This window comes from Giraffa tippelskirchi, chromosome 4 (assembly GCF_054371585.1).
Source record: "Giraffa tippelskirchi isolate mGirTip1 chromosome 4, T2T-mGirTip1v1.2.pri, whole genome shotgun sequence".
NCBI classification, from domain to species: domain Eukaryota; kingdom Metazoa; phylum Chordata; class Mammalia; order Artiodactyla; family Giraffidae; genus Giraffa; species Giraffa tippelskirchi.
This window is the reverse complement of record NC_137278.1, coordinates 104,211,936-104,284,024: the sequence shown is the minus strand read 5'-3', so window position 1 is coordinate 104,284,024 and position 72,089 is coordinate 104,211,936. Positions and strand designations below refer to the sequence as shown.

Sequence of the window (72,089 nt, the reverse complement as noted above, 5' to 3'; positions counted from 1 at the left end):
ATTGGCTATCTATTTTACATATGGTAATGTAAGTTTCCATGTTACTCTTTCCATACATCCCACCCTCTCCTCCCGTCTCCCTGTGTCCATAAGTCTGTTCTCTAATGTTGAGCATCTGCTGATCAGTGATGTTGTACATCTTTTCATGTACTTATTGGCTGTGTGTTTGTTTTCTTTGGAAAATGTCCATTTAGTTCCTCAGCCCATTTTTTAATCAGACTGGATTTTTTTCCCTATAGAGTGATATGAGTTATTTATATATATTAGATATTACCTTCTATGAAATATATAACTTACAAACATTTTATCCCATGCCATAGGTTGGGAACTGTGTTCACTGTTCCCCTTGCTGTGCAGAAGCTGTTCAGTCTGATGTGGATCCACTTGTTCATTCTCGCTTGTGTTGCTTGTGCTCTTGGAGCCATACCAAAAAAATTCTTGCCGAAACAAGGAGAATTTTCCCTGTTTTCTTCTAGTAGTTTTATAGTTTCGGGTCTTATATTTACATATTTAATCCATGTCAAGTTAATTTTTGTGAGTGGTATAAGGTAGGGGCTCAGTTTCATTCTTTTGCATATAATTACCGTTTTCCCAACATCATTTACTAAATAGACTATCATTTTCCCATTGAGTATTCTTGGCTCACTTGCCAAATACTAGTTGACTGTGTATGTGTGGGTTTACTTCTGGGCTCTCTGATTCTATTCCATTTGTCTACATGTCAGCTTTTATGCCAATTCTACACTGTCTTGCTTTCTATAGTTTTGTATTATAGTTTGCAATCAGATGAGACCAGACATATTCAGGATGGTATGGCCATAGACTATAGTTTGTAATCAGGAAGTGTAAAGGTGCTAGCTTTGTTCTGCTTTCTCAGAATTTCTCTATTTGGGTTCTTTTATGGTTACATAAAAGTTTTAGGATTGTTTTTTTCTATTCCTGTGAAAAATGCTATTGGGATTTTGAAAGGGAATGCATTGAATTTATAGGTGGCTTTAGGCTGTGTGGATATTTTAACAGTGTTTATTCTTTCAATCTATGAACACAGTGTGTCTTTCCATTTATTTGTATCTTCTTCAATTTTTTTCATCAGAGTCTTATAGAAAAACAAATTAAGCCCGAAGTTAGTAGAAGAAAAGAAAAAAATTTATCAGGGCAAAAATAAAGATAAAATAGAAAAAATGAGCAAGACAAGGATTCAGTTTTTTGAAAAGACCAACAAAATAGCTAATCTCTTAGCTAAACTAAGAAAAAAGAAAGCAGACTCAAATAAAATTAAAAAGGAAAGAAGAAACAGTAAAATTGATGCCACAAATAAAAAGATCAAAAGACAATTAGAAGCAACTATATGCCAAAAAATAGTTAACATAGAAGAAATGAATAAATTCCTAGAAACATACAACCTACCAAAATTAGACCTTGAAGAAGTAGAAATTCTGAACAGATCTGTAACTACTGAGAAGACTGAATCGGTAATCAAAAACCTCCCAACAAAGAAAAACATAGAACAACATGGCTCCAATGATGATTTCTACCAATATTTAAAAAACAAGTCAATATATCTCAGACAATTCCAAAAAACAGAAGATGAGGGAGCACTTCCAAACTATCAAAAACAAAACAAAATCAAAGGGAATAAATGTTGTTGGAGAAATTGAAACTCATGCACACTGTTGATGGGAATGCAAAATGGTAGAGCTGCTATGGGAAACAGTATGGACAGTACTCAAAAATTTCAAAATAGAATTATCATATGATCCGGCAATCTCACTACTGGGTATTTATCAAAAGAATTTCAGTCAACATCTTAAATAAATATTGGCACTCCAGTGTTCAGTTCAGTTCAGTTCAGTTGCTCAGTCATGTCCAACTCTTTGCGATCCCATGGTCTGCAGCACTCCAGGCCTCCCTGTCCATCATCAACTCCCGGAGTCCACCCAAACCCATGTCCATTGAGTTTGTGATGCCATCCAACCATCTCATTCTCTGTTGTCCCCTTCTCCTCCTGCCCCCAATCCTTCCCAGCATCAGGGTCTTTTCCAATGAGTCAACACTTTGCCTGAGATGGCCACAGTATTGGAGTTTCAGCTTCAACATCAGTCCTTCCAATGAACACCCAGGACCGATCTCCTTTAGGATGGACTCGTTGGATCTCCTTGCAGTCCAAGGGACTGTCAAGAGTCTTCTCCAACACCACAGTTCAAAAGCATCAATTCTGCGGCACTCAGCTGTCTTCACCGTCCAACACTCACATCCATACATGACTACTGGAAAAACCATAGCCTTGACTAGATGGACCTTTGTTGACAAAGTAATGTCTCTGCTTTTTAATATGCTGTCTAGGTTGGTAATGGGGGCTTCCCTGGTGGCTCAGACGGTAAAGCGTCTGTCTGCAATGCAGGAGACCCAGGTTCGATCCCTGGGTTGGGAAGATCCCCTGGAGAAGGAAATGGCAGCCCACTCCAGTACTCTTGCCTGGAAAATCCCATGGACGGCGGACCCTGGTAGGCTACCGTCCATGGGGTCGCAAATAGTTGGACACGACTGGGCGACTTCACTTTCACTTTCACTTTAGGTTGGTCATAACTTTTCTTCCAAGGAGTAAGTGTCTTTTAATTTCATGGCTGCAGTCACCATCTGCAGTGATTTTGGAGCCCCCCAAAACAAAAGCAGCCACTGTTTCCACTGTTTCTCCATCTATTTCCCATGAAGTGATGGGACCAGATGCCATGATCTTAGTTTTATGAATGTTGAGCTTTAAGCCAACTTTTTCACTCCTCTTTCACTTTCATCAAGAGGCTCTTTACTTCTTCTTCACTTTCTGCCATAAGGGTGATGTCATCCGCATATCTGAGGTTATTGATATTTCTCCTGGCAATCTTGATTCCAGCTTGCGCTTCATCCAGCCCAGTGTTTCTCATGATGTTCATTGTAGCACTATTCACAATAGCCAAGATATGGAAACAACCTAAATGTTCATTGATAGATAAGCCAATAAAGAAAATGTTGCATATACATACAGTGAATACTATTCAGCCTTAAAAAAGAGGTAAATCTGAAATATGTGACAGCATGGATGAACCTTGAGAACATTTCTAAGTGAAATAAGCCATCACAGAAAAACAAATCCTGCACAATTCTACTTATATGAGTATCAGAAATACTCAAATGCATAGAAACAAAGAGTGGAATGATGGTTTTCCGGGACTGGTGGGGTGGGGGTAATCAGGGAATTATTAATCAATGGGCATAAAGGTTTCAGTCAAGTAAGAGAAATAAGCTCTAGAGATGTGGTTATACAATACTGTACTTATAGTCAACAATAATATATACTTCAAAATTTATCAAGAGGGTTGATCGCATGTTGTGTCATTACCACACACACACACACAAAGTAAAATAGAGGCTATGCATACTCTGCAGCCCAGAAATCCCACTTCTAAGTGTTTCCTAGTGAATCCTCCATGTATATGAAGAGTCATATACAAGAATGTTTACTGCAGCATTATTTATAGTAGTAAAAACCTATAAAGAACCTGAATGATCACCAGGGAGAGAATATCTGTGGAATGCTGTGTGGCAATTCATATGAATAAACTAGAGCATTTGTATTAGTATGAGTAGATTCTAAAAATAATGTTAATGTAAAGAATATTTTTGTAATGTTTGGTATAGAAATGTTTTCTAAAAATCCATGGCTCACTTATTTTTATGCACTGCTAGAAAATTAAAGTCATTTTTATCTTTTTCATCCTTAACTAAATCCTCTACTTCTTACCATCTCCTTCTCTTTTCATTTGTTAAGAAATCATTTTCTTGCTGCTGTAATAGGAAGAACAATGCTTGTTTCCTGCCTTGTTACAAGATTGTATTTCCATTCACAAATTCGTCATGGTATATTAAAACACAAATGAGGTAGCTATAATCAATGGCAGTGGAATTCTAAAATACAATTACAGTGCTTCACAATTTGACTGGAAATGACAGATTGTAATTTGGATTACAGCATATTACAATTAATGCTAAATTGCCAACAGCAAATACATTTAACCCCACTTCACACTTGTAATCAGTCAGGCATGAGACAAAGCACATCAGGGAATACAAATCATTACAAAACAAAAAATACAGGCACTTCAGGAAGAATTACTGCAGTATCCATTTCTGTTAAAGTCAAGTTTCGTTTAATGCTTTTGTTTTGGAATGTAAAAGGCAATCCTTGTGGTAAACTATTTCATCAAATTTACTCATTAGAACCAGTTATTCTGAAGGGAAAAAACTTCTACTATATTTTGTGAAAATAGCTTACTCTTTACAAAGGACTGGATTATAACTTATCCTTCTTTACAGAGAGAGTTTTTCTGTCATTGAGATGTATTTTCATAAAGAGAATACTAAGAAAAACAAGATACTCATGGCCAAAATTATATAACTTTTGATTAAGCATACTTACCTGCTAATAAATCAAATGTGGTTAATTTGTAAGTATGCCTCAGATGGTGCCTGTAGCATATATTTATCCTGAGTCTACACTGAGTCACAGAATAATTGGAAATTTCCCTTGGGAATATGACACCAAGAAACTCATGTACTCTCTTTTCAAGATACTAAGTTCCACTTTATGAATTTAAAATTGCATTCCAAGAACAAATTTTCCTCTGCATTGAATTGTGCCTGTTATAAAGGTTATCAGTCTACATACAACTATCCAGAATTGCTCAATACGCAAGCTCAAAACAAAGATTAAGTTAGCCTTTTTTGGTGAAAAATGAACAAGATACCATTTAATAAGAAAAATTAATCTAAAGTACCACAATCTGCTAATGGAATCCGTGTGTGTGTGCGTGTGCACACACACACAGTCTCTAAATTGTATCTGACTCTTTATGACCCCATGGATCATGCTCCTCTTTCTAATTCACCCTCTGAAAGTATTAAGGTTGAAAAAACTGGTGTATAATTAACCTTTTAGGAAACTTCAAGGAAGAAGGATTTTTTTTTTTCTAATTTTTTAATGGCTGTTAGTGTCCCATAAAGTAACTGTTTAGTACTTGGTCTTGCTCTTATGTCCCCTCAAGTGTCTGGTCATAAGCCCAGAAAACCAGTGACGGGGACTGCCTCTGGCCTTGTTACTGGAGAGGACCCTAAGCAACCATCAGGGGTATTTTGCTTCTCTCAATAGATCTTATTCCCTGGTAGCCTTGCCCCATTTCTTAAAGATTACCTATTTCAGCAGTTCTCAACACTGACTATACATTAGAAGCATCTGATGAATTCAAAAATACATCTATGCTCAGTCCCTAGCCCTGATCAGTATTTCTGGGAGTAGTGTCCAAATCAATATAGAAATTCTCCAAGAGATCTGAATGTGGATTTAGGCTTGAGAACTATGTCCTCTGTCCTTTCTTCATACTTCTTTCCTTCCTCTATCTTTGGTTGAAAGCTACCATTTTCAAACTTCCTTAGCCATAGAACAATTTTCAAGGACTTTTTAAAAAGCTTTTAATTAATTATTTATTTTTGGTTGTGTTGGGTCTTCGTTGCCACCCAAGGACTTTCTCTAGTTGAGGCGAGAGGGGCCGCTCTTCATTGTGGAGCAAGGGCTTATTTTCTTGCAGAGCACAGGCTCTAAGTGCATGGGCTTCAGTAGCTGTGGCTTGCAAGCTTTGTTGCTTTGCAGCAATGCGTGGCCCCTGCATTGGCAGGCAGATTCCTCTCTACTGTGCCACCAGGGAAGTTCAGGAATCTTAATAAATAATACAAATTAAAGGGGTAAAGAGCATGATGGTTAATTTTGTGTGTCAGTTGCCTGGATAAAACACTGTTTCCAAGTGTGTCTGTGAGTGTTTCTGGATGAGATTAGCATTTGCTTTGATGGACTCAGTAAACTACTAATAGATGGCCCTCCCTCACTGTAGTTGGGCATCATCCAAGCCATTAGTGGCCTGGATAGACCAAATGGTGGAGGAAGGAAGAATTCCTCTTTTCTCCAGTCTTACTGCTCTAACTTCTCATCTCATCTTCTGTCCTGAATCTGGTATTTAATAAGCTCTCCTGGTTCTCAGGCCTTCAGACTCAAATTGAATTACATCATTGGCTTTCTTGGTTCTCCAGCTTCCAGATGGCAGATTGTGGATCTTATCAGCCTCCGTAATCACACGAGTCAATTCCTCATAATAAATAGATAAGCATAGATAAATAGATAATCTATTGGTCCTGTTTCTCTGGAGGCTGCTGATGAACATAATTTCTTTGTTTTTGCTGTTCAGTCACTAAGTTGTGTTCACTCTCTGCAACCCCATGGACTGTAGCATGCCAGGCTCCTCTGTCCTCCACTGAGAGTTGTCTCAAATTCATGTCCATTGAGTCAGTGATGTTATCTAACCACGTCGTCCTCTGTCACACCCTTCTCCTCCTGCCTTCAGTCTTTCCCAGCATCACAGTCTTTTCCAATGAGTCGGCTCTTTGTATCAGGTGGTCAGAGTACTGGAGCTTTAGCATCAGTCCTGCCAATGAATAGTCAGGTTGATTTCCTTTAGGATTGACTGGTTCGATCTCCTTGCAGTCCAGCAGACTCTCAAGAGTCTTCTCCAGCACCACAATTTAAAAGTATCAATTCTTCAGTGCTCAGCCTTCTTTATGGACCAACTCTCACATCTGTACATGACTTGAAAAACCATAGCTTTGACGATATGGACCTTTGTCGGCAAAGTGATGTCTCTACTTTTTAATACACTGTCTAGGTTTGTCATCGCTTTCCTTCCAACGAGCAAGCATTTTTAAATTTCATGACTGCAGTCACCATCAGCAGTGATACTGGAACTTAAGAAAATAAAATCTGTCACTGCTTCACTTTTTCCCATCTATTTGCCATGAAGTGATAGGACTGGATGTCATGATCTTGGTTTTTGAATGTTGAGTTTTAAGCCAGCTTTTTCACTCTCCTCTTTCACCCTCATCAAGAGGCTCTTTAGTTCCCCTTCACTTTCTGCCATAAGAGTGGTATCATGTCTGTATCTCTGAGGTTGATGATATATCTCCCTGCACCTTGATTCCAGCTTGAGATTCATCGAGCCTGGCGTTTTGCGTGATGTACTCTGCATGTAAGTTAAATAGTTTCTTTAGGCAAATTAAATTTCCATTGCTTACAAAGTCCTAGCATTAGCTCATTGGAGCTCTAGGGTTGCAGAATTTAAAATTACTTTTTTAGGCCCTGGAGTATCATCCAGAAGCATTTACCAAAAATATTGGTACCATAATGACTCCAGTACATTCGTTAAACTGTTACCTATGGGTCAGTTGCTGAGCTAATAGGGCTAATAAAGAGATAAAAAAAAAACAAAAAACAAAAAAACAAAACAGTTCCAGTATTCAAAGTAGCTCCTGATCTAATGTAGAAGATAGGAAAATAGATCATCACAATTCAGTGCTCATTCATTCAAAACATATTTAGTGAATACCTATGATACTCTGGCATTATTCTAGGTGCTGGGTATGTAGCAGTAAACAAAGCAGACAAAATTCCTGTCCTTCCTGATTTTACAATCTAACCAAGGAAAACAGAAAAAAAATAAATAAGTAAGTAAAAGTTATATTATGTTAGAGGGAATTGCTGTTTTCATTGCTCAGCTGTGTCCAGCTCTTTTGTGATCCCATGGACTGTAGCCCACCAGGCTCCTCTGTCCATGGAACTTCCCAGGCAAGAATAATGGAGTGGGTTGTCATTTCCTTCTCCAGGGGATCTTCCCGGCCTGGGGATTGAATGCATATCTCCTGTATTGGCAGGTAGATTTTTTTTTTTTTTTTAACCACTGAGCCACCCAGGAAGCCCCATTAGAAGGAATAGGAAGTGTTAACAAAATTATAATTTTCAGGTGGATGGTAGGTCATGGGGTACAATGGGAAAATGCACAGGAAGCATCTTAAAAATACTTGTGCTTGATCTTGGTAAAAGCAATTTTGTGGCATAATGGGGTCAGGTACAAGATTGAAATAGGTTAAGGAATAGAAAAGAGGTGCCAGTGTGAAGTTTCAGTAAATTTGATTACAAAACAGGAGAGAAAAGATGCTCACAATTATGGATGGATTTTAGGTGGGCAGCTCTTGCGCATGTTTATAATTCTAGGAAAAGGGCCAGAATCTTCAATATGCTATGGGAAAAATGAAACCATCTATGAAGGTGGGACAGAGTTTGTGAGAAGTATTAGGCTTGGGTAAAATGATACAAGCAAGATCTTCTACTAATAATAGTATAATTTCTAGTATTTATTTAAAACTTGAATGTGTATAGATGTTCTAAGCACTTTATATGTAATAACTCATTTAATATTCTCAGCAACCTTACAAGGTACGTACTATAATTATTTTATAATTGAGGAAGCTGGGGAACAGAGAGTTAACTGCTCATATCACAAAGGGAAATGTAAAGTGAAATTTCAAACTCAGACATTTGGCTTCAGAGTCTTTGGTTTCCATTCCTATCCTGTACTGATAAGTGTGAAAGGGGAGGCAGACAGGAGGTCAAGGGGTTTGAGTAATGGTTTGAATCTTTATAGAAATTGTTATATTTAGGAGTGGGCAAAGGGTTAGGGTTTTTAAGAGTGTCAGACTGAATCTGCAGCCAGAACTTTGAAACAAAGGGGAACATGGGGTTGCTTATTTTGTTGAAGCCTAGAGGTGCCCACTAGACTAAAACCTCTACCAGAAAAGTCGTCATGTCTATTTCAGTTCAGTTCAGTCGCTCAGTCGTGTCCGACTCTTTGCGACCCCATGAACTGCAGCACGCCAGGCCTCCCTGTCCATCACCAACTCCCGGAGTCTACCCAAACCCATGTTGATCAAGTCAGTGATGCCATCCAACCATCTCATCCTCTGTTGTCCCCTTCTCCTCCTGCCCCCAATCCTACCCAGCATTAGGGTCTTTTCCAATGAGTCAACTCTTTGCCTGAGGTGGCCAAAGTATTGGAGTTTCAGCTTCAACATCAGTCCTTCCAGTGAACACCCAGGATTGATCTGTTTTAGGATGGATTGATTGGATCTCCTTGCAGTCCAAGGGACTCTCAAGAGTCTTCTCCAACATCACAGTTCAAAAGCATCAATTCTGCGGCGCTCAGCTTTCTTCACCGTCCAACTCTCACATCCATACATGACCACTGGAAAAACCATAGCCTTGACTAGACGGACTTTTGTTGGCAAAGTAATGTCTCTGCTTTTAAATATGCTATATAGGTTGGCCATAACCTTCCTTCCATGGAGTAAGCATCTTTTAATTTCATGGCTGCAATCACCATCAGCAGTGATTTTGGAGCCCAAAAAAATAAAGTCTGACACTGTTTCCACTCTTTCCCCATCTATTTGCAATGAAGTGATGGGACCAGATGCCATGATCTTAGTTTTCTGAACGTTGAGCTTTAAGCCAACTTTTTCACTCTCCTCTTTCACTTTCATCAAGAGGCTCTTTAGTTCTTCTTCACTTTCTGCCATAAGAGTGGTGTCATCTGCATATCTGAGGTTATTGATATTTCTCCCAGCAATCTTGATTCCAGCTTGTGTTTCTTCCATCCCAGCGTTTTTCATGATGTATTCTCCAGAGAAGTTAAATAAGCAGGGTGACAATATACAGCCTTGACGTACTCCTTTTCCTATTTGGAACCAGTCTGTTGTTCCATGTCCAGTTCGAACTGTTTCTTCCTGACCTGCATACAGGTTTCTCAAGAGACAGGTCAGATGGTCTGGTATTCCCGTTTCTTTCAGAATTTTCCACAGTTTATTGTGATCCACACAGTCAAAGGCTTTGGCATAGTCAATAAAGCAGAAATAGATGTTTTTCTGGAACTCTCTTGCTTTTTTGATGATCCAGTGGATATTGGCAATTTGATCTCTGGTTCCTCTGCCTTTTCTAAAACCAGCTTGAACATCTGGAAGTTCACGGTTCACGTATTGCTGAAGCCTGGCTTGGAGAATTTTGAGCATTACTTTACTAGCATGTGAGATGAGTGCAATTGTGCGGTAGTTTGAGCATTCTTTGGCATTGCCTTTCTTTGGGATTGGAATGAAAACTGACCTTTTCCAGTCCTGTGGCCACTGCTGAGTTTTCCAAATTTTCTGGCGTATCAATCGAGTGCAGCACTTTCACAACATCATCTTTCAGGATTTGAAATAGCTCAACTGGAATTCCATCACCTCCACTAGCTTTGTTCGTAGTGATGCTTTCTAAGGCCCACTTGACTTCACATTCCAGGATGTCTGGCTCTAGGTGAGTGATCACACCATCATGATTATCTGGGTCGTGAAGATCTTTTTTGTACAGTTCTTCTGTGTATTCTTGCCACATCTTCTTAATATCTTCTGCTTCTGTTAGGTCCATACCATTTCTGTCCTTTATTGAGCCTATCTTTGCATGAAATGTTCCTTTGGTATCTCTAATTTTCTTGAAGAGATCTCTAGTCTTTCCCAATCTGTTGTTTTCCTCTATTTCTTTGCATTGATCGCTGAGGAAGACTTTCTTATCTCTCCTTGCTATTCTTTGGAACTCTGCATTCAGATGGGAATATCTTTCCTTTTCTCCTCACAGCTAAATACACATGCAACATCTGCACTGTGCCCAGTGATGAGCAGGCACTCACGAAAGCCATCTGTCAACCAGTTAGGATAACTGAAGGCAGATACGTGCCTTGGATTGGGGGGGTATTGGATTAAACCATACGAAATTACATTTATGTTAGTCTTAATTCTTCTGCAAAGCCCTCCTTTATCTAACTTTTTCTTCTTATTTCCCTTCCCAGACTCAATGCCCCAGTCAAATTAATTTGCTTGCTAAAGTTTGCCATTTACCATTTTTATGCCTTTATACATATCTTCCTCTCAAAATATCTACTTCACTCTCAATTCAGGTCTCTCTTCTTTCAAAGTTTACTGCAAAGACTACCTACTCCCAAGTATTCTTTTAAGATTCTTAAATATTTCAGCATACCTTTGCTAATTTTTAACTTTGTGATCTCTTGTGTCCCATTATTAAGATGTTTCTTTACAAAAATATTCAGTATTTTAGCAAATGATCTGTTTATACATCTAAGTTTTCTTATTTTCTGAAATAGGCAATATACAGACAGTCCCTAACTTAGGATGGCTCAACTTAACGGTTTTTTGACCTTAGGATAGTGCAAAAGCAATACATGTTCAATAGAAACCATACCTCTACTTGTGCACTGTGATCTTGTCCCAGACTAGCCATATGTGATTCTCTCTTGGGCAGTGGGGAGCCACAGCTACCAGTCTGCACACACTCACAAGGGGAAATAACTGATAAGCTTACAACCACCATTCTGTACCCAATCATTCTGTTTTTCACTTGCAGTACAGAATTCAATAAATTACATGAGCTACTCAGCACTACTATAAAATAGGCTTTATGTTAGAGGATTTTGCCCAACTATAGGCTAATGTAAGTGTTCCAAACATATTTAAGATAGGCTAGGCTAAGCTATGATGGTGGGTAAAGTAAGGTATTTTAAATGAATGTTTTTGACTTACAATATTTTCAACTCTTGAAGGGTTTATCATAACCCCATCATAAATTAAGATTTGTATCTGATGGCTTCTACATTAAAATATACCAAAAAGTGTCCAGTAAGAAGTTTGCTTCTCAAGAATAAACTAAAAAAAGAACAAAGCAAAACAAAAAAACCTATAAGAAGAAGTTTGCTTCTCATCCCTTTCCCCATCCAATTTAGCTTTTCTCCTCAGAAGCAACCAATATTACCAATTTTTAGTGTAACTTTTTGGAGATATTCTAGGTTTATAGAGGCAAATATGTATAGTTACCCTTTTTTTTTTTTTCTTTTTCAACAACAAAAGGATCAGGAACAAGACAAAGATGTCATTTCTGACCACTTCTATTCAACATAGCCAGTGCAAGAAGACAAGAAAAAGAAATAAAAACATCCAAATTAGAAAGAAAGAAATCTCACTGTCTTCATTCACTGAAGATATAATACCTATATAAAAAAATCCTATGTACTCTACAAAGAAGTTATTACAACTAATCAGTGGGCTCAGCAAAGTTGTAGGCTGCAAGTTCAATACAGAAAAATCAAATATTTCTATATATTGTTGTTGTTGTTTAGTCGCTAAGTCATTTCCGATTCTTTGCGACCCCCCAAGGACTGTAGACCGCCAGGCTCCCCTGTCCATGGGATTTCCCAGGCAAGAATACTGGAGTGGGTTGCCATTTCCTCCTCCAGGGGATCTTCCTGACCCAGGGATTGAACCCTCATCTCCTGCTTGGCATGTGGATTCTTTACCACTGAGCCACCTGGGAAGCCTTGTTTCTATGTTAGCAATGGAAAATTAGAATTACATTTAAAATATTATTTACAATACCATCAAAAACGTGAAATACTTAGGAATACCTCTGGTAAAAGACCTGTACACTAAAAACTACAAAATCTTGCTTAAGAAAATTAAAGAACACCTAAATAGAGAGCTATATTACCTTTATGGATTCAAAGACTCAATCATTACCGGATGGCAACTCTTCCCAAATCAATCTATGGGTTGATTGCAATCCTAATCAGAATTCTAGTAAGGTTTTTTAAAAAATAATTTTATAAAAATTAATAAGCTGATTCTAAAATTCATATGAAACTGAATGATCCTCCTCAAAAAAAAATAAAGAAGAATTTTAAAAAAAGATAAAAAGGGAATGAACCTAGAATGGACAAACACAATTTTGTAAAAGAACAAAGTTGGAGACTAACACTACTTGATGTCAAGACCAACTATAAAACTACAATAATCAGTACAGTGTAGAATTGGCATTAAGATAGACAATTCAATGTTCAGAAGTAGAACCACCCATTAGGTGGACAACTGATTTTCAACAAAGGTATAAATAATAACAGTCTTGTCAACAAATTACATTTGTAAACCGACGAAAAACTTTAATATTTACTTTGAACCATATTCAAAAAATAACTCCAAATGAATCACAGACCTAAATGTAAAACCTAAAATTATGAAACTTGAAGAATACATTGGAGAAAAATCTTTGTGACCATAAGCTAAGCAAAGAGTTCTTAGAAACTACAGCAAAGCAGAATCCAGAGAAGAGTTTAAAACTTCTGTTCTTTGAAAGAGAATGAAAAGGCAAGCCATGCCAGGAGGAAGAGTTTGCAAATCATGTGTCTGATAAATGACTTGTATCCAGAATATGCAAAGAACTCTCAAAACTAACTAAATAAAATATGGGCAAAAGATTTGAACAGACATATAACCAAGAAGATATATAGAAGTCAAATAAGCATATGAACAAATGTTCAACAGCATTTGTCATTATGGAAATGCAAATTAAAACCACAATGATGTACATATCTATTAAAAGATATATTTAAAAAATTGACCACATATCAAGTGGTGATAAGGATGTGGAGGAACTGAAACTCTCATACTACTGGTAGGAATGTAAAATTACTTTGGAAAACACTTTGGCAGTTTCTTGAAAAGTTAAATTTACACCTACCAAATTATCTAGCCATTTTACCTCTAGGTAGTTTCCCAAGAGTAATAAAAGCATCTGTGTTTACAAAGATTTGTATGCTAATGTTTATAGAAGCTTTATTTTAATAACCACAAATGGAGAACAATCCAAATGTCCACCCACAAATGAATGAATAAACAAAAAATAGTACGTGCATACAAAGGGATATTACTTAGCAAAAAAAAAAAAAAAAGAATAAATGCAACAACATGGATGAGTCTTAACATAATTATGCAGAGTGAAAGAAGCCAGACTCAAAAGTATACACACTGTTTGATCCATTTATATAAAATTCTAGAAAATTCAAACTAATCTGTTGCAAAGCAAGCATGTGAGGGAAAGGATTACAAAGACACATAAGGGAACTTTGGTGGGGGTGATGGGTATATTCATTATCTATGTGATCACGGTTTCTAGGTCAAATGTGTCAAATTGCACACTTTAAATATGTATTTTGTGTCTGTTATACTTCAACAAACTAATTAATTTTTTAGAACAGTATACACAATTCTGCCCCCTGGGTTTTTTTTCCCTCAAGTAATATACCCTGTTGATCTCTTCAAGAAAATTAGAGATACCAAGGGAACATTTCATGCAAACATGGGCATGTTATGGACCTAAGAGAAGCAGAAGATATTAAGAAGAGGTGGCAAGAATACACAGAAGAACTATACAAAAAAGATCTTGACCCAGATAATTACGATGGTATGATCACTCACCTAGAACCAGACACCCTGGAATGCAAAGTCAAGTGGGCCTTAGGAAGCATCGCTACGAACAAAGATAGCGGAGGTGATGGAATTCCAGTTGAGTTATTTCAAATCCTAAAAGATGACGCTGTGAAAGTGCTGCACTCAATATGCCAGCAAATTTGGAAAACTCAACAGTGGCCACAGGACTGAAAAACATCACTTTTCATTCCAATCCCAAGAAAGGCAATGCCAAAGAATGCTCAAACTACTGTACAATTGCACTCATCTCACACGCTAGCAAAGTAATGCTCAAAATTCTCCAAGTCAGGCTTCAATAGTACGTGAACCATGAACTTCCAGATGTTCAAGCTGGATTTACAAAAGGCAGAGGAACCAGAGATCAAATTGCCAACATCTGCTGGATCATCGAAAAAGCAAGAGAGTTCCAGAAAAACACCTACTTCTGCTTTATGCCAAAGCTTTTGACTGTGTAGATTACAACAAACTGTGGAAAATTCTTAAAGAGATGGGAATACCAGGCCACCTGATCTGCCTCTTGAGAAACCTGTATGCAGGTCAGGAAGCAACAGTTCGAACTGGACATGGAACAACAGACAGGTTCCAAATAGGGAAAGGAGTACGTCAAGGCTGTATATGGTCACCCTGCTTATTTAACTTCTATGCAGAGTACATCATGAGAAACGCTGGGCTGGAGGAAGCACAAGCTGGAATATTGCCTGGAGAAATATCAATAACCTCAGATATGCAGATGACACCACCGTTATGGCAGAAAGTGAAGAAAAACTAAGAGCCTCTTAATGAAAGTGAAAGAGGAGAGTTAAAAAGTTGGCTTAAAACTCAACATTCAGAAAACTAAGATCATGGCATCTGGTCACATCACTTCACGACAAATAGATGGGGAAACAGTGGAAACAGTGACAGACTTTACTTACTTTTGGGGCTCCAAAATCACTGCAGGTGGTGACTGCAGCCATGAAATTAAAAGACGCTTACTCCTTGGAAGAAAAGATATGACCAACCTAGACAGCATATTAAAAAACAGATATTACTTTGCCAGCAAAGGTCCATCTAGTCAAAGCTATGGTTTTTCCAGTAGTCATGTATGGATGTGAGAGTTGGGCTATAAAGAAAGCTGAGCACCGAAGAATTGCTGCTTTTGAACTGTGGTGTTGGAGAAGCCTCTTGAGAGTCCCTTGGACTGCAAGGAGATCCAACTAGTCCATCCTAAAGGAAATCAGTCCTGAATATTCATTGGAAGGACTGATGCTGAAGCTGAAACTCCAACACTTCAGCCACCTGATATGAAGAACTGACTCATTTGAAAAGGCCCTGATGCTGGGAGAGATTGAAAGCAGGAGGAGAAGGAGACAACAGAGAATGAGATGGTTGGATGGCATCACCAACTCAATGGACATGAGTTTGGGTAAACTCCGGGAATTGGTGATGGACAGGGAGGCTTGGCATGCTGTAGTCCATGGGGTCGCAGAGAGTCGGACACGGCAGAGTGACTGAACTGAACTGATGCCTTGTTGACTGTTTCTTTTAAACACACAAAGGTTTCTAATTCTTTTTTACAGCTGCTGCTGCTACTGCTGCTGCTAAGTCGCTTCAGTCGTGTCCGACTCTGTGCGACCCCATAGACGGCAGCCCACCAGGCTCCGTCGTCCCTGGGATTCTCCAGGCAAGAGTACTGGAGTGGGTTGCCATTTCCTTCTCCAGCGCATGAAAGGGAAAAGTGAAAGTGAAGTTGCTCAGTCGTATCCGACTCTTAGCGACCCCATGGGCTGTAGCCTACTAGGCTCCTCCATCCATGGGATTTTCCAGGCAAGAGTACTGGAGTGGGGTGCCATTGCCTTCTCCTTTTACAGCTAGCTATCCAGAATTCTATTATATATAAGAACTATAATTGATTTTACAATTCCCTTATTGATGACAATTTATAAATAATGCATTGGAAAACCTTGTACAAACTCATTTCCTTCATATATAAGCATATCTATACGATACATTCCTAGACTAGGTAAAAGGAAATGCCCTTACAATTCTAATTGCTACTACCAAATTGATCAGTCAGTTTTCAATGCAGCAAACAGAAACCATTCTAGATACTTAAAACAGGAAGGCACTTGTTATAGGGAATTTGGTGCTTACAAATTCAGTGGAAGGGCTGAAGGAGCAAGGTCTGGGAATCTAGGTTGAGTTTCCCAGGATTAATACCACCTTGATATAAAACAAATTCACCAGCGGAGCTACTATCTCTACGACCATACATAATTTTGCAACATTCCAAGGCCTCCAGAAGATGGCCTTTGCCTCATTTCTCTTTTCAAATCATGCAGAGAACCTTTAACTGAGAAAACCTAATTAGTTTCCAGAACCCTAGCTACACACATACAAAAAATGTGAGAAATGTATTTCTCTCTCAACTTCTCTGACTAGGCGGGCAAACTGGTGGTTGAGTAAGTATGTCCAGAATGCACAGCATACCATCCTCAGTGGTTTGTTTCAATTGATACCTCTACCAGCAAAAATACTTGTTCCTCAATTCTGACCAATGATATCTAGGATATGAGTATTTTATAAACATTAAAAAGTCTTTCTTGTTCAAATAGGTTAAAAAATAGTTTCTCGATGTAGTTTTATTTTGTATTTCTCTTAATAGTGAAGCTGAACTTTTTTTTTCAGTTTAAGTCATTCATATCCCTTGCTGTGAAAACTGTTTACAGTTTGGACCTTTTTTCTTTTGGACAGTTGAACATTTTCTTATTGAATTCTAGAAGTTATTTATATATTAAGCAAAGCATGACATGATTTGCAGATATTTTTTCTACATTTGTCATTTTTCTTTACAGTGGGTTCTGCTATGAAGAATTTATTTTATATAGTGTATGATTTATCAGTTATAAATTTATAGTGAAAATCTTTTTTTATTTTCTGTATTTTATATCAAATTTAGAAAAGCCTTCACCACACTAAAATCTTTAAAAATTTTCCCCATGATTTCTTCAGGTACTTTAAACATTCCAGTTTTACATTTAAAACTGGGTTTTATTTTGGTATGAGATATGAATCCAACTATTTATCCTCCAAATAGCTATCAGGTGTCCTAATATCTTCAGTGAGTTAAATCATATTCTCCCCCACTCTAATGAAACGTCATCTTTGCCTTGTGCTAAATTACGATATCTGGGTCTATTTTTAACCCTTCTGTTCTGTTCTAAAGATCTGACTAGTCATATGCCAGTACCAAATTCTTCTAATTATTAGTGCTGTCTAGTTTAAAATTTTGTAAGACTAGTCTGCTCTTACTGCTTTCTCAGAGTTTTCTTGGCTAGTCTTGCTTCTTTTTCATGGGAAGTTTGGAATCAGCTTTCTAGTTTTAGAAAATCCTGACAGTTTTCTTGGGGTTGCATTAAGTTTATAGAATAATTTACAAAGAACTGGCATGTATGATGTTAAGCGTTCCTATCTAAGAATACGATATGCCTTTTCATGTGCTTGAACTTTCTTTTCAGAAAAAACATCGTTTTCTTTTTGTAGTCTTGCATACTGTTTATTCCTAGGCATTTAAAAGGGGACTTTTCTTCAATTACGTCTTTGAACTGTCTATTATTTGTTTAAATGAAAGCTTTTAATTTCTGTGCCTAATTTTATACCCAGTGACTTTATTAGTTTTAGGATACTCCTTTCAGTTGATTCTCTGAAGCCTTTTACTATCTTCTATAAATTTACCTCCTCCTCCATTTTTAATGTCTCTGAATGCCCTCACATCTGTTACATAATTTTCCCCTAGATTTTTAAGTTCCTTGAGGACATGAATTATAGTAGTGCATTTTGTACACCTTTCAGAGCACCAGTAAAATTCTCTGCATAGAACGGTTTATGGCTGACTCTTTATTAAGAAAACAAAAACATGAAGTGCCTGCTAAATTCTGAATCTGTCTCAGTGATTCACTCATATCTCTTTTTCCAGGTCTCACTCACAAATGAAACCAAAACTTATTTCCTTCTAAAAAGAAATTTATCAGTTCTACCCGTTCATAGCATCTAATTCCTTTCTCCTACCACAATAACTTTTTAAATAAAGTGTCACATATATATTTTGCAATAAAGTAAGCCTTTCAGCTTATAAGATTTTTTCTTGGATTTACATATGAAATTGCAGGGAAAAAGTAAAAATTTTAGTCTCAGTTTTGCTTAAACATCCTTGGTAATATTCATTCATTGTCCATAACAGTTTTCCTAAAGGTATGATTTCATGTAACAACTATACACATTAGGTATAACATAATGGGGGAAATGGCCATTAAAACTTAACATCACATAGATCTAAACCAAAGATGTTTACATGCACAAAACAGAAGATTAAATTATATATACAAGAAAATCAGTCTTCTTGCTTTATAGTTAGAGATCTTATTAAAATGTTTCCAAAGTACACCAGTTACCTGGATATCAGAAGAATAAATCAGTCATGTGTCCTTCTTAAAAATACTACACAAAATCAGAATTTCACACGATAAAGCAAATGTTCCTTTCCCAGTCCATTTTCAAATGTGGTTAAAAATTCTAACTTCCAAATTAAAATTTTTATTAGGTGAAGTAAAGTAGCAATAATTGTGTGATACAGTGAAATAAGATGAAAATTCAAGAAAGTATAGACAAAAAGCAGCTTTTTTGGGGGGTGGGGGGGCATGCCACATGACTTGTGGGATCTCAGTTCCTCCACCAGGGACTGAACCTGGGCACAGCAGTGAAAGCCCAGAATCCTAACCACTAGGCACTAGGGAACTCCTCAACTCCCCAAAAAGCAGCTCTGAAAACTGCCCAACCAAAAAATATATAAAGCAATTTCCATATGTTTAATATTTTAAGTAGCTCAAATGTCTGTTTTCATACCCATAGATAAAAATACACATCCAGGAAAGAAATATAAAATTAAGATTAAGTACACATGTGTATATATATATATATAACTGAATCACTTTGCTATACACCTGAAACTAACACCACACTGTAAATCAACTATACTTCAATAAATAAACTTTAAAAATAAACAAACCAAAAAACCACTGCGCAGCCAAAATGAATAAATATTTGTAGATTTTCCTCACAGAGTCATAAGATACTATCCCTCAGCTTAACTCTAAGGCTCTTCTCAAACCTCATGATGAGGTTCTTTCACTTCTTCAATAACTGACTCTTCCTTGTATCTTATACTAGACTAATATCCCTTAGATCTTCTGTTGACTGTATATACTTCACACTCCCAACTCCTAAAAAATGAGGCATAAATTTTCAAATGTGCTAGTATTCTAAGATTACTATCAAAGACCATTAAAGGCAGGCAACTGAGATTTGGAGATCTAACCAATGAGTTCATAAGACCAAGATATGAATCCCGACCACAACATTCAAATAATATAAGTGCAATTAGTTTTCATTATTCCTTATTTAGGTAAATACAGGCATACCTCAGAGATATTGCAGGTCCCATTCCAGACCACCAAAATTAAGCAAATATGGCAATAAAGTGAGTCATACCAATTTTTTGGTTTCCGAGTGCATATAAAACTTTTTACTCCATGCTGTAGTCTATTAAGTGAGCAATAGCATTATGTCTAAAAAAAAAGTACATACAATTTTAAAATACACCAAAAATTGCCAATAGTAACAAAGATCACTGATCTCAAATCATTGTAACAAATAATACTGAAAAAGCTTGAAATATGAATTACCAAAATGTGAAACAAAGTAAGCAAATGCTCTTAGAAAAATGATGCTGATAGACTTCCTCAACACAGGGTCGCCAGGAACCTCCAATTTGTGAAAAAACAGAAAACTTCTTTGTGCAATAAAGCAAAAGCTCACTAAAACAAGGTATGCCTCTAGATAAATGTCTATCTACAAGGCTAATCAATGTAAATGACAATCTGAGATTATGACTCAAGTTTATTTTACCTTCTGCCTCTTCCTGTCCATTCACTGTTTAATTCTCAGTTGGGGGGGGGCCCCTATCAGGTACCTGCAAACTTTCCTTTTAGTATTTCTTGGTGTGTACATTAAAATAGCATAAAAATTCAGTTAATATAGTAAGTGTAGTGATCTGCATTGAATATCCCATTAAAATGTACTGAATTAATTATAAGTAACTGGCATGTGCATTTTTAACTGCAAAGTAACCAGAGAACAACAACAGCTAAATTACCTTGAAATATTGAAGAAGCTAAAAACATTAAAAAAATCTTTTTCTATTAGAAATTAAGAATTTGGGGACACTAACTTCCACCCAGTTTTTAATATTAGGGCAAAAATGGTGAGATATGGTTAAAGTTCTCTAGTTTAAGTGTTTCCAAAAGGTAACAGGCAGTGCCATAATCAGCTTCAAAAAAACCTGTTATCACCACCATCACCACCAAAAAAAAAAAGAGCAAAGATGGTCAGGAAATTCAAGGACAGCATTAGCAAAACTTGTGGCATATGAAGAACTGAGAATTCATTGCAGAAATGCCAAGTAGCTGGAAGCTTCTGTGTAATTTAATTATCATGGAGAAAGACTGTAATTAGGGGGTGGGGAAGAGCTGACTAAGGTATTAGTTAATCTTAGTTAACTAAAGGTCATAGAACTTATCTCAGTCTTCCCTAATAATATTAAAACTGACTTAAATAGTTTAAGTTATTATTAGGCGAGGGACATACTCAAATGTCTCTATCATTATTAAATGCAAACTTTTTTTTCTTTAAAAAGAAAAAAAGCAGAGCTTAGCTTAGAGCTCCTTCCTTTACTTCCTTTTTTAGCACTGCCACAAATATTCTGATTCTTTGATGGTATGTTTTTAAGTGACTATTTTTGCATTCTTGGCTTTTAATATTCTGAACCACAAATCTTGCCAACTTTTATTTCTCTAATTAAACTCACCTATATTCATAGATTCACTGTTCATAGAAAGACAAGTCACTTAACCAGATTGAATGAAGCTCTCAATCAACACAACTCTTGAACTTTAGCTCTTAGTTCTGCATTTAAGAAAATTCCCCCTTCCCGCCCCCATATATTAGAATCATATTTTATTAAACCTTTCATAGATGAGAACTGCTTATGTATGGTGATTATTTTGTAAATAATCCTATATCCAGTTAATAATTTTTAAATTTTTTATTGGAAGAGGCACAGCTGCAGTTCTGGCAAAGCAGTGAATCAAATGCTGAGGAACTAGAACTGTCCCATGGCAACCTCAGGGCAACATACTAAAGATAACTTCTCAGTAAATGAACAATGCTATACCTGGCAATCTTCAATAAAGTTCATCTTGGATTATGTCCTTAATAAATAAATTTATTGTGCCACTACTGTTGACCGTAAGACCTTTGACAAGGAGGAACTACTAAATGCCACTTCTTCAGCTAAATTATGTTTTCAGGTTTCATAATACCAACATGGAACTCAAAATGTGGAGCAAGGAGCTTATATTTTATAGTATTTGGATAAGAGGAATAACTTTGTTACCCAGGAGACAGCCAGAAGGCTCAAAGCCTCTTGTTCTTACTATACAGTTTTTCCTTTACAGGCTTACATTTTGAAGAGCTGTCACTAGATCATTAAAAGTCTTCACCTTTTGTGAACTAGTGCAGATGAATTAATGCAGATGAAAAAAGCTACTTCTTGATAACTGGTTCATGAAATAGTTTTTCTTAAAGATAAAAATCAATGATTTCACTTTGTTTTCTCCCCAAAAGGACCAAGAAGAGACATAGATAACTTTAATAATACATCGCAATATCAAAAATATTCTTAAAAGGCACTGGAAAGAGTATTAGGAAATCCTGGTATTCATTAAGCTGTCTTTCTGGCCTGTATCTTCAATTCAGGAAGGCAAAAGGCAACCCATACTCCTAAATTGGAAAGTGCCTTTAGAAATAGATGTTATGGAGTTCCCTGGTGGTCTGGTGGTTAAGAATCTGCTGGCCATTGCAGGGGACACAGGTTTGATCCCTGGCCCGAGAAGATCCCACATGCCACAGAACAACGAAGCCTGTGCACCACAGCTACAGACCCAGCGCTTTAGAGCCCGAGCCACAGCTCCTGAAGTCCATGCCCCCTAGAGCCCGTGCTCCACACCAAGAGATGCCACTGCAGTGAGCAGCCTGTGTACCACAACTAGATTACCACACGCAGCAACGAAGACCCAAAGCAGCCAGAAGAAAAAATACATGTCACATCACGTTACACTCCCCAAAGGGGTTTACTATCACTCAGGAGTGGACTGTGTCCTGGATTACTATCCAACAAGGGAACATCTGTCAAAGGCAAAGAAGACAATTGCTTTTTTAAATGTATTTTTTCAAGATTAAAGAAAAAAGCTGTGTAAACAAGCAAAAGACATGTTTCTTCAGTGCTACCACAAACTCTGGAAAACTAATAAGGACTTGAGGACTTAATTGCCACTTAAGGCTAGAAAATTGTTATTCTAATCTGGCTAGAAAACATACTGTTTGCAAGACCCAAAATTCTGTTCAGCTTTACCACAAATTTACTTATCAACTTCAACTACTGTCATTCTAATTACTGCACCTCACAAGTTTGACCAGTACCTATCTATGTGATAGAACAGAATGTGAACATGTGCTTGGTTGACCTCATATCCACAAATAAACCATTTATATCCTAGACTATGGGCAATGGTAATCAGTTCCCCATCTCCAAGCTCTAACTATAAAGAGAGTCTGGTTCCCCTGTGCATGCTCTGGGCACTCAATTAATGAATGAAATCGATAGAAGAGTCATGATGAACAGAGAACATGTTTTAAAATTTTAAAAATACCATATGGAAACAATTAACAAAATCATGTAAACTTGTGCTTAACTTGCTGTCTGAATTGTTTTCATTAAAAGTCAAATATGAAAAAAAAAAGTCAAATATGAATAAATCTGTTGTTCTGGAGCATACACATTTATGTCTCAGTACACATGCTTAGCTATAACATTGACAGTGCAGAGAAGTACTCATAAAGTAATTGTTGGGGACATTACAATGCTTCCCAAGAAGGAAAATATGTCAAAAATTACACTGGTATCAAGGACTTTGGAATTCCTCACCCCTTTTTCCCAGTGCTATTTCCATAGGGGGCAAAACCAATAATCTTATGGACTTCCCCAGCATCCTAGTTAGTCCTTAAGCTTAATTTACAATAAATGTACAACATCCAAAGAGTCAGGTAGTTAACTTCTAGTTCAAGAACTGTCATCACTGATTTAACTTTCTTTTAAAAGGTATTATTCTGATTTGTTCTTGGAAAGTTGGTTAATTCATTGAGGGCAGACTTTGATATAGGGTAGAAATTGCTTTCGACTCAGCGACTAACACATTTAGTCGTGTACAACTCTTTGGGACCCCGTGGACTGTAGAAGCAGGTGACAGAGAATGAGATGGCTGGATGGCATCACTGAGTCAATGGACAGGAGTTTCAGCGAACTCTGGGAGACAGCCAAGGGCAGGGAAGCCTGATGTGCTGCAGTTTATGGGGTCACAGAGTCAGACACGACTTAGCAACTCAACAAGAAATTGCTTTCAGGGAACTGAATATTCGTAAAGGCAAAAGATACACTAAAACATTTGTATATTAGATACAGACACACACCAAGTTGTTAACAATAGTTATCTCTAAAGAGGGATGGTAGCGGAGGGGGAGACCTGAAGAAAGATTTTCATTTTTCATTCTGTATTAATGGCACAGATTAACCAAGTTTTCAACTTTTGGTAGCATGAAGTCTTGTGTTTTGTTAACGCTCAAAGCTGTATAAAGACTCGTTTTAGTTTGTCCTCTTTTTCCTATCAACTATACCTTCCCTTTTTTCCTTCTTTCCTCAAATAAAAACTTATTCTGAATAAAGAAAAATCTGCTAAATTAACTCCTGAATTTTATATATTAATCAGTCAACAGCAGGCCAAAAGTAAAATACTTCAAATGATTGTACGCAGATGTCTAATTTCTTGATTCACATGCTTAAGAGACCCTGATTCTAAGGTAAGTCCTGCCTTGCATTTAAATTATATGATTCTAATGAAATCCACCGAATTGGCCACATTCCTCTGGGGCAGTTATTTTGTTTTCTTTTAGGCCACGTGGCATGTGGGATCCCAGCTCCCCGACCACACCAGTGGCCTAACGCGTGCCCCTTGCACTGAGAGCGAGGACTCTAATCAGTGGACTGCCAGGGAAGTCCCTGGAGCAGGTTTCACGGAGTGTCAGGCATTATACAAAAAGGCGAAAACACACCCAGAGAGATTTGGATGAAAATGAAAATCTGCATATATTGACGTAAAATCTCCTAGACATTTTGGTAGGAAAAAAAAGCAACTTGCAAAACATATACATAGTAAGACACAATATGTAAAAATTTTTAATGCACAAAATTATGTATTTCTATAGGTAAATATATATGTATATAAATGCATTAAGAAAAGGTGATTGAAGAGTATACACTCTTAAGCAACAGTTACCATTTTGGAGGAGGTACCCCAGTGGCACTTCTACAATATCTGCATTTTTTTTCCCCTAGAATATAGTCATATGTCATTAAATGCAAAAGGAGGAACTTTTATACTCTAGGAAGTACTTCATATGATGGTTTCCTTAAAATAGCTTGCTACCACTAAAGACTGTTGAGTTGTTTAGTCACTAAGTCATGTCTGACTCTTTGTTTCCTCATGGACTGCAGCAGGCTAAGCTCCTCTGTCCATTGCATTTCCCAGCCAAGAATACTGGAGTGGGTTGCCATTTCCTTCTCAAGGGCATCTTCCTGACCCAGAAATCAAATCTGCATCTCCTGCATTGGCAGGTGGATTCTTTACCACGGAGCCACCAGAGAAGCCCACCACTAAAGGTATAGTTTACCAAACACCACTGTTGTCTGTTTTTCATCATCATCATCCTTTATCCCTGCTACCCCTCACCTTTCTCTCATTGCTCTACACAAGCTCAAATTTAAGGAAATCACATAAGCTTTTTCTTGAGTATTTGATAATGAAGAAATGATTCAGTCACCAGGAAGTACCAAAATCAGAAAGAACTGATATCGTGACAATAAAGATCATTTCAGAAGGTGGGCTCATCCTTTGGCTTTAATCCAACGCACTTGGAAATACGTGCATTATTTTGAAAAGGACAAGATGCTTTAAGAATAAGATTCTTTCTGGGTGTGCCATGTAACATGCCATGTTCATTATCTACTACAGAAAAAATGCTACAGTAGAAAGGTTAACACCCACAAGCACACTCAGCTTCCTTAGAAGACAGATTATATATAAATCCCAGATAGCCCAAGGAGTGCTAAAGATCTGCCCAAGTGGTATTTGTTTAGAAGCAAAGCAGTTTTGCTTAAAATTGCAAACATTTAAGAGTATTTCTACATTTTTTCATTACATATGATTAATACTAAAATACTTACATGTAGGAAAGTTTGCTCAAAATTATAGTTTTCTTGAAAAGGGAAAAGCTATCAAAGTCAGACATATATGTAGCATGAATTTTAGCCCACAACACGAAATATATTATTACTGTTTTAGTTGATAAAAAATTATAGAACAGCAGCTTACTAGAATCAATGACTATTATGAAATCAAGTAAATGTACAAGTTCAATGAATCCCAGCTTTTAATTATTAAAATCTAGGTAATGCAATTTATAATTTAGAAAAGAATACTTAAGGATCTATTTAATTTCTATATCTTTAGAAGTAATTCTAAGGTTCTTGCTGGTCATTACTATCTACACCATTTTCTAGAAGATCTCAACATTTTAAATGGTCAACAAATTAAGTATTCCCTCTTTGTCACAGTGTATCTACTTTAAAAAACATATATCTTCTTTTAGGTATATAGATACTTTTAGATAACTTAGATACTTTTATTAAAGTATCTACTTTAAAAAACTATAATGGCAAACAGAAGTCAAAAGGTAAATTTAAAAAGTCAAAGGCAGGGATCAAACCCTTCTAGAATATAAGTTATATCATCTGAAGATAATGTAAGATCAATGATCTAGACCCCTGGTAGCATTTGTAATATAGAAAATTGCAAATTATGGATTAAAAGAAATAAACAGTATAACAACTCATTTTTAATGTTCTAAATATTTGGCACAATGCATAATTTGCCTTATTTAGAAACTATTTGTTAAAAGTACCATAATTTTTTAAATGATTTTAAAAATTGTCAGGTTGTAGAATTTCCTATCTGCCTTTCATTCTACTTACTACTTTCCTTCTCTTTTTCTTACTGAAAATCTAAAAATGAAATATTCTGCTTTTATTTTAATGCCAAATAAAAAGTAATTACTAATAATATACATGCTAATATTTTTAAAAAGATTTCAATTTAGCTGTTACAGCAGAGCTTTAGGCTATTTTCAGAAGATATCCCCAGAACCAAAGAAATTCAGGTATTTCGTATGATAATGTGATGCTTATTTCTTTTCAGATTACTGTTTACTCTCAAATTGTGAAATGTGTCTTTTTTAAAACAATAATCTTCCTCCATAATCACAATGCAAAACAAGCAGAATACCCATTGTCACTACAGAAACAATGATTGTATACTTTAAATATTCGGATACCTTTTTAATGACTATCTTAAACCAACTTTTAATTTATATATACCAAGAGTATATACTTATTAGTTGAAAAATACATTGGTTCTACCTACCTACTACTTTTAACACACAACATGATAAATTTGTGTCTTCTTCCTAGTAGCACAATTATAAGGACAGGAACACAAAAGATGAATTAGGGAGGTAAAGTATCAGAAAAACTTTCTTAGCCTTGGTTTATCATTTCTTTTGAATACACACTGCAACTGATTTGTCCTCTTTCACTACCCTTTCACTCTATTCCTACCTAAAACTTTTGAGCTTTGGAGCAAGGTCAGGTATACCATATTATCTATTGTTGTTACTGAATTAGTTTAAATTACAGGTGAAAAAATAATGAAATGCTTGATGTTAAGGAAGATACACAGAAACCAAGGAAGAGTAAAGAAACAGAGAGAGTGGTTGTACCTCACCAATAATTATCTGGCAACTCTGGAGCAGAAGTTTCTATCTGGACTTTATATCATTAATATAGGGTCGAAAATTGAAGAGACCAACTCTCCAATTATGACTTTTGACTTTTTAAAATAAACCTCAATTTCATCTCTATAGTTTTAAAAATATATTTCACTCCAATGGAGAAGAGCTTATTTCCCATCTACATCTACAACAAGGCTTTCTCTATGGATGAAAGAACCAGGAAGGCAAAAACTATTTGTTCTGGTATCTGCACTCAGAATTCCCCCTGCCTCCCTCCAGGAAACCAAGAAACTACACAGAGGACGATCCCCCCATAAAAGAAGACATTTTAGCTTCTCTTCCAGGCAACTCTTTCCACCCCACCCTCCCGAAACACACACAACAGAGAAGCAGCATGTTGAGTTTGACAGAGACAATAATTAAAGAGAGTAAAAATGCAGACTTATAGAATACTTAATACTAAGTTAAAATTGCAATATCATAACATCAAGATAGCAATTCATTCAACTTTAACCCATTTGGGAAAGTTACTTTTTCAGTAACTATAACTTCTTTATATTCTCCTAACTGTTCAAGCTAACAACTTTATTGTATACTACTGCTTCTTATAAGAAGTAAATCCAGGGACCATTCCATTTTATCTTAGACATAACATTTACTAGTTTTCCAAGCATGACAGAAATGGAAAAATATATATATTAGAACAAGAACAATTTATGTTAATTTACACAATTTGTGTTCTTCCTGTGCCTGATTCTATTAAAATTAACAAATTTAAGTTTAGTCTTATGCTTAAGGAAAAAAAAAAAACCGAGTGAGACTAATTTACAAAGTATACAAGAATATAATTTTATAATAAATCTTTCCAGTGTTCGCTATAACTGCATTACATGAAATGTTTCCCTTCAAAGAAATTCAGAAGGATAGCGCTTACAAAATGAATCAGAATTTTCTGTGTTCATCTCTGGCAAGCAACGACAAATACAATTTGCTCAGGAAGGATCTCGAAGTGCTGCCTCCGGAGCAGAAACTACCACTAACATGCTACTGTGTAAAAGAGTCTTGGTGAGTGGCTACTATCCGGGACTTCTTCCTCTCTTCTCATACCAGTGAATCCATTTCAAATAAAGCCTAAGAGAAAACTAAAGCTTTGCAGAAGTGAAACTCAGCATGCTCCACTCAAATACTTCTAAGGTAACCATTCTAAAGCAAAAACGGCAGAAGTCATCTCTTTTATCCCTGCCCCCTAAAAAACAAATCCCACAACAGAACAAAACAACCCAAAACCCAAAGACAAATGCTATTGCTCAATCAATCATCAGATGGATTTAGAGGCAAAAAACATGACAATGGCAATAATTCAAGTAAAGTATATGAGAAAATTTAAACACGTCATTTTCAAGACAGAAGTGAAGGGGAGCTATGATCTTTATATCAGAGTCAAAAAGCTTAGGCATTATCACCAAATGTTAATTCACTTTACAGTCATCAATGAGACTATTGTATATATTTTTGCACCTTGCACTTGTAAAAGCAGATAAAATATTTAATATGTAATTTACATTGTATTTTACCAGCTCAGCATACAGTATGTATATAGGTTATATCAAAGTATAGTAGACAGTTAGGGGCCTGTGCAAACCCTGCAAAAATAGTATCTGCTAATTAAAAAAAAAAAAAGAAGAAAACAAAAGACGGTTTGCTGTTTAGAAGGGACACAATTCAAACTACCACAAAATACAAAGGACTGCAAAAATGTATACCATTCCAACAACATATATAAGTTATTAAATAAAGATTTGATTTAAAAGAATATAAATGAAGCCTTTAAGTAGGTCTTTTCTACATGCATATTATTTCTTATTAAAGAAAAAAATATGTAAAAAGGCCATTGGTAATTGCTTTGTTAACATTTGTAGAAAATGCCAATTCTCTGGTCACAAACTCCACTAAGTTTAGCACTTAAGGTCTCTGCAGTTATAAACGTAATTTAAAATACTGTTAATTCTGTAACTCCATCGGTAAAATAATGTGACTTGGAATATGGCAGTCTTCATGTTGAGGGCAATGATCCACAGTTTGTTTTTTTTAATTTCTTAGGGGTGAACAGTTATCCAGAAGAACAGCACCCTCCGCCAACGCTCTGAGCTTGAGGTTCATCATCAATAATCTGTACACCTCGCCTTGCAGCTCCTGGCTGACTGGAGCCATTGCCTTTTGCCCTCTCATCCACTTGTGCTGTTTCTATCATTCCTAAGAGAGGGAGAAAGCAGAAATCATTTAGGACCACAATCTGAGTTTTCTGTTTCCCTAATTTCAGTTTACCATCATGATAGCTGACTTTCAACCAACAAGGAAACTAAGTAAAATTAACAGCAAGAGTATTTGTCCAATTGCATCACAGCCACAGTGACATCACCAGAGAAAACAAGTTTTTCATCTGAACAAATGACTATACAAGTGTCATCCTTAAGATTTTCCAAGTATACTTAGAAATATGTCAGCTCAATTCAGTTCAGTCGCCTAGTCGTGTCTGACTCTTTGTGACCCCATGGACTGCAGCACACCAGGCCTCCCTGTCCATCACCAACTCCTGGAGTTTACTCAAGCTCACGTCCACTGACCATCCAACCATTTCATCCTCTGTCGTCCCCTCTTCTCGCCTTCAAAATATGTCAAAGGTCAAATTGTTCCAAGTATAAGCGATATTTAGGGTACAAGATTATTCTTCAAGTAATGTAAAACTTTTAAGCAAATAACATTTGAAAGAACCAAAGAGTTTAAGATGAAGGAGGAAGAAGAAAGCTGGAAGATTCACACTATCTGGTTTAAAGATACAATAGAAAGTTGCTCTAATGATGACAATGAGATACTGGCGAAAGAAGAAATACAGAGATCAACGAAACAGGTCCAGAAACAGACTCCCATACATATGGTCACTTGATTTCTAACACATGTGCCAAGTTTATTGAATGAAAACAGAATCATCTTTTCAAGAAAGAGGACTGGAACTGGACATTTACATGTAAAAAATGAAAGTTCAATCTGTATCTCCCACCATATGTGAACATTAATAAGAAGTTAATTGCAGACCTAAATGTAAAACAAAATGTCTAGAAGAAAACATAGGAGAAGGGCTTCCCTGGTGGCTCACTGGTAAAGTAGATCCCAATGCAGGAGATCAATCCTTGATCCAGGAGGATCCCACATGACTCAGAGCAACTAAGCCCATGCAGCACAACTACTGAGCCTATGCTCTCCAGAGCCTGGAAGCCACCACTGCTGAAGCCTGCGGGCCCCCGAGCCAGCGCTCCACAACAGGGGAGCCACTGCCGTGGAAGCCCGCAGATCACAGCTAGAGAGCAGCCCCCGCCCCCCGCAACTGAAGAAAAGCCCATACAGCAGTGAAGACCCAGCATGGCCAAAAATAAATCAACTAATTTAAAAAAGAAAAAGAAAAAAAATAGGAGGAAATCTCTGTAGAAGAAAATCTTTATGACTTTGAGTTAGCAAAGATTTCTCATGTAAGACATACAAAAAATGACTCATAAAGAAAAACTGATAAATCAGACCTCATTAAAATTTAGATCTTTTGCTCTTCGAGAGACAGTTAAGAAAAATAAGAATGTAAGACACAGACTAGGAGTAAATAGTTGCAAAATACATATCTGAAAAGATGAGCAAAGAAAAGAGAGTCCTTAGAACAGAATAAGGGTTCTAAACTTGGGTCCAGAGACTGATCTTGAACAATGGTTTCCAAATTGAGGTATATGGGACAATCCATTGAGATGAAATTAGAAAAGTTTCCCCCAACCTTTCAAAATTTCTATTTTTTAATATATGTTTTACAATATACAAAATACATAAGCACTTGTACATGTTCTATAACTTTAAAATAACATATGAAGAATACTCAATCTTTTTATATAAAGATGTGATATATAACATTTACAAGCCACTGATCTAGAACCTCAGTACTCAAAGTATGGTCTGAGGACTAGTGTCATTAACCCTTGGGTGTCTGTTAGAAAACAGAAGTTCAGGCCTACATGAGACTCGCTTTATCAAATTACAATTTTAACAAGATCTCCTAGTGACTGATATGTACAGCATTGGTTCTCAAATTTTAGTATAAATCAGAATCATAAGGAGGGATGATTAAAATACAGATTCGGGGAACCACCTCCTGAAATTTCGATTCAGTAGGTTTGGGGTAAGGCCCAAGAACTTGCACTTCTAACACATTCTCAAATGATGCTAATGCTGCTGATTAGGGGACTACATTTAGAGAATTACTCTTCCAAATGAACTACGAATGATCTTCAGGTTTATATAAAATGATATTTACTCCAAAGTTTGTGTATATATACATTTTTCTAGAGAGAAAACCATCATTTCACCATGTTCTCAAGAGTGTAATTTCAAGGAATGTATTTTAACAAAATCATCTCAACCCATTATTCTACAGACTAGAGTTTTCCTAAGTATAGTATGTGTTTGTTCTATTGGTGATATGAGAAATGACTTTCAGGTAGTATGATATGATAAACATATGATAAACATTTTCCTTTCGCTCTCTTTTTTTAACATGAAAAAGCACAAACGTACATAAAAGAAGAATATAATGAAAATCTATATGTCCATCACACACTTTCATCCATACCTGGCAATCATCGCTACCATTATTTTTAAGTCAAATTTATGTGCCAGACACATAAATTTCATTCATAAATTATTATTTCTAAAGATAAAAACTTTTAAAAAAATAAAAATTATTTTTAGGCATAACCACAATACCATAACCATGCCTAACACAATTCACAATATTTCTTAAGATCATCAATATCCAGTGAGTGTTCAGATAGTCCCAATTGTTTCACAAATGTTCTTTTTCACTAGTTTGTCAAATCAGGATCCAAATAAGGTCCATCCACTGCAACAGGTTTTTACAGCTCTTAAATCTGTTTTATTCTGTATATTCCCCTTCCATTTTTATTTTTAATGGTATTGCATTTATTTTAATATAGATTTAGCAAACACCACACATCCATACACCTACTTTTACAAAGGTCAAGGAAGAGTTCCTCAATTCCTTTGTTCTGTTTGGCTGAAGTATGATAATGTTTTGCTCCCACAGATTCTGCATACCTTAAAAAGAAAAGTAACATCAGTAATTGATGTAAAAAATTATTTCAAGTTTTTGCCACAACCGCTATTTGAACTTTTTTTTTTACAGTAGCACTTTTAGTAACTTATTACTAATTAACCCAGGTTTAGTGAAATTAAGATTATATACTGTTTAATATCTCTATATATTGAGCCAACTTTTAAATTAGACTTAATTGCAAGACTTGAAATTTTTATGAATTAATTTGCAACCCCAATATGTTAGTTTTTGTGACTCGCTATTTGGCCATGGCAGTTTTCTTTTGCATCACTTTTATACTTTTTACTGAAACCAGAAAGAGAATTGAAAGTGAAATATCTTTAAATGTCACGGAAAGTCCAGAAACTGCCAATGTAAACATGCTTCACTGAATCCATTAGCTCAATCTATATTAACAGGTTTGAGTAGTAACTAAATGGTAAAGAACACTGTGCAAGGACAAAGACTTCCTACAGAGAGTGACTGATGGAAGGAAGAGAAAGGACACCACTTACGATTCTGCTTCTTGAATGGAAACATGTCTCTCCTTCTCCAAGTCCACTTTATTACCTAATTGGGAAAAGTAAATGCCAGTGTTTAACATGATTCATTTTTATAATGAAATTAAGCCAATTCTAAATATACAATTGCTATTTTAATCCCCTAGAAAAATAATACAAATCCCCACCAGACTTCTCAGTGTCTTGAAACTATCAAGTTAATTCCTATGATATGAGGGTTGATCATGACTGTCAAGGTGAATGCCTGAACCACCCTCAAATCGCTCAATGCATATCCCTCCTGAAGCTGCAGCCTCTGAAAGAAAAGAACTTGTCTGAAGAGATGAGCATTCTTTTGGATTTAGAGTATAAATGGGATGAGGATTTACTAGGGAACCCTAAGGAAAAATCTATGATTCTTATCCAAGTGTAAGTGGTCCTCAATCAACTTAGAGATGGTCAGTAATTAAACAAGGCCACCACCTTATTGCTCATGAAAATATATTAGGCTAGCCTTTTGGGTCCTAAGAATATTTTGGTTTTCTGGATGACATGAACTGATTAAAGAAAGCATTAAAACATATGGGTTTTGAAGTACTTCACCAGTGCAGGGGAAGAAACTGTACTGTTTGTTTTAAAAACATCAGAGAACTTAGTATATGAACACCATGCAGATTTTAAATTACTGAAAATAAGTTTGGCTTTCCCTCAGCAATGGAACCAAACTGAAATTATGCTACAAAGCAACCAGAACAAAAGTGAAGAAACTTCAAAATGCAGATTCCTTATTATATTCAAGCTAGAGATGAAGGTAAGAAGGATGGACAGAGTGCTCAAGGCAATGGAAAAAACGGACAGGAAAGGGGGGAATACACTAAGAAAGGACACCTTAAACAAATATTTTCATTTCTTCTATTATGACCTATAGAGGTAAAAAAGGAAATCCTGTAAATAAGGTCATTTTTTTCTTGGAACTTTAGAGCATTAAGAAGACAATTTCAGTAAAGCATTGAACTAAGCTCCCAATGAAAGGTTCAATGCTTAGAACTGAGAGGTACAAGCCTAGAGGTTTTGTATATAGAAGACCTGAAATAATCTGAGCCCCTAATTATGTGCAGCTTCAAGCAGCATCTGACACTGTAGCCTAAGGTTGAGAGGGAAGTAGATATGCTAAAGCTCAGAAGGGCCTAACAAATTCAGTACTGAACTCTTCCTTCTTTGAACAGTTATCTATCTACCTCAGCAAGAAAACACATATTAGTTCTGATCTCCCACATGATTCTGTCAATAAAATCTTTAATCTGCTAAATATTACAGCCAATATACACAACAGTCACCAGCAGAGTAAGTTGCTCTATGCCATGAAGAATGCAAAAAGCACCACCTAGTGGCAGATGGTTCCAACAAACAACAACAAGATTCTGCCACAGTAAAAAGGTAAAACAGTCTCCTATAGAAAAAGGAGACTTTTGTTGAAATTAATGAAAACCCTCGGAGTTGGTTTGATAGAGTTTTAATGTCTCTTTTTTTTTTTTTCCAAAATCTGCCAGAATTACTAACATCTACTTTTTAAAAATGAGGATAGGGAAAGTAGATAATCACCTTATTGCCTCAAATGAATATCTGGGGAAAACTGAGACACTGCTTTATTATTTAATAGCATTTTAAACTTAACCAACTTTAATAAAGCCAGTTATTTTCTCTTTAAATTTTTTGCCTCACCACGGTGGCTTACAGTATCTTGGTTACCCAGCCAGAGATTGAACCCAGGCCACAGCATGGAAAGAGCCAAGTCCTGAACACTGGGTCACCAGGGAATTCCCTAAAATTGCTAACTATTTTAATAACACAATTAATATTTTAAACAAACAAAAAAATCCTTCTACTAAATAACTACTATTTTGAACAGTAAGTGCTCATGATAGATTTTTTTTTTTTATTGAATAATTTTATTCTGTCTCAGAATAAAAATCTGCTTTAATATTGTAAGGTGCACTGCAGGTATGTCATGCTGCCGGTTATTATTGGGGTACCAAATGCCCCAGTCAATGACCCAGAGGGCTTGGAAAAATGCATGAACTCATACTTTCAGAGCATGTAGAATTGGTATTTACAGTTTCTTTTTTCTTCAAAGCAGCCCAGGATTATCTCCAACAGTCTACACAGGTATTGTCATAGCACTTGCTTTGATGTTCAGAATGTCTCAGAAATGTGTTCAATATCATGATTTGTGGGTCCTCCAAAAGATTTTGTTGTTAACATGCACGCAAACAGTATTAAACAACATCATCTAAAACTATGGCTGCCAAGTACTGGACCTCAATACTGAAACTGAATTACAAAACATTTTCTTGTAGAGCCATACAAAAGATATAAAATTAAAATTAAAAATATCAACCACCTTTAAATATTCCAATTCTCCTACAGTGCAGTTTTTTATATCTTTATCACTACTGATTATTTTAAGGAGAAAGTTAACAAAAATCAAAATAGATAAAAATATTTAAATCTTTGGATCCCTTTATTCCATGGCCTTCATAAAAACACAAAAGTGGCCAGATTTCCCCCCCACTATAGCTTAAAATAGCAAAAAGATTTACTAATAATTTATCATTAGCAATGAACTCTATACTGAGTCATTTATGGGTCACAGGCCTAAGGACCAGTGTTACGGTATCTCATAGGTTGCCAAAATAATTTCTAACACTCTGAATCCTCGTGAAATATAATGGAATGAGTCAAGGTATCACAACAAAATTCCAGGCATATCAGGAAGAACAGGTTAATTGACACCTAGTTTTATTGTCTTAAAAAAGGGGGATACTTATTTGAAAATACAGCTAATACATTCTTATCTATGATTATTTACATTTGTATACTGAAAATATCTATTATTTGGATAAATCCTGTGATATGCCATTTGCTACAAAATAAAGTTCTTACAATAAGCATTTATAAGTAATAAGTAATTTATCCTTTTTTAGATAATGAATGTATCAAATCTTCATTTATGTTCCAAACATTAAAAAAAAAAAAAAATCAAATCAACAATCTTAAGCCTGAAAAGCTATGAAAACAAGACCCACCCACAGTTCTGCTCCTCAGCACATCAACTTCTGCAAGGACACAGTATGTTTGCTGACTTTAAAATGTTTATTCTTTAAAAAATTAGTTGCTTTTTATACAGCTATACAAAGTTCTTAATGTTTCTTTGGCAATGGAATATAATGGAATTTTACAACTATATAAAAAAGTTACCTTTGCCTAAGAAACAGTATTTACTGTGTGTACATAGTTGACTGACAATATTCTCTACCATCCAGCACCCTAATTAACTGACGAAATAAGCTACCTCAAAAGGGATATTACAGGATTTCCAAAAAAGAAAGAAAAAAAAAGAAAAAAAGCAAAGTAAAGATATAGACAGACAGACAGACAGACAGACACACACACACACACATACCCTTCTGTGGCTCAAAACACAGTATCACGGCCCTATCTGCAGGCAACTTGCAAGAATTGCCAAATACAACTTAGTGATAAGAAAAATCCTTTCAGTGATGAAACAATACTTGTAAGTTTCACTGGAGTACTGCTTTAGTTTAACTATACATAAGAAATACTTAACCTTCCGCTATTCCAAATATATTTAATGCTCATTTTTTAAGATGAGCCTTCCCCCCTAACCCCCAAAAGTAACTGCATTGTATCTCTGAAATTAAGCAGAAAAACAAACAAACAAAAACCCAGTGCTGGTGACAAATATACAGCAAATTCACTTCTTCATTCTTCTCAAAGACTGAAACCAATTCTCAGGACCACAAAGAACTAGAAATCCATCTATTTTCAAAGACTTGTTTGTAGACTATGCAGCAACTTTGTTGTCTTTTTCAAGCTCACTATGGCTCCACGCTGGCATAGGTGTTCCTATACTCAAAATCTGCAAACTCCCTACCCCCACGACCTCCTCTGAATCCACCACGAAATCCTTGAGGAGTGGTGAAGGTACCACCTCGGCCACTACCACGTCCTCGGCCACCACGGAAACCAAGACCCCCTCTGCCTCTGTACCCTCCACGGCCACGGTTTGGACGAAGTGGGATTCCAAATGTTTCTGCATTTAATCTTCTCTCTTCAGCCCAGGTTGGTCTCCGTTCTCTATTATCATCACAAGAAATATTATCAAAGAAGGATTTAGTTTTGTCATAATAGCAATTAGGTCCAAGTGGATCTTCTTCATCTGCATTTCCTTCACTGTTTTGGGTATCAACTCCTGAGTCTCCTTTATCTTCACCATTGACAGGCTTCTCCTGTTTCTCAAGTTTATCTTCTTTCAACTTAAGTTTATTATGAAACTCTCTGTCGATTTCCTCCTTGTTAAATTGTGCATTTGCACTTTCAAAGTCAAAGTCTTTCTCAAATTTCATTGGACCATCTCGTCTAATACCAAATCTTCCTCTGCCACCTCGATGACCCCCACGCCCTCTCCTTGGAGCTGAAGGAGCACCTGGAACTATTTGTCTCTTGCTATCATTTCTGAGCTGCTCATTTTCTGGTCGTGAGACTTTATGTACTTCAGCTCGCCTGTGCTCTTGATTCTCTATTGGTTTTTGGCTGGTAGATGGTAAAGGCCTGGTTGATACAGGGCTCCTTCTCCCAACAGGTGCTGGAGCAGGTAAGTGGGCCGAGGCGGTCTGTACTGCTTGTTCCATGGTTGGGCTTTTTCTCAAAGGGTCTAACTGAGGGCTTGAACGACATTGAGATAGCTGTGTTTTTAGAGCTCTTGTATCCTGTGTAAAGGCAGAACCAACCGCACTACTTTGGGAGAGGGCACTGCTGCTTGATGCTTCTGTTCCAAAGGATGTCAAGGAGCTTCCGGCAACACCAACAGCCCCAAACTGCTGCCCAACTAATGAACTTGGACTGAACTGACTGTACGTTGGCATCCTGCCAAAAGGTCCATAGGAGCCCACTGACTGGAATGAAGAAGTAGATGAACCTAGTGAAGACTGAACAATAGCTGGGTCCTGAGGCAAAGAACATTGTGGTTTTGGTGGCTCACAAACAGTAAGGTCTTTAATATCACTCCCACGGAATATTATGTATTCAAAGACTTCATCTCGAGGTGGTATTGGACGATCTGTTGGTCTGTCTTCTGTACCAAAGGACCGAACTTTGGCGAGAGCTACCGTAGAGTTCTCGGTGTCGATAGTGTAGAGGATGCCCTCGTAGCGAATCTCCGCCTTGGAGATAAGGCTGATCTTGCTGCCGATGTAAGGGGTGCCCCCGCTCATGGCGCCGCCGCCGCCGCCGCTCCCGGCCGCTCGCAGAGAGGCAGATCCCACGCCGCTGTGGCCGCTTCGCTCGCCCACTTACTCCGTAGGCGCCTACAGCAGCCGCCTCAGACCCAACATGGCGGCGGCGCCGGCTCCGCTACCCTCCCCCAGCCTCCCGCCCTCAAGCCGCGGCGCGGCGGCGGCGGCCTCATGATAGATTAACAGCATAGACTAAGTCACAAAACTGCCTGTCAGTGACTGATACCTTCCCAAAGTTCAAGACCTTTGTAGCTCCTGTGTTCTTTTGAAGGCAAGAGAGCTAAAGCTGGCAGTTTTGAGGCTTATTTCCCTGATAGCTCAGATGATAGAGTCTGCTTGCAGTGCTGGACACCCAGGTTCGATCCCTGGGTCAGGAAGATCCCCTGGAGAAGGAAATGGCAACCCATTCCAATATTCTTGCCTGGACAATCTCATGGATGGAGGAACCTGACAGGCTACAGTCCATGGGGTAGCAAAGAGTCAGACACGACTAAGCGACTTCACTTCACTTCTGTTTCAATACTACTCTGTGGCCACACTGGGAACATTCCAATAGGCTTAAAACACCTGAAAACAAGAACAACCACAAAAATAAGCACGTACTTGAAAGTATTGTATACTTTTGAGGGCTGAAGCCACTGGAGAGGAAAAGGCTATCCTGCTAAGAACACTAAAGACTTTTTCTTCTTTAAAAATACCTATTTTAATAAAGAACATGGAAGGGATATACCCATTGCTAAGAGCAGATGGCCTAATAAAGAGAACTTTATTTTGCTTAGACTGGATGGAATGTGGCCTAGTGGAAACTTTTAAATCTGATAAAACTTTTAACTTCTGGCTCATTTCAAAACTATACAATTTGGGGCATATTACTTCACCCTTCTTAGTCTCACTTTGTACAAATGGAGCTAATAAACTTTCTAAGGTTTATGTGAAAATAAGATATAATGTAAAAGGCCTAGTAAATAGTAAACATGCAATGGAGAGTAGTTATTAAAATCAGCCATATCCATCACAGTGAATGATCAAATGAAAAATCAGTACAGTTATGAGAGACTTAAAGCCCATGATAATTAACATACTTCTTATCACAATCCTGATTGGCTTAGGAAATCCTTTACCCACCCCACTCCTCCAATTTAGTTAGGTTTCCTTTTGTGTTATCACAGCAACCCCTCCTTATCCCTTCACAGCATTTACCATAATATACAATAACAGCTTGTTTTTCTCTCTCACCCTACACGATAAGCTCCAGGAAGACAAGGACCGTTTCTATTTTTTAACTTATTCACTATATTACTCCCCAAGCCTGGTACATAATAGCAAGTAATACATATTGTTGGTTAAAGATATGGGCCTGAGGCAGCAAACAGGCCTGAATTAAAATCCAGGGCCTATCTCTAAATACTATGTAGTCTGGGAAGTGTCACACTCTCCAGGTCCACTTTCTCATGTGTAAAATGGCAATGGCAACAATACCTTCTTGCAGTGTTGTCAGGAGGCTTAAATGAAATAATAAGGGTGTAGTTCTTAGAACAGTACCTGGCACTCGATAAGTGGTAAGTAATTATTAATAAATATATGTTTAACAAACATACACATGTTGAGGACAGACTATTAACAAAATATTCTATTAAATAGAGCAACCACAGCCAAGAGTGCTGATCAATGGATTAACTAAAACTAGAGGGAAAAGTCTCTGCTACCAAAATATGGAGTTCTCTATTCCTAATTTACACATTATCAGTGGTTTAGATAAGGACCGAGAAGGTTAAGTATCTAATTTACACACGAAAAAGCTAGCAGATTATAAATATGTCAAACATAAACATTCAGAAACATGGCAAGTTGAAATTCTTACACTTAGGTTTATATAACAGTTATGCAGGAAGATAGGAAAAGCCTAACAGAAGAGCAATACTTATAAAAACGGAATTCTGATTTTTGTTAACTATAATCCACGTAAAAGACAAATTAAGCTGACATGACTGCTAAAAAGCATATGCAATCTTAGAGATAATAATCTAAAGAAAAAAGGAACCAAAGAGAAATGTCAGAAGTCCAAGAGACAGTTCTAGAGTTCTTTTACTTTACCATTAAGAATATTCCTCCACTCTAGTGAATCATGATCTACTTTCATCTTTGGAGTCAAATGTCATCTTTGGAGTCCTTAACTCAAAAATATGTAGAGTTAAATGTAACAAGAATAGATTCAAGGGATTAGATCTGGTATACAGAGTGTCTGAAGAACTATGGATGTAGGTTTGTAACACTATACAGGAAGCAGTAACCAAAATCATCCCAAAGAAAAAGAAATTCAAGAAGGCAAAGTGGTTGTCTGAGGAGGCTTTACGAATAGTCGAGGAAAAAAGAGAAACAAAAGGCAAGGAAGAAAGGGAAAGATAAACCCAACTGAATGCTGAGTTCCACAGAAAAGCAAGGAGAGATAAGAAGGCCTACTTAAATGAACAATGCAAAGAAACAGAGGAAAACAATAGAATAGGAAAGACTAGAGATCGCTTCAAGAAAACTGGAGCTATCAAGGAAACATCTCATAAAAGGATGGACATGATAAAGGACAGAAACAGTCAAGACCTAACAGAAGCAGAAGAGACTAAGAAGAGGGGGCAAGAATACACACAAAAACTGTACAAAGAATGTCTTAATGACCCAGATAACTACAATGGTATGGTCACTCACTTAGAACTGGACATCCTGGAGTGTGAAGTCAAGTGGGCCTTAGGAAGCATGACTATGAGCAAAGCTAGTGGGGGTGGCGGAATTCCAGCTTAGCTATTTAAAATCCTAATAGATGATGCTATTAAACTGTTGCACTCAATATGTCAGTAAATTTAGAAAATCCAGCAGTGGCCACAGGACTGGAAAAGGTCAGTTTTCATTCCAATCCCAAAGAAAGGCAATGTCAAAGAATGTTAAACCTACCATACAATTGCACTCATTTCACATGCTAGTAAGGTAATGCTCAAAATCCTCCAAGCCAGGCTTCAACGGTAGATGAACCAATAACTTCCAGGTGTACAAGGGTGGGTTTCGAAGAGTTAGAGGAAGCCAGAGATCAAACTGCCAACATTCGCTGAGTGATGGAGAAAGCAAGAAGTTCCAGAAAAACATCTACTTCTGCTTCATTGACTATGCTAAAGCTTTTGACTGGGTGGATCACAAGAAACGGTGGAAAATTCTTAGAGATGGGACTACCAGACCACCTGACCTGTCTCCTGAGAAACCTGTTTGCAGGTCAAGCAACAGTTAGAACCGGACATGAAACAATAGACTGGTTCCAAAGTGGAAAAGGAGTACGTCAAGGCTGTATTTTGTCACCCTGCTTATTTAACTTATATGCAGAGTACATCATGCAAAATGGCAGGCTGGATGAAGCACAAGCTGGAATCAGGATTGTTGGGGGAAATATCAACAGCCTCAGATATGCAGATGATACCACTTTAACGGCAGAAAGTGAAGAGAACTAAAGAACCTCTTGATTAGGGTGAAAGAGGAGAGTGAAAAAGCTGGCTTAAAATTCAACATTCAAAAAACTAAAATCATAGCATATGGCCCCATCACTTCATGGCAAACAGATGGGGAAAAAGTGGAAACAGTGAGATTTTCTTTTGTTGGGCTCCGAAATCACTGCGGATAGTGACTGACACCACTAAATAAATAAAAAGACACTTGTTCCTTGGAAGGTAAGCAATGACAAACCTAGACAGAGTATTAATAAGTAGTGACATCAATTTGCTGACAAAGGTCTATACAGTCAAAGCTATGGTTTTTCCAGTAGTCATGTATGGATGTGAGTTGGACCATAAAGGCGGCTGAGTGCTGAACAATTGATTCTTCTGACTTGTGCTCTTCAAGACTTTTGAGAGTCCCTTGGATAGCAAGAAGATCAAACTAGTCAATCCTAAAAGAAATCAACAATGAATATTCATTGGAAGGACTGATGCTGAAGCTGACGCTCCAATACTTTGGCCAACTGAGTGAAGAATCGACTCACTGGCAAAGGCCCTGATGCTGGGAAAGACTGAAGGCAAAAGGAGAAGGGAGTGGCAGAGAATGAGATGATTAGATAGCACCACCCATTTAATGGACATGAATTTGAGTAAACTCTGGGAGATAGTGGAGGACAGAAATCCTGGAGTGCTGCAATCCATGGGCTTGCAAAGAGTCGGACACAACTTAGCAACTGAACAACCACAATATGACAAGAACACAGCTTAAGTCACTGATTTTAATTATATTGTAGTTGCCAAACTCTTATTTTCTAAAATAATCTTATGATGAAAAACTAAAGGTCAAGTTGAAGCAAGGATGGGAGACTCAAAGCCCTACATGTTCAGGGATTCCCAGCTGTTCCTCAACGGCATTCCTTGGATTATAGATGTTTGAATCTCCTGAAAGATCCCTTCCAAATTCTAAATTACTCTAAAATATTAAATACTAAAATACCATTCTTCTTTTCTCATGTAACTTTAAAATGAATATTATTCATTTACTATTCTTTAATAAAGTATTAAGGAAACAAAGGACATTTTTAAAAATTACTGACACTTACCTACTATACATAAACAGATTTCATTTCCCAACATTTTCCGTAGTTCTTTCACCCAGTTTTTAACCTGTGTATACAAGAGTAAATATTAAAACAAATCCTGTTACAATGACTACAATCACAATACCCCAAAATGCAATGCTGTGAAAATACCCAAAAATTCTATCTAATGGTCCATATAGTTAGTTATTAGGAATGATTCACTATATAGGATCATTTATATTGCAAACCACACACACACACACACACACACACACAAACATCTAATGGAAAGATTTCTTTCTCCATCTACATATAAGTATAAAGAGAAGCATCTCTAATTACAAACTTTCATAAATCGTCCACAAATCTAAGCAAACCTGTTCATCAGAGCAAAAGCATGTCAACTCCAGCCTCTGATAATAGATGCTTGTATAGAATCACACTGGATTGAAGAACATACGGGCTTGGGAATTTCCTGTGGTCCAGTGGCTAGAACTCAGTGCTTTAGTGCTCAGGGTCAGGGTTTAATCCCTGGTCAGCAAACTAAGATCCCACAAGCCACATGATGCAATCAAAAAAAAAAATTAAAACACACACACATATACGAACTTAATTAAAAGTCTTTTATACTCCAGTTGGTTCCAAAATAGAGGGCACAGGAGCTTCTGTGACACACATTTAAAGGAAAAACACAACGTATAGGAGTAGAAAAAGAGTAAAATAAATTTTATCCTTTGGTGTATGATAGGTTTCTTCAACCTCAGCATTACTGGTGTTTTGGCTTAGACAATTCTCTGCTGTGAGGGGCTGTCCTATGCAGTGAATGATGTTTAGTAGCATCCCTGGCCTCCCACCAACTAGACACCAGTGCCACTGCCAGGTGTGACAACCAAAGATGTCTCTAGACATTGCTATCACCTATGGATAACCACTGGACAGCCAGGGAATCCCCTAAATCTAACCAGTATTTTTTTTTAATTGTTATTCATCTGCAGTCAGATTCCCCTCCATAAGTATTCTATTCATTAACCCCATACATTCTGTGATGAGTTAAAGATGGTCACAAATTCTCTGCCAAGAGTCTCTTTCTTCTCTGACTCTGGTCTAGCCTAGTCTCTTGCTTTGACCAAGAGAATGCGGCAGCACTAACGCCATGCCAATTTCAGACTAAAGCCTTAGGAAGGTCTGGCAGCTCTCTCTTGGGATCCAGTTGTCATATAAGGTTTGGCTGGAACACAGAATAATGAGAGCATGTGGAGAGTGTACTGGAGAACAAGACACCAAATGGAGTGAGAAGTCACATGGAGGAAAACCAGGCCCTCTTGGATCCAGGTCCCCACGCAGCCAACCCCCAGTTCACGCAGCTGTCTGAGTGACTCCACTGACACCACATGGAGCAGAGGATTTGTCCAGAAATGAAAGAGAGCGAAAATCGCTCAGTCGTGTCTGACTCTGCAACCCCATGGACTATACAGTCCATGGGATTTTCCAGGACAGAATACTGGAGTGGGTAGCCTTTCCCTTCTCCCGGGGATCTTCCCAACCCAGGGATCGAACCCAGGTCTCCTGCATTGCAGGCAGATTCTTTACCAGCTAAGCCACCAGGGAAGCCCAAGAATACTGGTATGGGTAGCCCATCCCTTCTCCAGGGGATTTTCCTGACCCAGGAATCAAACCAGGGTCTCCTGGATTGCAGGCTGATTCTTTACCAACCGAGCTACCAGGGAAGCCCAGGCAACCCTCAAAACCATGAGAAATAATATGTTGTTGTGTTAAGCCATCAAATTTGGGGGGTTTTGTTATGCAGCAAGAGATAACTGGTCACCTTTCAACCTAAATGACTCCACTTTCTTTTAATCAATAAAATCCTTAAACCATTTCTTTCCATGCCAAAAGGGCAAGAAGGGGTAGAAGGGATAACAAACAGCATCCCAAAGATAAAACGTTTTAAAGTATCATTAAATCTGAAAGCTACCTATTTTCATTTTTCTACTCCTCGGCCTCAGTTTTTCAACATGGCATTAATAATCCAAAGGCTAACTTGTATATCTGCTTCATCTGTTAAATGCTAAGAAATAAATAAAAATAAAAAACAAGAAGGGCAAGTAATTTCAAGAAGTACAAACCTGTAACTCAAGGCAAGAAAAGTTTCTGCCTTGGAATTACCCCCTTTAGTTACATACCCTTTCTTATTCCCAGAAAGGTTTTCGAAACGGTCAAATAATTAAACTGTCACAATCCTAATTGTGATGATAATTCAGGGGTAAGTTTAATGGTCACTCATTTTTGGTCCCAACAACTTTATAAAAATGGAGGTGCTTTAAAATAAACACTGTGCAGATTTTCCTTTTAAAATCTGTATTGAATCCTCCAGGATACCTAGTGAGGAGAAAAGAGCTTAAACTTGAGCTTAAAGTTCTTCTTTTACCTCCCCATAATTACGGAACCTATCGATGCAGCTATACCAAGTTTTCAGGTGCCCAGTGTGTACAGAATCAAAAAAAAAAAAAGTTTGCGATTTTTCTTTAATAAGGAGAAAAAACAGGCATCTATATTTTTCTGAAGCTTTACTTCAGACTATTTCCCTTTCCTAATATCTGGAAAAGCCATATAATAAACTACTAATAGATGATATCCATATTGTTAATATGAATTAAATACTCCATTAAAAAATATGACTGGTCATTTATGCACAAACTATACTTTTAAAGCCAAGGCTAATCACACTGTTAAACAAAGACACGTTAACGCAGACTTGACAAATCACTGTTGCTCTATTAAGTCATCCACCCGTAAGTAAGCAAGATACCTTCTGAAAAGAATCTTCATCTGTTATATCATAAACTAAAATAGCTCCATTTGAATCTCTGTAGTAAATTGGACCCAATGCGTGGAATCTCTCTTGACCTGCTGTATCCTAAATAAAGCAACAAAAGCTTATTAGGCCAGAAGAAAAAATGTATCTATTATTTAACTACAGTGAGCTTCTGATTATAAATTAGGGTATAAAGTTACAGATAACCCCAAAACACTGTTAAAAGAAACAAGTTATAAAAATTTTTAAGTTATAATTAATATTTAATGTTTTACTGTTTTGTAAAGGTTACTTCTCCCCTCCCCAGCCCTCCTTCTCCTCAGCAGTCTTTCCCACCCTCGCTAAAAAGCCAGTTCAATTGCCAAAGGGCTGGAATGACCACAATGGCCTTATAAGCCAGGAACAGGCTTGGCACTAAATTTAAGTTCTCCGCAGAGAGAGGAGACGAGGAGAAAGCACACACACCAGGACCACCTGGCAGGGGTAACTACTGCATCATCCCTGCCCTCGTCTCCACCAGCCACTCCCTTGGCAGATTAGGACAAGGAGACGGGGGACAAAAGGCCAGGCAGGCTGTCCACCTCTTTCTCTGAAATGGAATCCCTTGAGTTGACCCTTCTCCAGTTGAAAAGTTATGACAGCACTATTCATGTGTAACAATTGTATTCAAGATAAAATTCTTGGCCAGATTTTAGGAGGGAAAGATGTTTAATTTAAAAAAAGATTTTGGCTAACCTTGAGTTAACTAAAAAAAAAAAAAAATCCAGAAATTCAAATTCATATTTCTTAAACCAATTAGTTATAAGAGTATGAAGACTAGGTAAAGGCCTTCACTCATACTGTTGAAAACATTAACTTACCCATATAGCAAGATTGACTCTCTTCCCACCAATATTTAACTTCTTCGTTAAGAATGACGCCTAAGAAAAGAGAGATATACATTAAATGATGTTTCACATAAAACTTCTTATCCTAAAAACTATAGATGAATGAATCATGTCATATGAAACAAGTTATCCGGGAGAAAAAGTAATCATTGAGTTTTTATTAATAACTAAACATTGTTCCAACTGAAAACAGAACATTATTTTTATTCTAAGAAAAAGATATTTTGTTTTATGAACACAAGTTATGAAAAGTACCCAAAAGCTGGTAATTAAATGTTTTCTTAGTTTTTTTTCCCTCATTAAAAACATTTTCTTAGCATTTAATTTGATGCCACTTAACCTACTTATTATAGAAAGAGTCTAAGAGACTTCTAAGATGAAATAAAAGAAATGTTTACTGGTGTTTACTTAGCTGTATGAATACCATTACTACTGGAAATTTTCCTGCAATTATTTTGTAATTCAATTATTTCAACTACAGCTAATAACTGTACCAGGTACAATCACAAAAATGAAAGAAAACAGTTCCAGCTTTCAAAGAGCTTACAGTTCCACTGCAAATATTAAAAGGTAAAGATAATGGTTAAAATGGAGGATCTTGCTAAGTACACTATAAGGAAAATGCTGAGAGAGGAGGGTAAAGCTTGCCTGGATAAGTCACAGAAGACTTCAGAAAGAAAGTAATGAGCTCCTCTTTATGAGTAGTAGGGGTTTTTCCTGACAGACAGGTGAAACCACTGAAGCCTGAAACATGTAACTCCCCAAGCCACAGGAAACTCCAAGTTGGTCTGGTGTATGCCAGAGACGAAACTCTAAAGTTAGGAAAAGGTTGAATCAAAAAACCCTGAAACTCCATATCTAAAGGTATGGACTTAACCATGTGGGTCTCAATAAAAGCTGTTTCAAGACTCCAGACAAGATTTTTGGTTTTTCTTTTTAATGTATACTACAGTCAGGTCTATTTGTGGACTGCTGTGTATTGCTCTGTATCCCCTTTGTGCATTCACAGAGCACACTAAGATTCTACCAAAAGAAAGACTGGCTAATTGTATTTATACAAGTATTCCCATTTGACTTCTTTTTCCCTAAAGAAATACCTAACTCATCCAAAGAAGTAAATTTAGGAAATAATACTGTTGACAATGAAGAATCAATGAAGGGTTTTTAAGCAGTGAGGACATATAAAATCTATATTTTTAAGAGAATGACTATGATAGGAAGAAAGACAGGACCAAGCCTGGAAAACAGGAGGCTATTTTAAAGCTGGAAAGAAAAGCATAAAGGGCCTGAATTAAATGCATGAAGATAGAAAAGAAGAGAATAAAGTCAAGAGTAACTGAAGAGGGAATATAATCAGAAACCTGAGTCAGCTGACATGTTTAAAAAAGGAACAAAGAGCCAAGTTCAAAGTTATGCAGAGATTATCACATTTAAGTGTACTAATACAAAAGAAAGTGCAGAGATGGAAAGTAAAACAGATAAAAAGGCTAGGATGGTGAATTACTGTTATTACTGAAGGAGAAAGAACCTAGATTTCAGGAAGGACTTTCTACTGTATATATACCAAGGAAAATTAAAAACTAAGGAAAGGCCAATAGATTGAATGATTAACTAAGGAATCCAGATACAAAGGAATCACAAATGGCAGAGCTGAGATCAAATCCAGGAATGTCTACCTTCAAGATATTTTATTAAATAAAACAAAGGTTATATAGAAAAGGGTATAATATTTAATTCAATGGCAAAACAACAAAGGAAATAACTTGGAAAATGAGAAGACGAAATACATGTTATGACAATAAATATGAATGAAGGAATATTTCCCACTCATAGCATAAGGGTTAAGAAAATCAACTTTGAAGCAGAACTCTGGATTTGAATCTCAGCTTTGCCACTTATCAGTTGTATAATTTATTTGAACTCAACCATTTGCCCTATTTCACTATCAAAGTTCTATAAAGAAACTCAAAATCTGACTCCTATACAAATGTTTAATAGATACGTAAACGTAAATGCCTCTCTCTTCTTTCAAACATATTTTAAGTTAAACTGATCTTCCCTCCAAAACTGGCCTTCCATTGTAACATTAGTATTTTGATCACATTCTCCAAGTCACTGAGGTTTAGCATCTCAGGAGTATCATCATTGAATATTCTTCCTTCCTTGCCATCCCATATCCCAAAAAACCAATCAAGTCTTGTCTTCGTATTTCCTCTAGAGTTCTATTACCACCAGTCTCGTATTAAGTCACAATATAAATACCTTTGGTCTCACCTCACACTCTGGTTCTCTAGTCTACATTCCTCATTATCTTCCCCAAACCTCCATGATTAAAAATAAAAACAAGCAAGCAAACAAAAACAAAAAGCCCTTACCACATCCATTGCTGAGTTCTCTAATAAGTTATTACATTAGTATACTTGAACTATATCCTGCTGGCAACTAATACCATAAAAGCTTTTTGTCAAGAGTTTTGTGGGGATTTCTCAGCAGAGGGGAGTAAATTATAGCTGGGAAAGTCCCATCATTTCCTTTCTACCATTCCTTCTGAAACTTACCATCACTTCCCACGGTGAATTGAGAGACAGTGCTAAGTCTCTCCTAAGGAACCACGGATGTACAGAACAATTTTATGGAAAGAGTGCTCATCAGAGCATTGATTCTTTAGAAAAAGAAAGAAAGAAAATGGAAAGAAATAAGCTAAGTGTCCTTCACTAGGCAATTCTTTAAAAAATATACAAATGTAGCCCATCGATACAGTGAGACACTACACAGTCATTTCTACTGCTATTGCTAATACCAGCTAACAGTTACGGAATGCTTACCTTTCACCAAGTCCTGTGCAATGCACTCTTTACAAAGTCATTCATAAGCTTCTCCTTTATAAAAATCAGGGAGCCCTAATATAGAAATAAAAATCTCAAAGCCTTATCTTTGTATCCAAGGACCTCCACCATTTATCCACATCTATGTTCCTAGAAAGCTTCAGTATTCTTAGAGTCTATACTATATATTCCCTCCAATTCTGTTTGTTCATAAAATTCCTCTCTGCTGCTGCTGCTAAGTCGCTTTAGTCGTGTCCGACTCTGTGCGACCCCATAGACGGCAGCCCACCAGGCTCCTTCGTCCCTGGGATTCTCCAGGCAAGAATACTGGAGTGGGTTGCCATTTCCTTCTCCAGTGCATGAAAGTGAAAAGTGAAAGGCAAGTCGCTCAGTCGTGTCTGACTCTTCGTGACCCCATGGGCTGTAGCCTACCAGGCTCCTCCATCCATGGGGTTTCCCAGGCAAGAATACTGGAGTGGGGTGCCATTGCCTTCTCCGAAATTCCTAACTTGGGCCTATTCTTTATTCTCTATCTTAATCTCATCTACCCAAGACCAGTTCATAGACCTATAATCTTCTTCTTTGAATTTTTAAATGGCCTCATACCACCCATACAGCCCACACTGGATTTCTCTATGCAGCAGAACTTTAGGGAACCTAATCTTACAATACACGGCACATATCACCTGATATTTTAAGTTATCTTTTCATGGGTGTAAGTATTCTGTTAACTATATTACATATTTTTATTTAACACTTTCACTGTGCTTACAATGAAATGGGCAGTGTTTTAAATACTTTTCAGTATTAATTCACTTCTCATAAAACTCTGTGATTAGATATAGTTATTACCCAAATATTATCGGAGTGGAAACAGAGACAACAGAATGTGAAGTATCTTGTGCAGGGTCACAAGCAACAGAGTAGGATTTGAAATCTAGGCAATCTGGCTCCAGACACGACTCATGACCACTGTGGTGTGGTGCCCCCCAGACCAAGATGTGAACTAACACTTCTCTAACAGAGGGGCAGGGGGAGTCACAGTGCTGCCCACAGGAGACGTGCAAATGTTGTTACTGTAGATAAACTCATCTACAGTGTGCCTGGTATAACTCAATTTATGTAAAAGATATGTTTCGAAAAGTTTCCTCACAAACCAAATTATTTTAACTCAAATATCTGATGCATCAGGAAAGCACATTATAACATGGTATTCGCTAAATCTTTTCTTTCTGCCTTCATAACAAAAAAACTTAAGTCCCTCTCTATGGAAAGAGTCCTTCTGTAATACAAATCATCTCATTTTATATAAATCCTAAATTCTTAATATTTCATAGATATTTTCTTAAAGAACATCGTCTGTTTTAAAAAAGTTATAGTTGAGAATAAAGCTGAAAGATTTTACACGACATCAAATGATGTCATGCAAATGATGAGCAGCAAATGATCAGAAGGTTGAAATCTCTTTTTCTCCCTCCAACTACCTCTATGAGGCATACTTAATTTGGCCAACCTACTGAGATACCATTCATGGTTATGTAGTACTCTGGGGCAGAGGTTCTTAATTCTGTTACATGGTAGTAAAAATGGGAGGGAGGTATAATCATGGACTGCTTTGAGAATCAGAAAAAAGCCACGCACCCTCAGTTCAGTTCAGCTCAGTCGTGTCCGACTCTTTGCGACCCCATGAATCGCAGCACACCAGGCCTCCCTGTCCATCACCAACTCCTGGAGTCTACCCAAACCCATGTCCATCGAGTCAGTGATGCCATCCAACCATCTTATCCTCTGTCATCCCCTTCTCCTCCTGCCCCCAATCATTCCCAGCATTAGGGTCTTTTCCAGTGAGTCACCTCTTCGCATGAGGTGGCCAAAGTATTGGAGTTTCAGCTTCAATATCAGTCCTTCCAGTGAACACTCAGGACCGATCTCCTTTAGGATGGACTGGTTGGATCTCCTTGCAGTCCAAGGGACGCTCAAGAGTCTTCTTCAACACCACAGTTCAAAAGCATCAATTCTGCGGCACTCAGCTTTCTTCACTGTCCAACTCTCACATCCATACATGACCACTGGAAAAACCATAGCCTTGACTAGATGGATCTTTGTTGGCAAAGTAATTTAGTCTCTGCTTTTAAATAGGCTATCTAGGTTGGTCATAACCTTCCTTCCAAGGAGTAAACGTCTTTTAATTTCGTGGCTGCAATCACCATCTGCAGTGATTTTGGAGCCCCCAAAAATAAAGTCTGACACTGTTTCCACTCTTTCCCCATCTATTTCCCATGAAGTGATGGGACCAGATACCATGATCTTAGTTTTCTGAATGTTGAGCCTTGAGCCAACTTTTTCCCTCTCCTCTTTCACTTTCATCAAGAGGCTCTTTAGTTCTTCCTCACTTTCTGCCATAAGGGTGGTGTCATCTGCATATCTGAGGTTATTGATATTTCTCCCGGCAATCTTGATTCCAGCTTGTGTTTCTTCCAGCCCAGCGTTTCTCATGATGTACTCTGCATAGAAGTTAAATAAGCAAGGTGACAATATACAGCCTTGACGTACTCCTTTTCCTATTTGGAACCAGTCTGTTGTTTCATGTCCAGTTCGAACTGTTGCTTCCTGACCTGCATACAGGTTTCTCAAAAGACAGGTCAGATGGTCTGGTATTTCCATCTCTTTCAGAATTTTCCACAGTTTATTGTGATCTACACAGTCAAAGGCTTTGGCATAGTCAATAAAGCAGAAATAGATGTTTTTCTGGAACTCTCTTGCTTTTTCGATGATCCAGCGGATGTTGGCAATTTGATCTCTGGTTCCTCTGCCTTTTCTAAAACCAGCTTGTATATCTGCAAGTTTACGGTTCACGTATTGCTGAATCCTGGCTTGGAGAGCATTACTTTACTAGCGTGTGAGATAAGTGCAATTGTGCGGTAGTTTGAGCATTCTTTGGCATTGCCTTTCTTTGGGATGGGAATGAAAACTCCCATTCTTTGGGACTGGAATGAACCCACTCAACACTCAAGAAACAGCTCATATGCACATATCAAGATATAAAAAAAAAAATTTTTTTTCACACACTTTCCTAAGGGAGTTATAAAGCCCTGGCAACATCTCAGTGGAAGAACCCCATTGAGAAAGAGAAGGGGAGAGTGGTATAAACAATGTCAACTCAAAGGTTTCACGGAACATGGGAAGAAAAAAAATAGGACATACTATGTGCCACCAGGCTTCGTCTTTCTCATTATCTTTGTATTAATAACAACCCTGTGAAGTAGGCACTTAATCCTATTTTACAGGTGTGAATCCGAGATTTCAGGAATAACAGTGACTCACCCAAGGTCAGACAACTCAGTCAGGTACCGCAGTGGGTGGAAGGCTGTCTGACTCCACATCGCTTTTCCCACTGCACAAAGCTGCCTATTCTAGAAAACACACACGTTCTTAACCCAGCACTGCTGCACCTGGACTAAGTGCTCCTGGACACCAACTCATCTCCCAAAATACTCTCAGGGTAGCCACAAATAATGAGAATCAAAGTAACAGTACATTTCTCACTTTAATCCTCCAAACCCTGAGTCGGATGTGTTTGTGTGTGCGCGTTTGCTCAGCTGCTCAGTCATGTCCGACTCTTTGCGACCCCATGAACTGTAGCCTGCTAGGATCCTCTGTCTATAGAATTACGGCCAGCAAGAATACTGGAGCAGGTTGTCATTTCCTACTCCAGGTGCTCTTCCAGGCCGATATATCAAACGCACCTCTCTTGCACTTTCTGCATTGGCAGCTGGATTCTTTACCACTGCACCACCTGAAAACCCTGAATTACAGCATCACTATTTCTTCTAATTTCAAAGATTTCACCTCCCACATTTTAGGTGGATTAAGAGACTTATCAATCTTATTAGACGTCTGTCATCTGCACCTGATGCTTACTTACCCAGCACTTTATTTGAAGTCACGAGGGGTATTTTTTTAATCTCTATTTTAAAAAAATGCTTATAGGTGAGCTATGATAAGAATAAATAGCATTTGCCAAATGAAAGTCTTTTCATAACTGGTTTCATCAAAGTTTTAATTTTTTTTTTGTTTTTTTTTGGCCAAACCACTTGTTCTTTTGGCAAAACAAAATACCTAATGCAGTACAGTAACAACTGTAGACATATACTTAACTGTCTTTATCTAAATTCAACAGACTTTCCAGTTATATTATTTTTGCTACAGTTACTAACATTGTTTCCGGCTTAAGGATTTAAAGTATCTACTGGGAGTTCCCTAGTGGTCCAGTGGTTAGGACTTGGTGCTTGGTCCTTCCCTGATGAGGGGCTAAGATTGGGCAAACAGGGCTGCGAGGGGCAGGGGTAACCCATGAACTACTTTCAACTGAAGCCACGGACATGAAAGGGTTCAGTCAGATAACTCATAAAATGAGTCCTCTGTAGCAAGGCAATAAAAATGAGCTACCAGAAAATTAAGATGAATTTCTACAAGGTCAAAATCATGTTACAGCACATAAAGGTGACAAATCAACATGTTATATAACTTAAGTTTATACAGTGCTATATATCAAGTATTTTTAATTTAAAAAAAAAAGAAAGAAAACTAAGCTGGGTGCTTGAATACCTCATTTCTTATCCTTAGCTTCTATAAAGAAGTATTATAATCAGTTTAGAGTCCAAGTAAATACTTTGAAAAGAAGAGTCAAAAAGTCACATCTACGGACTAGCTCAAAACATAAAGCAGAAAATAAAAGTTAAATATAGAATAGTTATATGTTAGAAGTTCAAAGCAATAATTGCAGAAAAACTCTTCTTAAAAAAAAAAATCATCCATCCTTCCATAGCCCACATATATCTAGTAAAACACTGAGGGAAAAAGGAAAGATTTCTACTATAGTATTTTATAAAGATATTATAAACAAATTGGCTGAATCTGCTAAGTGGCTTCCAGTACTACCTTAGAAGATCTTTCAGACATTTGAAACATTAATCTTATAAACAAGGAAATTCAGGTTCCTAGCTGAGTATAAAACTAACTGCTAGAATCTGAATGCCAAGTGTTGCTCTGGAGGTTAAGGTGTATGAATAAAAAAAAAAAAGCAGCTGACTTAGCTTAAGAAAAAAACAGTTCACCATTACTATACACAGGACCTCATAAATCGAATCCAAGTCTTAGTTTTCTCACTTGCAACTCTTAGGATACTGTCTTCCCAGCCAACTTTACAGCAATGCTTTGCTAATCAAATGATAGGCACCTACCCTAGACTTCAGGAGGCAGACAGGTGGAATTCCAGTTAGAATTCTAAAAGGAAAGATGATGGATGGTTCTGATTATGAAAAATGTTACTTTTTATATAGGAGACTAGTTGAAAGTGGTAAAAGGCATTTAAGTCAGAGTGCACAGTCTTACAATAAGGGGGAAAAGGAGTTTCAGCTAAAGAAAAGGAAGTACTACCCAAGAGCACAGAGATAAACAAAGACAAGTGAAATCACACAAGCATTTATGAATTAAGAAAGTTAAGAGACGGTTAAAATATCTTTCTTTTCTTTACTTTCCCCAGCTGGCACTTTTTTTTTTGGCTTCTCGTTGCAGAACACAGGCTCTAGGCACACCTTTTTTTTTTTTTAATTTTTTTTTTGTTTGACATGTAACATGCATGAAATAAACAATTCTTGAATTTAACTGCTTAGGTTCAACAATTAAATTCCAGAGACAAAGCAATAAGTCCCTCACCCCAACTGTCTTTCTTGTCTGTGTCAAGTTTAACACAGCCCAAAACAATGAAGAAATCACAGAAGGAAGCTTGGGGATTTTGCATAAGCCCAAGCTTTCTTGGTAAGCCAGCTAAAGGATCTTGAGTCCTCGGAGAGCTCACCTACAACATTACTTCATAATTATCAGTAACCTAGGAGGAGGTCTGCAAAAAGGGAACAGTACTAAAACACCAAAGCATGGCCAATGTCACAATTTTTAAAAATAAAAAAAGAAGTGAGTTTCCAGAAATGTCAAGCCCAAACTCTAGAACAGATAATAAACAAATACATATGTATGTATAAAAATATAAAAGGGAGCAGTCCCTCAGACTGCATGAGCTCTCAAAATAATTCCTGTCAAATTAATCCCATTACCTTTTTGTCTGGGTTACCCTGAAAGAAACCAACAGAAATTAAGCACCATTTATTCATTCCCAGGTGGCGCCAGTGGTAAAGAATCTGCCTCCCAATGAAGGAGACACAACAGATACGGGTTCAATCCATGCGTGGAGAAGAGCCCCTGGAGGAGGAAAATGGCAACCCACTTCAGTATTCTTGCCTGAAAAATTCCATAGGCAGAAGAGCCTTGTGGGCCACAGTCCATGGGGTCACAAAAAGTCAGACATGACTGAGCGACTGAGCCCACACACACAATTCATTCAACAGCTAACATTCATTAAACAAACACTATGCCAGGAGGTTTACATATTGTGGTTCTCTAACCCATATAAAAATCTTATGAATGAGATTCTCCCATTTCATGGATAAAGAGCTAGCTTACAAACATTAGAATACCCTGCCAAAAAAAAAAAAAAAAAGAATACCCTGCCAAAATCAGGATAGCTAAAAGTCAGAAGCCAAAACTTCAAACTAACTTCAAAGTCCTGCCCCTTTTTACCACATCATATGGTCTCCTACTGGAGAAGGCAATGGCACCCCACTCCAGTACTCTTGCCTGGAAAATCCCATGGACGGAGGAGCCTGGTAGGCTGCAGTCCATGGGGTCACTACGAGTTGGATGAAACTGAGCGACTTCACTTTCACTTTTCACTTTCATGCATTGGAGAAGGAAATGGCAACCCACTCCAGTGTTCTTGCCTGGAGAATCCCAGGGACAGGGGAGCCTGGTGGGCTGCCGTCTATGGGGATGCACAGAGTCGGACACGACTGAAGCGACTTAGCAGCAGCAGCAGCATGGTATCCTACTGCAGAAAAAAGAATGCATCTTGTCTTCTTCAAGCATTTGACAAAGAAGCTTTGTAACGCTGGAATAGCCATTTTCATTAAAGATTTCCTGTCCACTAGGCAGGAGCCCATAGCAGTCAGTCTTGCCTTCTGTTTCCATCGTCATTAATATGTATAACACTCCATTAAAGACTGTTGCACAGTCACAAGGAAAGAAGGCTGTAGCCTGTGTCTGGTCTGGGAAAAGCCCCACCCTTAGATTCTGCGAGGCCAGAGAAACCACCTCTGGTCATGTGCCACTACATTACAGTGAGACTTGTGAATAGCTCTGTGCTTGGCCCTGGCTCATCCTTCTCTTTCAGAGTCTATTAATGACTGATGAGAACACTGAGGACAATCTCACCAAATCTTCAGGTGAAAAGTTAAAATGAGTGCCTAATACAGCTGTAGAGATCATGCCTTATTTTTATGGGCATGGCCAGGACTCAATCTAGTGCCTGACCCACAGTAGCTCCATCAATGTTTCTTAAGCTACAGAATCAAGATTCAAAAGAATATTAACAGGCATTAAGCACTGGAGCAAACCTATCAAAGCCAACTTTAATGGGTCAAATACATTGGGGGTTGCAGAGGAAGGCAACTACACAATGGAAGTAAAATGAATTTGAGGGATGTAGTCTTCCTTCCTCACTCTCTCCCTGAATCCCTCTTCCTTCCTTTCAGCAAACAAAACTAAGACAGCAGGTCCAATATTAATCAATGTGGCAGCCCCCAAAACTCACTGGATCTTTTCTACTTCAGAGTTAGAAAAGGATTCTCCACAGGGAGGTGATAGCCTGCACTTCTTTGCACATTTCAAACCACACTAAGAGTCATTTCTACAGCTTAAGCTATCAAATTTTAAAAAAAAGAGGACAATGATTAAATAGCAAGTATCCAGAAGAGATGTCAAAATGATGATATGACTTAGAACAATGTTACAGGAGATCTAGTAAAAGGAACCAGAACTGTTAACCAAGAGAAGACAAAACTCAAGGGGATGTATAGCCATCTTCAACTTTCAGAAGCAATGGGATAGGTGACTAAGATTCACAGAGCAGGGAAACATTTTGTCTCTAGACACAGAAAATGAACTGGAAAGTAATCTGTCCAAAAATGAAACATGCTATCTCAGGATACATTGTTTTCCACCTTCTGCATCAGTTCATCTCACCTCCAAGATGTTCAGACTAAAGCAGACAATCATTTGACTGAAATAGTAAACAAAAAACTGAAATAGTAAACCACGAACTATCTTAGGTTCCTTTTAGTCTTTAAAATAGGAATGCTTGAGAGTGTACTTTGCAAGCAAAACACAAAGTATTTTACAAAGACAAGTAGTAGGCAGTTCTTTGTGCTAAGTAAAATAGGAAATTCTTTCTCTCACATCTTATGATGTATTAGTTCCTCTCCCTTTGGAATGAAAGCCATACAAGACTCTCTTATGTGTCTCACTGATATCAAATTTCTCTGAAAAGACTGTTTAAAAAGATGAAATGAACTGATATCCAAGAGAAGGAGATTGTATATAATGCTGTTTCCATATGTTAGTACACAGCAAAATCCTCAATTCTAGAACATAATCCAGATAATGTTTGTGATGAGTTATATGCTATGCTTTTGATACTAGAGATCTATGTAGATTGCAGAGGTTTCCTCTCAGATATTTAAAAATCTTTACCCAGCTAAAAGCTTTGAGGATATTTTTAGAATGTATAATGTTAGTGTAATTTTTAGGCTGAAGGGCTAAATTATCTTTTATAAAAAAATGGTCTTCTCTTTTCTCTAAGGTCAGTAGCACAAAAGAAATCACTAAGGGGTGGTTTACCAACATTCAGAAACAGTGCTCCAAAATTTTAAATCTAAACTGGATTCAAATTTCAGCTTGAGAACCAAGACTTGTAGCAATATGATGACCAGCAAGTTACTCAACTTAACCATGCCTGTTTCCTCATCTGTAAAATGAGGCTAATAAAACTATCCACCTCACCGGCTGTTATAAGAACAGAAGAAAACTAAAATACTCAGCACAGTAAGAACTCACTAAATGTTAGCTATTATTATTACTTTACCTTAACAAATTTTGAAATTTCCAACTGATCATAGGTATTTACCCTAGAAATTTCCTTTATCTCTCTATAACACTCAACCATAATTATTAAAATTGTGTTAAGTGACCTTGTACAAAAATGCAGGGGAAAAAAAAAAAAACACCCAGGTTCCTGACATTCACTTTTTCAGACAGTATGCTTTATATAGAAGTAAAAACAGAGGAGTAAAAATAGAACATGGAATCAGAATCAGAGCATCTTTGTAAATTCTAGACTCAGTAGTTTAATAATAACATCAAACATCTCATGTCACAACAATTAAGAAACTGCATTCTATCAAATAGTGTCCATGGACTTACACACTACACAATCACTAATTAACATCTATTGTGCAATTTGGGGTAGTAATAATAAAGACGGAGAGCTTACACTGGGCCAGGTCCTAGGTACGTTTATGTATGTTTGTCCTGACAACCGTATGAACTATATACTATTATGGCCATTTTAAGAGATGGAGAAACACGGGCACAGATAGATTAATTAACTTGCCCCAAATCACACAGCTAGTTAAACGAATAGAGGTGCAGACAATTAGGCTCAAAAGTCCACTAGACTTGACTGCCTCTGATGAAACTGATCAGGACTCTGGGTATTTTTCTTCTCACACGTGCAAACTGATTTCACGCCCAATTAATGATTACATTTTAACACTTTTCTGACTAACAATCATGTATCTGCAAATGAAAGCTGGCGCTACATTTACAAGAAAATAAATAGCAGCAGTAAAGCTGTTAGTTTGAGGACCAATTGTTGGCCAGTATTCATATGACGTTTCCATGTGAATATGGGTCGACCCACATCGCTGAATGTAAGTGACCCACAAGTCAGACCCACGCAGGCTGCAATGGAACTGCGTAACCCTCACCAGCAAGCGGTCATTTCAAAATCCCTCCAGAGAGAAAAGTCTTGCCAATCGGCACGTTGTTCGAAGATAGGACAAAATGGAACTTGCACAAACACTTAGTCATCAGTAAGTGCTGAAGTTACACATCACCTAGTTCGCAAAATCAAACCCGCAGCTAAGTTCCTAATTCCGAAAGAAAGAAAGAAAAAGGGCTGAAGCTCGGTTGACTGACTGCAGGGTGAAGGCACCTAGGGCCCAAGCGGAAGCGAGTCAGACAGGAAAAACTAGCCCCCCGACGGGGATCCCACCACATGCGCAGCCACTCTGGGGACCCAGGGGACTTTTCAGGGCCCTTCCACTTCTCTCCCAAGAGCCTGCCCTGACTCCAGGCTGTCCCGACGACGCCTGTTCCCAGGGCGAAACCGCCAAGGCCATCCGCAGGCGGAGGAGACAGGCCTGGGATCTGGACGCCCCGACCCAGAGGACAGTGGTAGCAAAGTCCTCGGAGTCACGGAGGAGCAGGGGCCCCGAGGCGCCGCCCCCCGCTCCCCGCGGCCCGCACCTGCAGGGTGGTGATGTGCTTGTCGTTGAACTTGTTCTCGCAGTAGCGCAGCACCAGCGACGTCTTCCCCACGCAGCCTTCCCCCAGCAGCACCACCTTGAACGAGTAGGCTCGGCCCGCCGCCGCCCCGCCGCCGCCGCCGCCGCCGGCCGCAGCCATCCCGTCGCGTCCCCGCCGCCCGAGCCCTAGCGACGCGCCGAGCTCCCCACAGCCGCCGCGGCACCTTCACAGCCGCGGCCCGCGCAGCCCCTCCGCACCAGCGCCCCCCGCCGCGGGCGCCGCCCCCGCTGCCGCCTCCGGGCGAGGCCTGGAAGAGCCGAGGGGAAAGTCCGAGAGTGAAGGGCTCCGGGCACCACGTCAGGAAGCGGAGGAGAGGCGAGGAGAGCTCGCTCTCCACCTCTTCTAATGGCGTCTCCTTCCTCCTACGTCACACGTCGGGTCACGTGACCGCCGCGGCCGGACGGCCCCGGAGAGCGCGCCTGGACGTGGGCGGGGCCTGCGGACCCCCGCCCCGGCTCCCGCGCGAGACCCTGCCGGGCCCCCCGCTCCGGACCCCGCCCGAGGCCCCGCCGGGCCCCCCGCCCCGGGCCCCAACCGAGACCCTGCGGGGCCGTCTCCGGCAGAGCTAGGCTGTCTGCGGGCCGCCTCCTCTCTGCAGCTGGTGGCAGCCTGCGTGGAATGAGGAATTTGAGGCGAGCCCAGCTCAGGTGGAATGTTCAAGTACACAGTGTTCTCGTTCTTGCCCAAGGGATGTTCACGAGGCTAATGACCTCTCCCTTCTGGAGGTCCCGGTAAAACGATTTTGCCAAGGTGCCCCTCAGTATCTTGACAGTCTTTCTCTGTGGGATACCAAATCCTAACTATTGAATTTCTTTCAGTTCCCCAGACCACCTGGACTCCTCCTTGAATTTCAGTGTCTCACCTTAAACCAGAACGTTTCCCTGACCACCCATCTTTTTCCCTCTGTCATTTCATCTCTCTCCCCACCGGTGTATCTTCTCTAGCCCAGCTTACCATGATTTGTGGAAATTACTGTGTCCGATATTTGTCTTTCCTTATTAGGCTGTAGATTTCTTAAAGGCAAGAACTGTATGAGACTTGCCCACCCTTGAGTTTCTGACTGCAAGTGCCAGACACATTACCGGTATTCTATAAATATTTGGGAAGGAATGAATAAATGATACTTCTTAGGCCGTTATGCCTTGGTTTCCCATTTTTTCCTATCTTTCATGAAGCTTTTCCCCCCATGAAACTTTTGACATTCCATGTTGACTCCGCCTTGACAAACCTGTCTGATTTGATCACTTCCTCCTGTGCCTCCCCTTTCTTTCAAGAAATACGTTCTTCCAAGATACCATACCAGTGTTTATAAAAGTCTGCAACTAGAAACCTGTTGTCAGCAAACATATTCTTTTTCATGAGACTCCTCTTCCGCATCAAACCAGGTAGTCCATTCATTGATTCAACAAATATTTTAAGGTGCCCGCCATATGCAAGGCACTGTGCTGAATAAGATACAATGCCTTGTCGTTAAGAACTTACTGTTTAGCAGGAAACAGAAACGGTCATTATTCAATTGAATGGTTTCATCTTTTTTTTGGTTTTTTGTTTGTTTGTTTCATCTTTATAAAGCAGTTCTGAGTATTTGCAAATGTATATGGGGACCCAGGGGCTTCCCAGGTGGCGCTAGTGGTAAAGAATCTGCCTGCCAATGCGGGAGAGGCTAGAGATGTCGGTTAGATCCCTGGGTGGGGAAGATACCCTGGAGTAGGAATTGGCACCCCACTCCAGTATTCTTGCCTAGAAAATTCCATGGGCAGAGGAGCCTGGTGGGCTGCAAAGAGCACGAATGATGGGGACCCAACTGGTTTAACCTATTAGGGAAAGCTGCTGGGAAGATGTAATCTGGGTTAAGAAGGGAGGAGAGCTCTGCAAGCAGAGAGAATAGCATGTCCTACAACCTTGAGGCAGAGATGAAAAACAAGTTAGATAAGTATGCAGAGAACTTCAGATGAGACTAGCACGGAAGCCAGGAATCAATACTAAAAGGACCTTTCAGCAAATGAAGGGTTTTAATTAAAGAGGCTGATATAATCAGATTTGACGTTTAAAAGATCACTCTGGCTATAATTTGAAAAATGGATTGGAGAACGATAATACTACTTCAATTTATTTAGAATCAGCCATTAAAGAAACCTTATGTTTTTATAAAATATCCTCATCCTTGCCTCTATGGATGTATTCTCTACTTCTCTCCACATTCCTGCTCCCAGAGTCTTTGGATATTCATGAGTTGTTCCAGAATTTGGAAGAAACTTCATTTTGAAGAAGCCCATTCCGTTGTCCATTCTGAATTTTTAATATTGAATTGAAATTTACCTCTCACTGCTTACAATTAATTGTTCCTCATTCAACCTACACAACATGTATCTATTCTCTGTGAAACATCTTTATATTAATACATGTGAAGAAAGCTGTATGATCCTCCTTTAAGCCTTCTCTTTTCAGTATAGCCAATCGTTTCAACCACTGTTCAAATAGTATGGATCCCAGATCATTTACTAGCTTAATCATCTTAGAATCTAAACACAGTAGTTTGTTTTCATCACTGAAAAACAATGAAAACTTTATTGTGAAATAATTTGTTTAAAATTAAAATAATTTTCCAGTTTTAGCTTACAGTGGGGTTTAAGGAATGTTCACAGATTGCAATAAGTCAGTTTGGCACAACATTGAGCACAGAGTGGGGAAATATAGATGTAAATTGTGGCAGGTTGGTCATGGCCCTTCAAAGTTATCAGGTTTGAATACCTTGTGCTTGGAAATGTTACCTTGTTTGGACAATGGGTCTCTTCAGACCCATTTTCAGATATTGTGCTACAAATGTAATCCCGTAACACATGACTTCTGCCCTCATCGAGTTTACAGTCTAATGGGAACTACAAATAATTGAAACAGTTACAGTAAAGTTTGGTAAGTGCTCTGTAGGACATGTACATGGAAATATGGAACTGCATAGGGACATCAACTAACCCAGCTGTTCCACAAGATAAGTCAGATCAAATGGGCACATCCTTTATCCTCAGTTTTCTCAGTATTTCGGTAGATTTGACTCAGCTGGCCACTCTCTTTTTTTGTGGCATTTGTGTCCCCTGTGTCTTCCAGGTTATCACAGTCTCCCAGTTTTCCCCTACTTTGTTAGCTGCATCTTTTCCATCTGTTTGCTTGCTTCTCCACCTATGCGTGAGTGCATGCTCTGTCCCTTCAGTTGTGTCCGATTCTTTGTGCCAGTCTCTAAATGTTAGTGGGCTTCCAGACTCAGTTCTCTCCAATAAAACTCTCTCTCTAGTGACCTCACCCATCCTTTGGCTTGAAATATCTACTACATATTCATTACTCTTCAATGTGCATCTATCACTCCTGATCACTCCCTTGTGCACTTGACATGTTTATAGGCAACTCCTATTTAACATCGTCACTCAAATGTCAGATAGCCATACCAAACACCGTACTTTTAAAATAGATCCCTCAGTTTCTCTCCAAAAGTTGTTTCTTCCCTGGTTTTTCCTGTCTTGGTAAATAATTTTATTATGCATCTATTTACTACAGCTAAAACCTAGCTAATATCTTTCTGTTTTCTCTTAATCTTCACATCCATCCACTATACCTTGAAAAACAGATTTTTTGTTTCTTTGTTTTTTAATTGGAGGATAATTTCTTTATAATGTTGTATTGGTTTCTGCCACACAACAACACAAATCAGCCTATATATATATAGGCTCCCTCTAGAGCCTCCCTCCCCATCCCACCCCTCTAGGTCATCACAGAGCATCTGTATGGGCTCCGTGTGTGAAACAGATCTTACATTCATCAATTCTCCATCTCTACCACCCTAGAGAAGCCCACAATCAACTTTTTTTGTGTGTGACTACTACAATAGCCCTCTAACGTGTCTCCCTGCTTCTTGTTGTTGTTGTTTAGTGTGTTCAACCTCATGGACTGAAGCCCGCCAGCCTCCTCTGTCCCTGAGATTTCCCAAGCAAGAATACTGGCGTGGGTTGCTATTTCCTTCTCCAGGGGATCTTCCCAACCCAGGGATTGAACCCACATCTCCTGCATTGGCAGGTGGTTTCTTTACCACTGAGCCACCAAGGAAGCCCGTCCCTGCCTCTGCTTTTTGCTCTGTTACCCACTGCAATATATTCTTCAAACAGCTGCCAGGGTAATTTTAAAAAATAAACTCAGACTTCCCTAGTGGCACAGTGGATAAGATTCCACCCGCCAATTCAGGGGACAAGGGTTCAATCCCTGGTCTTGGAAGATTCCATATGCCTGTGCAACTAAGCCTGTGTACCACACTACAGAGTCTGTGCTCTAGAGCCCACAAGCTGCAACCGCTGAGCCCATGTGTTGCAGCTACTAAACCCGTGCCCTTAGAGCCTGTGCTCCACAACAGAGACACCACTGCAATGAGAAGCCCATGTACTGCAACTGGAGTAGCCCCTGTGCACCACAACTGGTGAAAGCCTGCACAGCAACAAAGACCCAGCGCAGCAAAAACTAATAAACAAAAATAAATAAAAACTGCCCTTGACCAAAAAATAAAACTTACACAACTTAAAAATAAACAGACTCAAATTCTTTACCATGACCTATAAAGTCCCCACCAGAGAAGGCAATGGCAACCCACTCCAGTACTCTTGCCTGGAAAATCCCATGGACGGAGGAGCCTGGTAGGCTGCCGTCTATGGGGTCACACTGAAGCGACTTAGCAGCAGCAGCAGCATAAAGTCCCCACATGATCAGGATGTTGCCTGACTTTCCACCTACATCTCATACCATCTTCTCTTCCTATCATTATGGTAGGAGGGTCTTACCTGCTTCTGTTGGGTAGTTAGAATAGGAAACAGGAGTCCAAAATGGCGGTGGCTAAAAGACAAGGAAGGGAAAAGCCCGCGAAAATAGAACAAAGGAAGGTCAAAGGAAGGTCCGAGGACCAGAGTAAGAACTTCAGGTAGAACAGCTCTCCTGGATAAGCCCAATTTGCATAGGGCAGGCCCAGGGGGAGGAAAAAAAACATAAAAAGAGCCAAAAGTGCTCTCTCTCTCCCACGCGCTGGGGTGTTCTTCTCTTCGTGTCTTTGGGCCGACGGTCGGCATGCCTTCATGCTTGGAGGATGGATTTTCCTGCTATCATCTAAATAAAAGAGCGATTAACACTGAGCTGTAACACTGATTTGTCTAAGAGCTACAATACGGACTGTCCAAGACCCAAGAGCTGTGGCCCGCCAAGGGCTCTAATGTCTGTCACTCCAAATCTTTGTTGTGACGAGTCAGAACCGAGGAGCATACACTCGCCTGACACTTCCATTCTGATCTTCTTATAGGCCTAGTCCTCATCTCTCATCTGCCTCCAGGTTCTCGTTTGGAGCAGAGAAAGATTTATTGCAGGGCTGAGCAAAGAGTTGGGTTGGCTCATGCTCAAAAAACCTCAAACTTCCCAGTGGTTTTCGGGGAACTTTTTATAGGCAAATTTGGAGTCAGGGCTGCAGGATGTGTGCCTTTCTTCTGATTGGTTGATGAGGTAACAGGGCACTCCTCAGCCGAAAGTTGCCATCCTCCACCTGGGCAGGAGCCTTAGTTCCTGGTTCTTTACCGGTAGCGCCACCTGGGAGGCCCTTAGTTCTGGCAGAAGAACTCAAAGATATTATATATATGTATATATGTGTGTGTATGTATATATATATATATCCCTTGATGAGGAACCAGGACCCTGACTATCCTGCTTTTTTTTTTGGTTGACTGCTTCTTTTTTGCTTCTGCATTCCCTCACTTCTCTGATCAGTAATGATCAGTAACTGTTTGAATCTGCTTTTTGGAACTCAAGAAAGGTCTAGGAGGCTGAAGCCTTTTTTCCTGCAAACAAGAAACAGGGGACACAGAAAGGATTTGTACCCAAGAGGACCCCACAGGCTTCTGCTCAGCCTCAGTACTTTTGTCACACTCCTAACATTTATTTGTGTCCATGTTTATAAGCTCCATGAGAACAGATACCTTGATGATTGGCGCACCACTGAGTCTCTAGGGCCTACCTAGCACTGTGCCCAGGACATCACAGTCACTCAATAAACATTTGCTGCATGAACTGAGGTAGGATAAAATTTTGATACTTTAATCTGTGGGAATTTTCCCCTAGTATTTCCATGAGCCATGAGGCATCCTATGTACCAAGGAAAGATAGGGACAGCAGAACATAGTACAACAAAGATTTTAATTTTAAAAATCATGTATTTATTTGATTATTTTTGGCTGTGTTGCATCTTCATTGCTGCGTGTAGGCTTTCTCTAGGTATGGTGAGTGGGGACTACTCTTCTTTGTGCTGTGAGGGCTTCTCATTGTAGTGGCCTCTCTTGTTGTAGAGCATAGACATGTGTGCCCTGCCTTACGGGTGGATTCTTATCTACCATCTCACCAGGGAAGTCTGATTTTCATTTTTAGATTTTGATTTTCAGAAGACCAAGCCACTGTTATTTAAAGAGATCTTTTAGTAGAATATATAAGCAATTAGAGTAACTGCTTGTGTTTGTTGCTCAGTCGTGTCCGACTATTTGCAATCCCGTGGATTCCAGCCCACCAGCTCCTCTGTCCATGGGGACTGTCCAGGCAAGAATAATGGAATTGGAAAAAAAAAAAAAGAATACTAGAATGGGTTGCCATGTCCTCCTCCAGGGGATCTTCCCAACCCAGGAATTGAACCAGGGTCTCCTGCCTTGCAGGTGGATTCTTTACTAGCTGAGCTACGAGGGAAGCTCAAAGTAATGGCTTGATTAGTAATTATTAGTCAAGGAGAATCGGAGGAAAAGCAAGGGAGTTAGACATTGGTGAGTATTCCTGTGGCAGATACCGATGTTTCTCACATATCCCAACCCCTTCTGTCTTGCCTTCCTCTACTATAGATATAAAAAGAGAAACACTTGGATTAATAGTCTTTGAGTTATAATAGTTATACCACACCTATGAGACTCAAAGTCATATACTAGAAATTGCAGTGCAGAAAGTTAGAAAGAGTCTTCAATAAGCATTCTGATCCTGAATTGCCTATCTCTGGACTTTTTCTTGAAGAAGACAAATGCCTAATTTATATAATCCACTGTAGTACGATTATTATCTGTGGCTCAATATATTCATAAGGATAGTATCCCAAAGAGTTTTGGGAAATCCAAGAGCAAAGAAAACAAATTTCTCCCTTCCTAAAAAAAGCCAAGAAGGTAACAAGCTTTTTAAAGTTCACCTGTGTCTAGGATGGACCAGAAGCTGTAGAGTAGAGGTGGCTGCATCAAGTGTCTAGACAGAAAGCCTGAAACAGACTTACAGAGTTTCCTTAACGCCAGTGTTAAGAGAGTCTTCAAATGTTTCTAAGCTACAGAGAAAAATTGACAAAGAATTGGACTTGGAGATAGGGTGCTTGGTCATCCCAATTTGCCCCAGATTCTCCTGATTTGAGCGCGGAGAGTCCCACATCCTAAGAAAACCCCTCATCCCCCAGCTGGCATTGTTGGTAACCCTGCTTGAAGAGACCCTGTGGCTAAGGCAAGGAGGGCACAGCAGCACTTAAGGGCCAAGTGGCTCTGAGAGTGCGGGTGGATGACAAATGGCTGCATGTTTGGCTGATGAGAACTGAGATCCTGATGCTCAGCATCTCCACAGTTCATAGTGTTACCGGAGCTGTTGCCCCAGAACCATACCTTGCCCCTCCCTTGAATGGAAACCAATTACTCTTACCTAAACTTCAGGAGGCGCCTACAAGAAGAAAAACAAGGATTGGTTAGAAAAAGTGGGCCCGGAGGCGGGGCTAAGATGGCGGAGGAATAGGACGGGGAGACCACTCTCTCCTCCACAAATTTATCGAAAGAACATCTGAACGCTGACCAAACTTCACAAAACTACTTCTGAAGGCTGGCAGAGGACGTCAGGCTTCCACAAAGACAGCGCATTATCTTCAAAAGCAGGTAGGAGAAATTATAAAAGATAAAAAGAGAGACAAAAGAGCTAGGGACGGAGACCCATCTTGGGGAGGGAGTCGTAAAAGAGGAGGAATTTCCAAGCACCAGGAAACCCTCCCACCGGCGGGTGTGGGGGAAGATTTCTTATCTCGGAGGGCAACGTAACTGGGAGGAAAAAATAAATAAAATCCACAGATTACGTGCCTAAAGCAACTCCCAGCAAAGAACCCCAGACGCTCGCATCATCCGCCACCAGCAAGTGGGGGCTGAACGGAGAGGAGCGGGCGGCACTGCCTAGGGTAAGGACCGGGCCCGAGTGCCCCGAGGGCAATCTGAGGGAGCTAACGTGAGATAGTAACCTAAACTGTGGGACAGCCAGAGAGAGAGAACTATCCCGCGAAAAGCCCAACTCTAAGGCACTGCCGGCCCGCTCACAGAACAAAGGACTGAGCGATACCAGAGGAGAGCTAGCCAGCTGCGGACCGCCCCATCCCCCGCCGGACACAGCGGGCAGGCGGGGCCCGCCAGAGCCGGAAAGGGGCAAACTCGGCTCCAGAGAGGGCACCCCCTACCAAACTGCAAACAGGCTCCCAGTTTCTAAGCAAAGACTGCCTGAGATCCCGGAGGGTCGACAGCCGCCGGGAGGGTCGCAGCCAGAGACCAGCTCCCCAGAACCGACACAAAGCACACCGGAGCCGGGCGCGCCCGTAAACCGAGGCGGGGACCAGGGAGGTGATAAGCCGCACCGCCCCAACAGGGGAGAGCGCCCTCGCCAAACTCCTGGCCGCCGGGGCAGCTCCGACCGGGAACGGCACAAGCCGCGGGCGAAACCGAGTCTGCGCCTTTGTGGAGTAACCGGGAGCCTGAACCTGAGCGGCTTAGACCTGGGAAGTGCACGCAGCTCAGGGCCCGCTCCCCGGCCGAGTAACCTGAAGCCTGAGCAGGGTAGACGGGGAAAGCACACACGCGGTGAGCGGGGGCGAACCCAGTGCGGCCGAGACACTGCGAGCTTACCACACACACGCCAGATTTGCAGTGTTCCTTCCTCCCCACAGCACGATTGAACAAGCGAACCTAAAGAGATCACCTCCACCGCTTTGTTGCAGGGCGGAAATTAGATACTGAAGAGATCTCCAAACAGAAGCCAAATAAACAGAGGGAAGCGCTTTGGAAGGGACAGGCCAACAGATTAAAATCCCTGTAGTTAATACCGACTGCATTGAAAAGCACCTATAGATCTTGAAAAGTATAAGCAGGAATAAGGATCTATCTGAAACTGAGCAGATCCCACACTGCTCACAACAGCTCCAGAGAAAGTACGGGATATATATATATTTTTACTATTATTATTTTTTTTTTAATTTTTTTTTTATTAAAAAAAAAATTTTTTTTTCTCTTCTTTCCTTTTTCTTCAAGTCCTCTATTACACCTTTAAATTTCATTTTCATAACCCACTATTAACTTGCAAAAAAAAAAACACCCTATTTTTGAAGCAAACTACATACATATATCTTATACCTTTTGTGTTTTCTTTTTCTAATGTTTTTTTTCCTGTTTTACTTTTTTTTACTGTTTCTTTTTTTACTGTTTTACTGTTTTTTTTTTCTTTTTACACTGTTTCCTTTTTTCTTTTTTTTTATATTGTAAGTTTTATAAGAGTCTAACCTCTACTCTAGATTTTTAATCTTTGTTTTACATATTTGATATCAATTTTGTACATTTAAGAACCCAATCTTTAGGACCCATTTTTACTCAGGAGTGTGATCACTGGCCTGATCACTCTCTCCCCCTATTGATGCTCTTTCTTCTCCCCCAGGGAACCTCTATCTCCCACCCTCCTCCTTCTCTTCTCAATCCAATTCTGTGAATCTCTGAGGGTGTTCTGGGTACCGGAGAACACTTCAGGAACAGGATACTGCCCAGATCTCTCTCTCCCCTCTTGATTCCTCCCTTTCTACTCATGCTCACCTCTATTACCTTCCTCCCCCCTCTCTATGTATCTCTGTGAACCACTCTGAGGGTTCCAAACTGTGGAAAGCACAGAGGGAAGTGCTTACTGGCTAGATTGCTCTCTCCACATTTGAATTCCCCTCTTCCCCTCCTGGTCACCCCAACCCCCCCCCCCACCTCATCTCTCCATGTAACTCAGTGAACCTTTCTGGGTATCCCTCACTGTGGAGAATCTTTTCACCATTAACCTAAAAGTTTTATTATTGAGGCTGTATGGAAGGAGAAGTCTAGAGGCTACTACAAGAATAAGACTGAAAGCCAGGGGAAACATTAATTAATAAGAGACCATCCAATAGCCTCCATATATACACTGAAACCAAGCTCCACCCAAGAGCCAATAAGTTCCAGAGCAAGACATACCACGCAAATTCTCCAGCAACACAGGAACATAGACCTGAGCATCAATATACAGGCTGCCCAGAGGCACACCAAATCCATAGACATCTCAAAAATTAATACTGGTCACTCCATTGCACTCTAAAGAGCAGAAATCCAGCTCCACCCACCAGAACACCGACACAAGCTCCCCCAACCAGGAAGCCTTGACAAGCCACCTGTCCAACCCCAACCGCAGTGAGAAACCTCCACAATAAAGAGGAACTTCATACTACCAGAATACAGAAGGGCCACGCCTAACACAGCAATCTAAACAAGATGAAAAGGCAGAGATATACTCAGCAAGTAAAGGAAAATGAGAAATGCCCACAAAGCCAAACAAAAGAGGAGGAGATAGGGAATCTATCTGAAAAAGAATTTAGAATAATGATAATAAAAATGATCCAAAATCTTGAAAGCAAAATGGAGTTACAGAAAATAGCCTGGAGACAAAGATTGAGAAGATGCAAGAAATGTTTATCAAGGACTTAGAAGAAATAAAAAGGAGTCAATATAGAATGAATAATGAAATAAAGGAGATAAAAGACACTCTGGAGGGAACCAACAGTAGAATAACGGAGGCAGAAGATAGGATAAGTGGGGTAGAAGATAGAATGATGGAAATAAACGAAGCAGAGAGGAAAAAAGAAAAAAGAATCAAAAGAAATGAGGAAAACCTCCGGGACCTCTGGGACAATATGAAACGCCCCAACATTCGAATCATAGGAGTCCCAGAAGAAGAAGATAAAAGGAAAGGCCATGAAAAAATACTCGAGGAGATAATAGTTGAAAATTTCCCTAAAATGAGGAAAGAAATAGTCACAGAAGTCCAAGAAACCCAGAGAGTTCCAAACAGGATAAACCCAAGGCGAAACACCCCAAGACACATATTAATCAAATTAACAAAGATCAAACACAAAGAACAAATATTAAAAGCAGCAAGGGAAAAACAACAAATAACACACAAGGGGATCCCCATAAGGATAACAGCTGATCTTTCAATAGAAACCCTTCAGGCTAGAAGGGAATGGCAGGACATACTTAAAGTAATGAAAGAGAATAATCTACAACCCAGATTACTGTACCCAGCAAGGATCTCATTCAGATATGAAGGAGAATTCAAAAGCTTTACAGACAAGCAAGAGCTGAGGGAATTCAGCACCACCAAACCAGCTCTCCAACAAATGCTAAAGGATCTTCTCTAAACAGGAAACACATAAAGGATGTTTCAACACGAACTCAAAACAACAAAGTAAATGGCAACGGGATCATACTTATCAATAATTACCTTAAATGTAAATGGGTTGAACGCCCCAACCAAAAGACAAAGGCTTGCTGAATGGATACAAAAACAAGACCCCTATATATGCTGTCTACAAGAGACCCACCTCAAAACTAGGGACACACACAGGCTGAAAGTGAAGCGATGGAAAAACATATTTCATGCAAACGGAGACTAAAAGAAAGCAGGAGTCGCAATACTCATTTCAGATAAAATAGACTTTAAAATAAAGGATGTGAAAAGGGACAAAGAAGGACACTACATAAAGATCAAAGGTTCAATCCAAGAAGAAGACGTAGCAATCATAAATATATATGCACCCAACATAGGAGCACCACAATATATAAGGCAAATACTAACAAGTATGAAAGGGGAAATTAACAATAACACAATAATAGTGGGAGACTTTAATACTCCACTCACGCATATGGATAGATCAACTAAACAGAAAATTAACAAGGAAACACAAACTTTAAATGATACAATAGACAAATTAGATTTAATTGATATTTACAGGACTTTCCACCCCAAAACAATCAATTTTACCTTTTTCTCAAGTGCACATGGAACTTTCTCCAG

The 72,089-nt window shown here is 38.8% G+C and overlaps 2 protein-coding genes and 1 non-coding gene across 14 annotated transcripts; 1 reads left to right on the top strand and 2 right to left on the bottom strand.

Annotated features, from left to right (window-relative positions):
* Positions 1-2,359: 2,359 nt before the first annotated feature.
* On the top strand, positions 2,360-2,431 carry TRNAC-GCA (transfer RNA cysteine (anticodon GCA)). The gene has a single exon. It is a non-coding gene; the product is annotated as a tRNA-Cys (tRNA).
* Positions 2,432-27,956: 25,525 nt separating this feature from the next.
* RAB21 (RAB21, member RAS oncogene family) lies at positions 27,957-60,269 on the bottom strand. The gene is made up of 7 exons (XM_081593166.1): positions 59,841-60,269; positions 46,510-46,569; positions 45,644-45,751; positions 42,856-42,919; positions 32,983-33,037; positions 32,381-32,469; positions 27,957-29,574 (listed from the first exon to the last, which is right to left on the bottom strand). The coding sequence occupies exons 1-7, from the start codon at positions 59,997-59,999 to the stop codon at positions 29,432-29,434; spliced, it is 678 nt and encodes a 225-aa protein (XP_081449292.1). The 5' UTR covers positions 60,000-60,269; the 3' UTR covers positions 27,957-29,431.
* Positions 35,750-41,348, bottom strand: LOC145546404 (protein LSM14 homolog A-like). 12 transcript variants are annotated; one of them, XM_081593165.1, is made up of 4 exons: positions 37,724-41,347; positions 37,482-37,546; positions 36,895-37,304; positions 35,750-36,857 (listed from the first exon to the last, which is right to left on the bottom strand). In XM_081593165.1, exons 1-4 carry the CDS (start codon positions 38,259-38,261, stop codon positions 36,833-36,835), a joined length of 1,038 nt encoding a protein of 345 aa, XP_081449291.1. In that variant the 5' UTR covers positions 38,262-41,347; the 3' UTR covers positions 35,750-36,832. The 12 variants fall into 12 exon arrangements, with proteins under 12 accessions (XP_081449291.1, XP_081449288.1, XP_081449287.1 ...); XM_081593162.1 differs by having other exon boundaries at positions 37,482-41,348; XM_081593161.1 differs by having other exon boundaries at positions 36,895-37,546.
* Positions 60,270-72,089: the final 11,820 nt, after the last annotated feature.

What these genes read in the sequence shown, in the direction of transcription:
- LOC145546404 (XM_081593155.1), bottom strand. Translation starts at nt 38,261, where the DNA reads ATGAGCGGGGGCACCCCTTACATCGGCAGCAAGATCAGCCTTATCTCC. An exon ending in TTGAGTATAGGAACACCTAT is followed by an intron (nt 36,844 to 36,884) that starts GCCAGCGTGGAG and finishes AAGACAACAAAG; the next exon opens with TTGCTGCATAGTCTACAAAC.
- RAB21 (XM_081593166.1), bottom strand. Translation starts at nt 59,999, where the DNA reads ATGGCTGCGGCCGGCGGCGGCGGCGGCGGCGGGGCGGCGGCGGGCCGA. An exon ending in AATCTGTTTATGTATAGTAG is followed by an intron (nt 33,038 to 42,855) that starts GTAAGTGTCAGT and finishes TTTCCCAATTAG; the next exon opens with GTAATAAAGTGGACTTGGAG. An exon ending in CTTCCTTGACCTTTGTAAAA is followed by an intron (nt 29,575 to 32,380) that starts GTAGGTGTATGG and finishes TCCCTCTCTTAG; the next exon opens with GAATGATAGAAACAGCACAA.